At 37.9% G+C, this 72,089-nt stretch overlaps 3 protein-coding genes across 5 annotated transcripts; all 3 read left to right on the top strand.

Annotated features, from left to right (window-relative positions):
• Positions 1-35,186: 35,186 nt before the first annotated feature.
• LOC127100502 (bifunctional riboflavin kinase/FMN phosphatase) lies at positions 35,187-39,272 on the top strand. Of its 2 annotated transcripts, XM_051037714.1 has the most exons (11): positions 35,187-35,306; positions 35,653-35,748; positions 35,885-36,071; positions 37,296-37,426; positions 37,532-37,601; positions 37,714-37,779; positions 37,980-38,134; positions 38,220-38,315; positions 38,573-38,724; positions 38,803-38,886; positions 38,980-39,272. In XM_051037714.1, exons 1-11 carry the CDS (start codon positions 35,297-35,299, stop codon positions 39,103-39,105), a joined length of 1,173 nt encoding a protein of 390 aa, XP_050893671.1. In that variant the 5' UTR covers positions 35,187-35,296; the 3' UTR covers positions 39,106-39,272. The 2 variants fall into 2 exon arrangements, with proteins under 2 accessions (XP_050893671.1, XP_050893672.1); XM_051037715.1 differs by having other exon boundaries at positions 35,256-35,748; positions 35,911-36,071.
• Positions 39,273-39,994: 722 nt separating this feature from the next.
• Positions 39,995-44,344, top strand: LOC127100501 (uncharacterized). The gene is made up of 13 exons (XM_051037713.1): positions 39,995-40,391; positions 40,486-40,532; positions 40,618-40,698; positions 40,799-40,872; positions 41,177-41,259; positions 41,657-41,766; positions 41,873-42,015; positions 42,097-42,144; positions 42,336-42,388; positions 42,855-42,939; positions 43,038-43,104; positions 43,749-43,871; positions 44,102-44,344. The coding sequence occupies exons 1-13, from the start codon at positions 40,153-40,155 to the stop codon at positions 44,209-44,211; spliced, it is 1,263 nt and encodes a 420-aa protein (XP_050893670.1). The 5' UTR covers positions 39,995-40,152; the 3' UTR covers positions 44,212-44,344.
• A 5,235-nt stretch (positions 44,345-49,579) lies between these two features.
• LOC127100500 (thioredoxin-like protein YLS8) lies at positions 49,580-50,572 on the top strand. 2 transcript variants are annotated; one of them, XM_051037712.1, is made up of 3 exons: positions 49,580-49,870; positions 50,043-50,379; positions 50,472-50,572. In XM_051037712.1, the coding sequence occupies exons 1-2, from the start codon at positions 49,751-49,753 to the stop codon at positions 50,349-50,351; spliced, it is 429 nt and encodes a 142-aa protein (XP_050893669.1). In that variant the 5' UTR covers positions 49,580-49,750; the 3' UTR covers positions 50,352-50,379; positions 50,472-50,572. The 2 variants fall into 2 exon arrangements, with proteins under 2 accessions (XP_050893669.1, XP_050893668.1); XM_051037711.1 differs by having other exon boundaries at positions 50,043-50,494.
• Positions 50,573-72,089: the final 21,517 nt, after the last annotated feature.

Raw genomic sequence — 72,089 nt, 5'->3', positions numbered from 1 at the left:
CTAGTGGTACTCTTATTGTAATAGTCATACATTGATAATAAAACATGTCAAATAATAAATCCCTCTTTGGATTGATTTATAATCCACATGTTTGTCATCACATGTTTGTATGAAATCCGACCAAATATCAATTGTCCTTTAGGTCAATTGATACTCGCATGGATGAACACACACACAAAAGAAAAACATTTAACATTTCTTATAAGCAATCTAAAAAAAAGAGATAACTTTGGTGACATTTTATTTTAATTCACACATTCAAAATGTTAAACTTTGTATGAAATACAAACTGTAGTCAAAACTTGAACAAAAAATGTACCAAAGTTAATGGATGAAACAAGTAAGGGGCACAATCATGCAAAGTAGTACGACATGCACGTCATCCTCTCCCAGACTTTGATTTTCTGCAAAAACCAACGACAAATCCATAAAAAATTCAAAAAAAATGTTTATTTTGAATCAGCTACCAACACGAATTTCTTGAAGATATCATAAAAAAAGACCAAAAACATGAATTTCAACATAAGAAGATTAATTTTTACACAAATTGGAAGATCAAAATAAATCCCAATTTTAGAACTATTATTTCAAAAATCCTAAAATCAAATTGAATTAGGCATGTGTGGCTGTGATATCACTTGTTGGATCTTTTCATTACCAAATGAATCTCTATCAATATAGAAATCAAAAGCAGAATCCTGATCTAATCCCTTTGAGTCCATATCCTATGAACTCATATCCTATGAATCTATACCCGAATACAATATGATAATGAAAATGAAAGTGTATCTGAGTTTGCCATTGAAATCTTTGAAGGTTTGTGGGTACGTGGTCTTCCGATTTATAGAGTTCTTAGGGTTTCTCGAGTCTCTTCTGATGGGGATGAAGAGAGAAATCCTAATAAACTGTGTTGATCTGCAAATGGGGACCATAACCCATATAAATAACTCTCTTGCGTTTGTTGAAAGAAAAAAAACATAGATAAATATTATTTATATTAGTGATTTTTGGTTGTTATCTAAATTTGTGTTAATATATGTAATTTTTGGAAAAATAATATATATTTTAAAATTAAAAAAGATGTCAGTATAATTTTATCAGACTTTAGAAAAATTAGTGTAACTTTTTCATATATTATATTATGTCTATATACATATATACTATGATGCTACTCTTCTATATATTGTGGCTGTATATTACACAGAAAGTGGGAACCTTTTGTATATTAACATTGGTGTACCAGTTTCACATTAAAATAATGAATTGATCTTCATCTCTTTTCTTTAAAGGTGGGCTCATTTTAGTCCATTGCAAAAAACACCGAATTATGTTTAGTTTTAAAAATCAAATGTTTAACATATTTTAGGTTTCTCATAATGCTACTTAAGAGAAAACTTTAAGATGAAAGGCAAATGAGTGTACGTATTTGATGCGTGTATGTATAAGATGACACATCACACGCAAATACTTTCATGCGTGTATTTATAAGATGACACATCACACGCAAATACTTTCAGCTACTTTTAGTTTATAAGGATAAAACCATTTATTTCATATTTTCAAATTCATTTTCACTTATACAAAATTTATCATTTCTCTCACCCTTTGGACATTGGGGTACAACCTAAATCTACCATCTTTCCATTATATCGGAAGTACATATTCACCGTAACAAGATACAACTTTGTTACTTCATTTTTCATTTTAAGAAGTTACGTCGGGTACAAATGCCCCCGACAAAAAAATCCAATAAAGGACTACACATTGGGTCATCACTAATGGGAACTGACTTTCCAACCACCATTTCTGGATCTGAACAAACTTTCTCTCATGAAATATGAACTTGAAGATATAATTGTTCCACCTACTACAATGCAGAAACCATTTTCTACTGCTTTTACATACTCTTTAGTCAAGTTTAAAGATTCTCAAGACGCATTAAAGATCCTCCACATGTCGGGCTGGCTCTATTGTAAGAGCATTAACATGTCCCTGGAGCATTTCCCTTTCCTTTGGAAGACGGTCAGACAGAAATTCTTTTTCCTCCTAACATCACCAAATGCCAAAATAGTTGACGCCCAATGAGTATGATATGTCATGTCTATTAACTTTTTCGGGCAAATGGCTTCAACCTTATTCGAGAAGTATGAATAGTCTTCTTTAAAAATTGAAACTCAAACACTTTCCATCTATCATAATTAAGATTTTGATTAGTTATATATCTTAATATCACTATTAATTTAAAAGAGTCAGAAAGTTGGATGATGTCGAATGAGTGGCAAATGGCTGCCATGAACTCAAATGCATGGGAATTATACAATACACTTAATTAAGAGCAAAAGACGAATGGAGTAATTTCCATCCCATTCATTCATTAAAATATATACTAGTATTACATATCAGATAGACAATAATATTATGGAGAAAGGTTGATTTCTCCTTATTATACACTTATTTCATTGTAGCAGCTACAACTCAATTCACTTGACCCTCTACACACACCCATTGGCCCACAAAGATACCAATGCAGTTAATGTTGGGATTGATCTCAAGGAAGTGACTTTCAATTAAGTTGAACTTTTGAGTGATGCTGGAACAAGTTTCAGCTTCTCCCACAGCATGAATTGTGTCACATGTTGGGACTGCAGCTGCGAAATTTATACTATTACAGTTAGATAATGGTTTGCTATTATAAAAATGATTTATTTATACTCATTTGGTCATTCAAGACATATATTATTTTTCAAAGCATATTAATCTCTAAATGTGTTTTGAAATTGATCAATTGCAAATTTACCAGTTGGTGTTGATCGACTTTCAACGACAAACATCATAACGAGAATAAGTGAAAAAATAAGAGCAAAGCTGATGTTAGTAGACTTTGCCATTCTTCCAAATTCCAAACTCTTTCTAATTAATTATGTTATATGGTTCTAACGTTGTGAGTTGTGTTTCTAAGACTTGTTGGCTTCAGTTTATATATAGGAGGAAAAAATCCAATATAGCTATAGACAAGTTTTTGAGATATTATTACATGTTGGATTTAAAGAAGAATGCCGGCTCGGGCAGCATATTGGATATATGATTTTATGCGGCAGTTTTAATTAGAGTATACTAGTCACATTGGAAAGGATATATTAGTCTATACGATGATGCTTCTCTTGTACATCTTGAGACGGTATATCATACAAGAAAGTGTGAACCTTTTCTATATTAATATCAACCATAATAGAATCAAAATTGTGAATGATGGATGATGATGGACTCATAATACGGTGATGTTGATTTCCAATTCAGTGGTGCGGGGTAGATCTATAAAACTATCATTTCAATCTTCAAGTCAGTTACAACGTCTAAATCTCGTAGGTTAGGTTAAGGAGTGGTGCTAATCTATAGGATTTTTGGATGCACTTGAGTTCTTTGTATTTTGAAGGTGTAATTTGACCGTTGGTTTTCAAATTTACATCTTCTTTTGACCTGACCCACTGCATGCTCTTTCTATATAAGGGTTTCTTGATCTTTTGGCTGAATTTTTTACCATTCCTTAAAGTTAGCTTCCTCTTTGTGAGAACGGTTTCTTTTCTTTCCATAAGCATTTGCTCGAGAGTTTTTCTTTTTGGACACAGAGATTTCCCATTCTACATTTAATCAATACCATATTTGCCTGCTTCCATTCTCCTCATGTATCATTCTTACTTTGAGCTTATTTTTTCATATCCAGTCTTTATTTTTGTTATGACTCATATAAATGACATTCTGTAAACCTGTCTAGTGATTCTGGACATAGTGATTTCTCTCTTTTAGTTAGAATAGAAACATCTGTTAGTTCAAACTCCAACCTTTTGGTTAATATCCATTTTTCCCTAATCATTATAATTGGGTCTAATAGTTCTAAACTAGAGACGTTCTCTAGCAATTTTTTTATTGATAGATAAATTTTCCTTGATGAATTTTCCTTTAACACTTTGTTTTCTCATGACGATGCTATAAGTGATTACACAGTCAGTTTTGCGCCTACTCCCTCTACGGCTATTGTTGATTCAATTTTTTATGCTTTGAATTCATCGAAGGTGGAAGTTACTGCCTTGAACAGGAAAGAGACTCGCACTTTCGTCAGATCTTATCGGTCCACCTTTGGTCGATTGGCTCAGGCCGTCAAATATCTTTCGGGTTGATGAGATACCTCAAATAAGTACTGGTCTTGTGGAGCTGGCTGACGCAAGTAAGTATGGATGGGTAGAATCCAAAATATTAGGAACCTTCTCCTCTTTAGATGGTCATGCGATCATGAGGGAGACTAATATAGAAGCAGATTGTCCTCTTGATTAGTTGGTTCTTCCTGCAGAGTTGGGAAAAAGGATTTGTAGCAGCTTCGGGAAAGTATTTATCCTTTTCTACATATGTATGTTTACTCGAATAATTTTTCAGCTAACCTTGATTGGATTTGAAGAGGATGTGTTATGGTTCTTGAAGATGTCCCCCCACCCCCCTCTCACAACTTCACTTCAGTGCTTCGGCCTTAATAAGGTCATTCTAGCTCTAGGTTGGTTATTAGCTGTGAAAGCCCTCTTGCCGTCTATTTTTCCATATCGTGGTACATACTTCAGGTAATAATATCTGGGATCAAGGATTCATCTTACTATGTCAAGAGGTTCCCCATTTTCTACTTACGCCGAGAGCTGGGATGATTTTCTAGGATCTTTTCATGTTTGTAAAGCCCTGTACTTTGGAATCTTAATTTACATTTTTCTAGGTTCTTAATGAGCTTCCTCTCCCTACTGGTTTCCAAGACTTTCCCCTAGTACAATGTATAGATAAGCTTCAAAAGTATTGAGCTTGGGTCCACTTTAAGCATGGGCCTCACAAGTATGTCGTCCATGTGAATTATATTACTCCTAAAGAGGTTAAGATGAAGAAAGACCTTGATGATTTCTATGAGGATATCGGCTATGAAGAGGGGTTTATTCTGTCCAATGTAAAGCCATCCATGTAGAGGAAGCGATTATTCGACATCCATGTTATTGTAGGAGATGCCATTAGTACGGAAAGAAAAGAGATTTTTGGTGAGGATATAGACTCATCCCCTCATTTCCACTTTTTTTGACATGGGATATTGTTGTATTTGCATATAAGATAAATTCCTAAAGATATTTTTTGACCCGGCTAAAGAACGGAAGGCTAAAGTCGTCCTTACGACTTCTTTGACTCGGATTCGTACTCCTCCTCCAGGTGGTCCTGGCATATCTGCTTCTATTGAAATCTCTTCGATATCCTCTAGTCGGGACCAGCCTTTTATTGGGATTGTTGTTGTAGGTATTAAGGACTAGGATTTGTCTCTTGCTGCCAATAACAAAACGGGATTGGTTGTTTAGAGGTGCTTATGTCTGGTCATCTACACCTTTACATTAAGTTGTCAGCCATTCTTCTGTCCTGAATTCCCTACATTTATTAAGAGGTCATTGATTCAATCTCTGAGTAAGATCTTGCATATCTCCAGAACCTTCATAATATGGAGAATATGGAACTCTTTTCTAAGGTAACCTTATATACATACTTGACTACTTATTTGTTTTCCATGGTTGCTGGTGGCTTGGGCGATGTTCTATCCATGGGAAACCACTCAAAGGAAAGGGATACATGGAAGGGAAATATGAGGCAACTGATTTTGAGAGATCCCAACTCCATAAGAAAGTGGTGGCTCTCCAAGAAGAGGTAAATAAGCTGAATTCTCTTTATGAGGAAGCAAAAGCTCATGGGCCCCCTTCTTTTCTCACTTCCAAGAATCCAAAGCTTCATTCTTCTCTAGAGTCAAAGAAGAAGTCTCATGAGAAGGCTACCATTACTATACGATGATGTCCTCTCGCATGGACAAGGTTGTGAAGGCTCTTCAGCATGAGAAGGAGTCCCATGAAAAGAAGTAGGGGGCTTACGAGGGACAATTGGCCGACTTAAGGACAAAGGTCAATGAGACATTTGACCAGATCCTCCAAAAGGTGTATGGTGGTTTCAACCTAGCGGATGACTAACTAAAGGCGCTTCAGTCAGGAATTCAAGTTCTTCGCCCGTAACTTGACTTGTGTAAGGTGGCCGGGGGCGGATCCTAAGTGGATGAAGATGGTGCTCAGCCTCAAGGCGGTGATGCATGATTTTTTTAGTTGTATTGGGAATTATGCCTTGATGTTTACCTGTAACATGTGTGAATAACCATATTTATTTATTTACCTTTCTCTATATGATATTTTAATGTCCACTAGATTTTGTTTAATATTGTTTATGGTCTTCCTGTTATACTAGTGTTAGCCAGTATTTTTTGACATAGCTAGTTCGACGAAGAAAATTTAATGTCGAGAAGAGATATGGCAAGGTTTTAAGTTACTTAGTGATATTTTGTTCAACCAATGTTTGGTCAACTTCGACATGCTTGTTTTCACATTTGTGAGACTTGGCATATTTTAGAAAATGTTGAAAGATGGTTGAGACTTCGACTACAACCACTTACAAAAGGATAAAGATCAAGCAATTGCAACTTAAAGAAATTTGCACGTTGGAGACACGTGGGAGTCAGCCATCATCCCCGAGACCACGTAGAAGGGTATGTGTTGAGCATGCAAGTCATAATTGTCGAAAACAGTTTTATCTTAACTAGCATATATAGATAGTCTCTGCGTAGGGATTAGTGTGACAAATCATATACAAAAACTCTATAGAACTTAAAGTACCCGCATCAAAGAGAGAAACAGGTTTGTGAGACAATGTATGATCTTGTACACCATATTTTATTCATTTAATTGAAACCATTTACATCATTTCTTAAGCATTTACTTTTCTTTCACTGTCTTTACATTTATTTTACTACAATTCTTGTTTCCGACCCAATTGATATCTTTGCTTAATTTATAATTTATTTGTCGAACTTATGAGCATTCAAAAACCACTTGTAGAATTTATGTACAACATGTCATAGGATTCACTAGTCTATCGTGCAAGTAACAATCTTTAATACTAGCGTTTGTTTGCCAAAAATCACAGTAAACAAATTGGCACACCAGATGGGACTTGTTGAGCAAAAAAAAGTTTTATTAAGAAAACTATACTTGGTTAGGATTTTATTTTATGGTCTTGTGTATGAGTTATTCCCAATGGTCATGTGTGTATGCGTTTAAAGAGTGGTAAATTACTTCCAAAAATGTCACGTCTACCATCTATATGAAGGAGAAGAGCGATCCAAAATGTAGCGGAATTTAAAAATTTCTCCTTTAGTGATCCTTACGAATGGGCATGATCAGTGATAGAATTGTTACCTCTTGTGGCGATTGTAACCTTTGATGCAGATCTACGGAGCGATCACGAACGTTGAACGATGACAACGCCTCTACTCAGTCCACACGAACGGATTTCTTCAATCTCAGTGCTAGTTGTTACGAATGAAGGCTTTGAGAGAGAGAGAGAGAGAGAGAGAGAGAGAGAGAGAGAGAGAGAGAAACGAAATTGTAACTACCCCAATGCTTCTGCACAAGGGTTCTATTTATAGAACCACTTGTGTGGGCTGCAAGCTAAAAAGCCCACTTAAGTGTATGTGGCCCATATCTTATAATATGCTAAAATCACTTATGCGCGTGGTACCTTACCATATTTCGTATTCTACTTAAGTACACCGTACCTTACGATGTTCTGCAATTCACTTAAGTGCACCGTACCTTACGGTGCTCCTTAATTACTCTATCTCTCATCAATCCGTCCTTTTGTGTGTGACCTTGTATGTTTTCGCGGCATTGGCAATTATATTCAATCATGTATTTAATATAATAAAGAGTGAGCGGTATCTAGCAACACATCACTGCTACCCAAGACACGAAAATGTCATGTGATCTGACAAATCCTTTTGTGATAATACTTATGTGTACAATTACCCTTTTTCCCTTATGTCTATATTGAACACAAGGCATAAACTGTGTCATCCTTGTCCAGTTCAACATTGGGCCCATAGACATTTATCCTATTATGCAGGATGGGCAAATTCCATCTAGGTCACTCATGTCCCTCAACATGCTTCGTGGAGTACCCATCAACTGTCTTTATGGTCATCCAGTTACGGACAATGTTTGATCAACAATAAGGCACTTTGCATAATATTCTATATAGTATTCTCATAGCGGGTCAATCCAGTATAAATATTACTCTTAATATTCATACCTATGTTTAAGACTTGATAACTCCTTATCCATGATCCATGAGATATGATCATCAGTCTATATACATAATAGTCTTAATGCTTTAATGTTATCCCACTTCACAATAAAGTTTGACTACACATACTTTAAGAATAGTGTCATTATGTTTAATGTGATCTCATGATTAAGTCACACTTGATACATTAAATGGACTAGCTATTCTAGGGACTTTATTAAACAAACATAATAAAGAAAAAACCTTTTATTATTAATAAATAATTTGATACAAGTACCAAAAGTATTGGCCTCTAGGGCTTACACCAACAATATAAATGTTCCTCCATCAGACCCTCGGAATAACCCTTAAAGCCAAGGGGGACAACCAACCCAATCAGCAGTTAGTGGTGTTGTTACTTCATCCGTGATTTGGGGTAACCACCCCTATTCCTCTTTTGACGTCAATAACTTAGACATTCCTTGAACTCGTGGTGTCTTTGCGACTACTAGTATTTGTTCCAACAACGCCCGGGCCTACGAGACCCATAGTTGGAAACACTATCAACCCAGGAGTCCCTTATGCACCACAATTTTCGTTACCAATAGTGATGAGAGATTATCCTTATGGCATGCCAACAACAATGATAACATGCTTACAAACAAATGTGTCTATATACACACAGACAATACTATGACTAAATTTTCCTCCTTATTGTCATCAAGTGGTGTCAGGGTCAATATTAAGTAACTCTAGTCGAACGACATGGCCCCAAACATTGGTGAGTTATGTTCCTCAGACTACGCCATCTTTGAACACAACATCTCTCATGTATTTAAGATAATAGATGGAAGAGAGAAATCATGAAATGGTTAACACTCTTAATGACCAAATGGGTAATGTGTTCAACCCTTTGATCCAGAACACTAACCAAAGTTACTAGATGTTGGAAAATCAAATGGGTCGAATTACCGATTTCTTTCGCGCCCCTCGGTAGCTAGTCAACAAATTCCTCAAGTCCAGAGTGTTAGGTTGGTGCAAAATTTAGGAGTATTAAAAAATAGAGGAACCCACATGAATCAAGGGTTACAACAAGTTGTGCCCCAACCAGTCGAGGCTCCTGCACTAGTAGCGGTCGAGGACAACATGGGGTAGAATGGTCCAGAAGTAGTTTGTGTCAACAAAAACCAAAATGCGGACGAAGTCTATAGTAATATTCAACAAAATAACTTTGGTAGGCAAAATAACTTGGCCCACATGGTCGAAACTATTCTTGGCCAAAATGGTATTAATATAGGTATCCATAGACCAAATTTTGTGTCTTCCCTGTTAGAGTATGTATTGTAGACTGAACTCCCAAGGGGCTGGAAGATCCCAAAGTTTGCAGGCAACACTAACAAGTCGACTACTGAACATGTGGCTCGTTATCTGGCTGAGGCAGTGGATCTCGCGAACAATGAGAATTTGAGAATGAAATATCTTCCAAACTCTCTGACTAAAAATTCCTTTATATGCTCTAAAACACTTCCTCTACACTCCATGTGTAATTGAAGTCAACTAGAGAGGGTGTTTCACGAATAATTTTACATGGGTCAGTAAAAAATTAGCCTTAAAGAATTATCCAGTCGTTGGGCGTAAAATACTTGAGTCAATTGATGACTACTTGAGTAGGTTTAGATTTTTTAAGGCATAATGATTTACTCAAGTCCCTAAACATAAGTTGGTCAAAATGGCCGCGGGAAGTTTATACTATTATATTAGGAAGAAGTTAGAAACTTAATATCTAAGGGACATATCCCAATTGGCATATAGGGTTCGCCAAGTCGAACAGTTGAAAGTTGAAAAGGCTGGATCAAATAAGTATAGCAAAAAAGAGAAAATTGCTTACATAGAAACTAATGACTATTTAGATTCTTGTATATTTTATGTACCTGTCGAAGAAAGTGAGGTCCATTTGGCGAAACTAAAGCCTGCACCCCCATATGATTGCAAACTTTTGAAACCTTTAAACTGGGAAAATCCCGTCGAACCGAGTAAGAATGAAAGTTTTCTTATGAAGACATATACGTTTGATATAACAAAGTGTGACAATTTTTTTGATTTGTTAGTCACTAACTGACAAATTATAGTGCCATCAGGCCTAAAGACTGTTCCATTAGAGCAAGTTTTTGTAAATACCATAAATTTTTTGGATCATAAAACTTCTCAATGTGTGTTTTTTAGAGACTTGGTACATAATAAGCTCAAAGAAGGCAGACTACAGTTCGGGGAGAAACCCAAGGCTATGATGCAAGTAGACTCAGATCCTCTCCATGTCAAAGATGCACGTATTGTTGAACTTGTTGAAATCCTAATGGTCCAAGCTAATGAAATATTAGACATGGAAGTTGAGCAGATTATTATGGAAGAAGCTGAAGAAAAGATGAAGGTGGTGTTCACCAAAGAGGAAGAGGAACTCATTGACTTCTTGAATCGATGCAAACTGAGTGACTCTAGAGTCATAATATGCCCAAGATGTAGCATTGTGTTTGATGAAGAGGCCGTTAAAATCCTTGAAACTTAAAAAGTCTCGCATCCAAGAAAGAATAGATAGGGTCGATCAACACCTAGTTTCACCTTCGACAAGAGGGGTGTTCCACACAAGAAACAGAGCTCTCGGTTTTTTTTGGAAATCACCAAAAAATTACATTCCACCTTCCAAAGTCCCTAAAGGAGAATGAGTTTGACCTTTGAATCAACGAGGACGAAACCAACAGAAGTAGAAGGCTGTCAACATGGGCGTAGGATCCTCCTACCATGACAACTCCCACATGACAAAGATGTATTCCTACGGTCCTCAAAATTATCTGGGAAAGAACCCCATGATGAGGACACAATGGCGTAGACACTAGAGGAATAAAAAATAATTAATTAAATATTGTAGAAAGGTTGAGTTATTGATGGAGTTACTAGCATAGTAATCACTCCACCACTTGGAAAATTCTTGAGTAGAGTAAAAAGTAACTTTAAAATGAAAAGGTTGGAATTCAGAATCTCTTTGTTCGAAAGGAGCCAAACGGTTGAAGAATTCTTTCTTCGTTATGTCATAAGTGCCCAAGAAGACTTTGTTTATGTTCTTGAAAAGGTTGTCAGGTCGAAATTGGCTAAAACCAAATTGTCGAGCTACCAAGTTGGGTTGATATCCAATAAGTCCCAAATCATCCCTTTTACTAGAAACTCTGATGGATAGAAGAGTGGGAGTTAATAAGGCTTTCTAGATCTTGTTGGCCTCCGCTTTATGTTCAGGTGCCAAGGCAGGAAACTCCCTCTTAAATCATTCGGGTCCATGACTCCTACTTACAAATGGAGGCATAAAGTGGGTAAAGGTATCACAATTTGCAAATAGTTGAAAGTATTTTGCAAACAACTCTTTATTCTTAAGCCTCAGATCAAGAGGAGTCAGCAAGACAAGCTTGGCACCTTCTACTTGTCTATGTTGAACAATCTTGAACAATCTTTTTAGCCAATCTTCTTTAAAAAAACATATTGCTAAAAGATACAAATTTTAAATGACAAATCTCCTTGGATTCAAACATAATCACATATTGATTTACTCACAAGCCCTTACTAATAACCCGATGCCAGATGATTGATCCGTTGTCGCGCGCGGATCAAAACCGAGTTATTTTGAAAACGTAGTATAGCGACGATGACTCGAATCGTCTCTCAAGGGTTCTTGATTATTACTAACCAAAGGTAAATCAATTTTGGGGGGGGGGGGGGGGGTTGGATTCATGATCGATTAAGGAAAAAAACGATTATTAAATAAGTGATTATTGAAATAAGCTGTTATGAAATAAGTAATTATAAAACAAACGGATTCACTATGTCAGGTTCAACTTATCATCGATTGCTACAACTACGGCTTCTATCCTATTTGAACACGATATCATTCAACAAGCGTGATCGACATTGTAAGGTATATATTCTTATTGTCGGATTAAGCATACGGTTATAGATATCGCAAATTTAACGGTTAAGCAGAGTTGAATTGTGATCAAAAGTCAAAAGCATATATCATTCAAATTTAACCAACAATATTACATGGAAATCGGATTAAGCAAACAACAATCATATAATATAATTGAAAGGAATAGAATTATAATTGCAATTATAACAATCTCAAAGTAGTGAACCTGAATACAACAAACCCGTCCGGATAGATTAGTTCTCCATTACGGTTCTTTCAAGCGTAAGAAAAATAATTCATGAATAGTAAAAAACATGAATTGTGTTTTCGGCTGCTAGGTATTAGGGGAAAACCAAGGCAATCCGTTTACAACCCAACTGGGTCAAATACATAACTCAGGCCCAAAACTAACGATCCAAAACTAAAATAAAACTAATGATGCAGCTTCAAACGAAATTCTGGAAAATAAGCGCTCTGAATCTGACTTTGACTCCAACATAAAAGTTGTAGCTCTTTCTCTTAGCTTTTCGGAAATTATTAGAACGTGTCAATCGGATTCCTGGAGCTCCAGTTATGATCGTTTTAGTGCAAATTATTAAAGCTGAAAATTAAATACGAAAATCAAATAACAATAAAAATAAACTAAAATATAAAAACATTATAAAACATAAAAGTAAGCAAAGGAAATCAAAGAAATGCTTGAGAACAAACATAGGAGAATGTGCATTAAAATGCACTGATCAAATTCCCCCACACTTGAACTTTTGCACTCCGAGCAAAATCAAAACTCAAGAAACACACAACATCAGTTACTCATTCCAGGCTACAAACTCTTCCTTGGTTAAGATATCATCGATAGGTACTAATCATGCACACTAAGGATATCGTAGGAACACTAATCCATAATTATGCAGTCATAAGCCTCCTGAACACACAATCCATTCTGAATCATGTTATTATGTCAAAGCCTAACTTACTCAGTTTCCTTTTTACTCTTTTACATTCTTGCGCAATCACATTAAACCCGTTATCTTCATACACTCATAGTAAGGCAACCGGTTAGTGACTCTGATCCTTTTTACATGGGGTTCTGGTACAAAAATTGGTAACCCCTTATTTACCCAATTGCAGTTGTGGGGGATCAGGCCGTAATCCGTCCTACCAAGTCCAGCACTAGAAACCTCTGAACCAACCAACAATAGGTAATTATTATGTTTTATTTTTGTAGGTTCCACAACCGTTGGGTTAAGTGACCGGGTGAGGACCACCCAACTTAGAAGGTGCATTCCCTAATTTAATTTTTTTTTTTCAAAAGAAACTTGGATCACTCACTTATTTTCATCGGCTTCCTTACGTAGAGCATGTGTGAGATGGTGCCGACTGCAAAGATAAACTACTCAAGAGCTATAAGAGAATGAAAATTCAAGACTATGTCATAACAAGTATTCAAAACAATTTCCATACTCATGAGACTTACGGTGTTAAAACGATACCGATCTTGTGAACTTTTTCCAAGTGTCCACAACTAACCTCAGATTAATCTATAGCCTAGAACTTTCAAAAAGATGCATTTTTTAAAAAAAAAATTATAGTTGAAAACAAAATAACGAAACAAAAGCAAAGAAAACAAAACAAAAAAGGGAATTCCCTCCCCCACACTTAAAACAAGCATTGTCCTCAATGAAAGGACATAGTTATTGAAGTTGAGAGAAAGGAATAAGAACTCCCTGATCAAGTTGCAGTGTAGTTGGGTGCTTCCCAAGAAAGCTCCTCTATACTTGCATTGTCAGGCGCTGAACTCTCATGAAATAGCTTTAGGCGCTGCCCATTGACCTTGAAAACTTTTTCAATACCTGCACTTTTAATTTCTACTGCACCATGAGGGAAAACGTTAGTAACAACAAAAGGGCCAATCCATTTGGATCGAAGTTTCCCAGCCATAAGCTTAAGGCGAGAATTAAACAGTAAAACCTGTTGGCCCACAGAGAATTCCTTCCTATAAATCATCTTATCATGGAAGTGCTTAGTTTTCTCTTTATAAATCCTAGAGCTTTCATAAGCCTCTAGCCTAAGCTCTTCAAGCTGTTGTAATTGGAGTTTTCTTTAAATACCTGCTTGTTGCATCTCCAAATTACAACTTTTCACCGTCCAATAGGCACGGTGTTCTATCTCTACAGGAAGGTGACATGCCTTACCAAAAACAAGTCGATAAGGAGACATCCCAATGGGTGTCTTGAAAGTTGTTCTTTGAGCCCAAGGTGCGTCTTCTAGACGGCGACTCCAGTCTTTCCTGTTTGGTTGCACCATTTTCTCTAAAACCTGTTTGATCTCTCTGTTGGAGATCTTAGCTTGCCCATTTATTTGTGGGTGATATGCAGTAGAAATTCTGTGCACAACTCCATACTTCCGGAGCAAAGCTTCCATGGTGCGGTTACAGAAATGAGTGCCTTGGTCACTTATGATAGCTTGTGGTATTCCAAACCTGCAAAAGATATTAGACCTGAAAAAATCTACAACAACTCTAGAATCATTAGTCCTAGTGGGGATAACTTTCACCCACTTTGAAACATAATCAACAGCAAGTAAAATGTACAAAAAACCAAATGATATAGGAAAGGGACCTATGAAGTCGATTCCCCACACATCAAATACCTCACAGAAAAGCATAGGTTGTTGAGGCATTTCACTCTTACGAGTGACATTTGTACCTGCTATTTGGCACTCTTTATAAGTGCGGTAAACCTCATAGGCATCTTTAAAAATAGTGGGCCAATAAAAACCCGAGTCTAGGACTTTTCTTGCAGTCCTTTGAGGACCAAACTGTCCACCGACTTGAGATGCATGAGAAAAATTCAAAATGGATGCAATCTCATAATCGGGGACACATCTCCTGATTACCTGATCACTACCAAACTTCCAAAGATACGGATCATCCCAAACATAATATTTGGCATCACACTTGAGTTTGTGGATTTGTGTCCTGGATGCTCCTGTAGGAAAAACACCAGCAACAAGATAATTAACAATATTAGCAAACCAAGGAGTAATACCATGCACAAGTAAAAGCTGCTCATCAGGAAAGTCATCCTGGATGGGAAAAGGATCTTCATCTCTCTCTATTCTGCTCAAGTGATCAGCCACTAAGTTCTCAGCTCCACTTTTGTCTTTAATCTCTACATTAAACTCTGGGAGGAATAACATCCACCGAATCAATCTCGGTTTTGCTTCCGGCTTCTTCAACAAGTACTTTAAAGCTGCACGGTCAGTAAAAACAACAACCTTGGAACCTAACAAGTATGATCTGAATTTATCAAGAGCAAAAACAATAGCTAGAAGTTCTTTTTCAGTGGTGGTGTAATTTGACTGTGCAGAATCTAAAGTCCTAGAAGCATAATATATAACATAGGCAGCCTTATCAACTCTTTATGCAAGGACAGCCCCAACATCATAATTAGAAGCATCATACATAATCTCAAAAGGGAGGGTCCAGTCGGGAGGCTGGATGATGGGAGCGGAGGTCAATGCTTTCTTCAAGAAGTCAAACGCTTGTTTGCATTTGTCATCGAAACTAAAAGTGACGTCATTCTTCAACAAGTTTGACAGCGGAAGAGCTATCTTGCTGAAATCCTTGATGAAACGCCTATAAAAACCTGCATCACCAAGAAAAGAACGAACCTCGCGAACGCAAGAAGGGTAAGGCAACGTAGAAATTACGTCAATCTTAGCAGGGTCAACAAAAATTCCTTTTTCAGAAATTATGTGACCAAGAACAATTCCCTGCTCAACCATAAAATGACATTTTTCATAATTTAAAACAAGGTCAGTCTTGATGCATCTCTCTAAAACCATATTCAAACTTTTCAAGCATGCATCAAAAGACGAACCATAAACAGTAAAGTCATCCATAAATACTTCCATGCAATTTTCAATAAACTCAAAGAAAATACTAATCATGCATCGCTGGAAAGTGCCAGGAGCATTGCAAAGACCAAAAGGCATCCTCCTGTAAGCAAATGTATCGAATGGGCACGTGAAAGTGGTCTTTTCTTGATCTTCAAGTGCAATATGAATCTGAAAGTAACCTGAAAAACCATCAAGAAAACAATAATGTGATTTACCAGCTAGTCGTTCAAGCATTTGGTCAATGAACGACAAAGGAAAGTGATCCTTTATGGTAGCTTGGTTCAACCTCCTGTAATCAATACAAACTCTCCAGTGTCGTAACCTGAAAAAAAAACAGTGCGCGAAAAAACAACCGGCGAAAGAAAATGACAGAAGAGTCGCCACCGTGCGTTATTTATCCCAAAGGAGGGAAAGGAAACGCTCGAAGTAAACCTGAAAAGAGGAAAGGAAAAGACAAGGTCTCGCAACCAAATCTTGGGTTCGGGAGTCGGTTATGCGAAGGGAAGGTATTAGCACCCCTACGCATCCGTAGTACTCTACGGGATCCACTTTTGTAGTTCTTGTCTAAAGGGTGTGAGTTTATCTTGCTGTTTACTAAAAAAAAGGGTTAAATGAAAATGACTCGCACGGATGTCGCATCCACTGCATACGTATCTCATCTGAATATGAGAATCAGAGTCTTCGTAGCTCGGCTGACCTATGGGTTAGGGGGATGTGTGTTCGCTAAGACATCGCGTCTTATGCCTACGTATCTCATCTGGAATGAGAATCAGAGCAAGTCGTAGTTCGGCTAACTACGGGGTTATGGATTGGGTTTTGGACGAACGACGTTACTACGCAATCTACCGGATGCTCGACCTTTGGAGACTTACTCGCCTGTAGTAGAAGGAGTAAACGTGTGTTTAGGAGAAGAAAAATCAATGAAGGGTTAGGGTTTGGTAAACTCGTGCAAAAAGGCAGTCCTTGACGAAGGAACCAGCATAAAGTAAACACAAAAACATTGCCTCCTATCGAGGTCTTCCAGCTAGGAAAGCAGTAAAATGCGGGAAAAATGTAAAAGGTACCACACGGATGAAGATCCGAGGTAACAATAATTAAAGGAATGATAAACCCTGAGATCCCTCCAAGCTAACATCATCAAAGAAAGTGGGTCAGTACAGGTAACCGAAATGAACCTCCAGGGGGTATCCCACAAATAAAGTGGAAAACCACGCAAGTTATCCCTGCAAAAGTCATGTGAGCCCTCACAAAAACTCAACAAACAGGTTAGAGACAAAAAAATAGGGTAATCAAGGGTTGCCCCCAAATCAAAATGTAACCACATGAGTCATGCCATTAAAATTCACAAAAAAGACATGCATCAAAAGGGTATCAAATTCACCCATAATACCTCAAACATTCAGAGTATTCAAATTCAAAGCTTAAAGGTAATGGGAATAAGGGCAAACCTGATTGGAGAGATCGGTTGAAATCAAATGGCACGGCTGGATTTGCAAACCAATGTTAGGGTTTGCTTAAGTTGAAAGTGTGTGAGTCAGAATGAACCTTTCAGAGTTGCCTGGAGGTTGCTCTAAACTCTGTTAGCTCTTCTCTCACTATCTTTTACCCCAGGGTTCTTCTCTCACTGTCTTTTTCCCAGACAGGGTAATAGGAATAGAATTGCCTTTTGTTTCACTGAAACTCTGAATTTATAACCTGATTTTTGTGGACCTGTGGGCTCAAATGAGAGAGGTCCAAGTCCAAGATTTTTTCTTTTATTTATTTATTTATTTATTTCGTTTTTTTTTTTCGTTTTTTTTTTCAAAACACGTGGGCTTCGCCTAGCGAGCATGACAGCTCATGAACAAACCTTTGCTCCTTCAAGATCAACGTTTTGACTGACGAATAGACCCCTGTTGGAAGTAACTCAAGTCTTTCCCTTGTGTTGACTGATCATCTAAATAGAGCCCACAAAGTGTCCTGGATGATGTTCAAGCTTCTTGGATCCGATTTCGATTGCCATGATGAAATGAAAATGCTAAATGACCTAAAAATGAATGCATGCATGAGGTGTAAAGCGTATGCTTCTAGGAAAAATGAAGGGTAAATTTTGGGGTATTACAGTTGCCCTTATTCAATCAACTGGAGACCTGGAAAGAAGATAGCAGCTGCCTTCGTGCTTTCGAGGTATCAAGGGATTGAATACAATAAAAGCCCGAAAATTTGCACTGAAGTGAAGTGAAGTAACAATTCCTGTCAGAATCGGCAAAGAGGTGGTCTTGAAAGAAGAATCCGTCTGGTACGGTGAGAGTCAGTCTGAATACCGAAAAAGAATGTTAACCTGGATATCAAAATAAATGGTAACACAAAAATAACATGGCCTGAATGCCGCTCATCAGTCTGAATACCGAAAATGACTTCGATCTGAACATCGAGAGATATGAGATTATTAATATCGGTCTGAACACCGAGAGGCTGGCCTGAATGCCACAACTTGCGTCGACCTGAACGTCGGAAACTTCTTCGATCTGAACATCGGAAAATTGGCCTGGATGCCACAAGTTGCATCGACCTGAACGTCGGAAACTTCTTCGATCTGAACATCGGAAAACTGGCCTGAACGCCACAAGTTGCATCGACCTGAGCGTCGGAAACTTCTTCGATCTGAACATCGGAAAACTGGCTTGAACGCCACAAGTTGCATCGACCTGAACGTCAGAAACTTCTTCGATCTGAACATCCGAAAACTGGCCTGAACGCCATTTCGGTCTGAATACCGGAAACTTCATGCCTGTCAGCATCGGCAGAAATAGGGAACGATAATAGAGGCGACGCATGGGCCAATGACACTTGTTGGGGATAACAAAGGTAAGTCATGAACAATCTTCAGTCTGAGTACTGGAAACAACTTCTGGCTTATCACTTGGGATACCGAGAATGTTTTATGCTTACATGCATATGTTTGAATTTTTCAATGGCGTAATGCTCCATGAGAATGGAAATGCTACGCGATTTGGGAGGATGCAAGGCGATATGATTCTACATGCAGGGATGCGAAATGCTGGGTAGAATGCCAAGCTGAGGCAAGGGGATCTGCTGGGGAAATGATCACCATCTTCTGGACCCTGGCAAGGCTGCTGGAGATGCACAGCACAAAGAATTATGTGGGGAAATGACCCGCCACACGGTGTTCTAGCAATGACGAAATACCGAGATTCTTACTGGGGAGAGAACGGCACTGAAAACCTATTGTTAGGGAAAGCGATAGTGGTTCTGGCAACCACGATCTGCGAGAGATGACTCAACAGGGGAAGCAAACACCGATACGGTACCGACGTTCTACTTCAAGGAAAGAAACCATGGATCTGGCATTGGGATTATCGATCTGGCCTCGAACTCTGAGGAGCAGCCGCTTCTGCTGGGAAGATACAGTCTGGCACTGTCAACTCCGCTGGGGGTATATAGTCTGACACTGTCAACTCTACTGGGGAGTGTATAATCTAAAACCACCGCTTGGGGGGAGGTACAGTGGTGAGAACCTGCTGGGGATTGAAGAATCCAACGCTCTGATAAGCTCTGCAGGGATAAGATACCGAATTCGTTTGTTGGTGGAAAACATTCACGATCATCTGCAGGGGATTTTAAGGAAATGCCCCGAGGGTACCTGTTCTGAATAGACGATCCAAAGCACTTAAAATTTAAAGCAATTTTAAATGTTTATTAAGCATGTACTTGTAAAGCTCTTATGTGTCATGATGCAATGTTTATCAAAAAATTCGGACGTCATTTTTCCAAACAAAACAGAAAAATGAAAGTGAAAATAGAGATATAGTGAATAACATGATTTTATTGATTGAATGGCCTCTGAATAGGCATTTACATCAGTAAGCAATCCCTGGAAAGAGGTAATCGCACAACAGATAAAAACAGACATTAATCTAATGGCAATGTGAAATGGATTTCTATTGGGTTCCAATTCTGCTATGACTTGCTCGTCTTCAAGATCCTCAAGATGATCAACTTTCTGAAAGAGTGATTGGACTGTTTCCTATCCTTCAAAAGTTTCAAGTCATTGCCACGAGATGAGATTCAGAACTACTCAGAACGCAGTCATTCGCTTAATCCCTAACTTTTGCCTGGATCGCCCTTTTCGGGTTTTCAATCCACCGGGATACCCATTTTTGCCTAAGTTGCCTTTTCAGGTTTTCAACTTACCGGGTGTACAATCTTTTCACTTTTAATCCCTAATTTTTGCCCGAACTTTTTTCATTTTCTTGGTTCGCCGGGATGCCCATTTTTGCCTGGACTACTCTTTTTATTGTCCAGCGGGTTTATTTCATGCGAAGTATTTTTTAACTGCGTATGAGTTCACCGGGGAAGTGAAGTTTTCACCATCCATAGTTGCAAGCATTAAGGCCCCACCATCAAAAACCTTGGTGACAATATACGGTCCATTATAGTTAGGAGTCCACTTGCCCCTGTGATCTGTCTGAGGAGGAAAGATCCTTTTCAACACCAAATCTCCGACCTGGAAGCATCGAGGATGCACTTTCTGATCAAAGGCTCTCTTCATCCGACTTTGATACAAATGCCCATGACAAATGGCTGCCATTCGCTTCTCTTCAATAAGACTCAACTCATCGAACCTTGTCCGAATCCATTCAGCTTCGTCTAACTTGACATCTAACAGGACTCTTAGAGAAGGAATCTCCACTTCAACAGGTAGGACTGCTTCCATACCATACACAAGGGAGTAAGGGGTTGCCCCGGTCGATGTACGTACTGAAGTACGGTACCCATGCAAGGCGAAGGGTAGCATCTCATGCCAATCTCTGTACGTAACGACCATCTTCTGCACAATCTTCTTTATGTTCTTATTTGCCGCTTCAACAGCACCGTTCATCTTAGGGCGGTAAGGGGAAGAATTGTGATGCTGAATGTTGAAGCTCTGGCACAACTCCTTCATCATTTTGTTGTTGAGATTAGAACCATTATCAGTAATGATTCTTTCGGGAATCCCATAGCGACAAATGATTTCTTTCTTGATGAATCGGGCAACCACATGTCTGGTGACCTTCGTAAATGACGCTGCTTCGACCCACTTGGTGAAATAGTCGATGGCAACAAGGATGAAGCGGTGCCCATTGGAAGCGGTCGGCTCAATCTTTCCAATCATATCGATGCCCCATATAGCGAAAGGCCACGACGAAGACATCACATTCAAAGGATTCGGCGGCACATGCACCTTATCAGCATAAATCTGGCATTTATGGCACTTCCGAGCATATTTGAAACAATTAGATTCCATGGTCATCCAGTAATAACTTGCTCTCAACAATTTCTTAGCCATTGCATGTCCGCCGGCATGAGTACCGAAGGAGCCTTCATGAACTTCCTGCATTAACATGTCTGCTTCGTGTCTATCCACGCATCTGAGCAAAACCATGTCGAAGTTCCTCTTATACAGCACATCGTCTTTGTTCAAGAAGAAACTGCCTGCCAATCTTCTCAAAGTCTTTTTATCATTGTTGGATGCCCTTGCAGGGTACTCTTGATTCTTCAGAAAGCACTTGATGTCGTGATACCAGGGCTTGTCATCAACTACCAGTTTAGCAGCAAACACATACGCGGCCCTGTCGAGGCGCATCACATCGATCCTGGGCGCATGGTTCCAATGGATCACCGTGATCATGGAGGATAGAGTAGCAAGAGCATCTACCATCTGGTTCTCATCACGAGGTATATGGTACAACTTTACTGTTGTGAAGAAAGTCAACAGTCTTCTCGTGTAATCTCTGTAGGGGACCAGAGTAGGCTGGAGAGTGTTCCAATCACCATTCACTTGATTGATTAGCAGAGCTGAATCTCCGAAGATGTCCAAAGTCTTGATTCTCAAATTAATGGCTTGCTCAATATCCAAGATACAAGCTTCATACTCAGCTTCATTATTGGTGCACTCGAAAGTCAGACGAGCGGTGAAAGGCATGTGGGCACCTTTCGGAGTTGTAATGACAACACCAATTCCACTTCCTCTGGCGTTGACGGCCCCATCAAACATTAAAGTCCACTTTTCGTCTGGATCAGGTCCCTCTTCAAAAATTGGCTCTTCATAGTCTTTCATCTTGAGGAACATGATGTCTTCATCTGGAAAATCAAACTTCATCGGCTCATAATCATCAATCGGCTGTTGAGCAAGATAGTCTGACAGAATACTCCCCTTGATGGCTTTCTGGGAAGTATATTGGATGTCGTACTCTGTCAGTACCATTTGCCAACGAGCAACTCTTCCAGTGAGAGCTGGCTTCTCAAATATATACTTGACCGGATCCATTTTGGAGATCAGTAAGGTTGTGTGAGACAACATGTATTGTCTCAATCGCTTAGCAGCCCATGCAAGTGCACAACATGTTTTTTCAAGCATTGAGTATCTCGACTCGCAATCTGTGAATTTCTTACTCAGGTAGTAGATGGCATGCTCTTTCCTACCTGTCTCGTCGTGTTGACCGAGAACACAACCCATGGAATTGTCTAGTACTGTCAAATACATAATCAGCGGTCTCCCTGGGACCGGAGGCACAAGGATAGGAGGATTCTGCAAATACTCTTTTATCTCCTCGAACGCCCTTTGACAATCATCATTCCACCTGATAGCCTGATCTTTTCTCAACAATTTGAATATTGGCTCACACGTGGCTGTTAGGTGAGAGATGAACCTTGCAATGTAGTTCAACCTCCCTAAGAAACCACAGACTTGTTTCTCTGTTCTTGGCTCAGGCATTTCCTGTATCGCTTTCACTTTGGCCGGATCCACCTCAATCCCTTTTCCGCTAACAACAAAACCCAGTAGTTTTCCAGATCTCACCCCAAAAGTACACTTGTTCGGATTAAGCCTCAGCTTGAATTTCCTCAAACGCTCAAACAGTTTCTGCAAATTCACCAAATGTTCTTCTTCCGTCTGAGATTTGGCAATCATATCATCAACATAAACCTCGATTTCATGATGAATCATATCATGGAACAGAGTCACCATCGCTCGCTGATATGTTGCTCCGGCATTTTTCAGACCAAACGACATCACCTTGTAGCATAAGGTGCCTCATGGGGTTATGAATGTTGTCTTCTCCATGTCTTCTGGTGCCATCTTAATTTGATTATAGCCAGAAAAGCCATCCATGAAGGAGAATACCGAGAACTGAGTCGTGTTATCCACCAAAACGTCAATGTGAGGTAAGGGGAAATCATCTTTAGGACTAGCCCTGTTCAGATCCCGGTAGTCAACACACATCCGTACCTTTCCATCCTTCTTAGGTACCGGAACGATATTTGCAACCCATGGCGGATAATTTGTGACTGCTAGAAACCCTGCATTCAACTGTTTTTGCACTTCTTCCTTTATCTTAACAACCATCTCTGGTCTTGTTCTTCTGAGCTTCTGCTTGACCGGAGGACAACCTTCTTTGAGCGGCAAGCGATGTACCACGATGTCTGTGTCAAGCCCTGGCATGTCCTGATAAGACCAAGCGAAGATGTCAACATACTCTTGTAGCAATTTAATCAACCCCTTCTTCACATTGTCTTCCAAAGCAGCCCCTATCTTGATTTCTCTCTTGGCGTCCTCGGTGCCGAGATTAATCACTTCAACAGACTCTTGATGCGGTTGAATGACCATTTCCTCTTGTTTTAATAACCTGGTAAGTTCTTCAGGGAGTTCACAGTCTTCATCACCCTCTTATTCAGCTTGAAAGATTGGATTTTCAAAGTCGAAGCGAGCCATAGCAGAACCGTTATCAATAGGATCCGGTGATGTGCATCTACATGAGTGATGGTATGTGCTTATGAGTGTGAAAAAAAAAGAAAAAAAAGTGGAAACTAAACAAAACATTGCCATTTTTTTTTGAAAAACTGCAAAAATAGAAAGACAGGGAACGAAATATTTGAATGCAAAAAGACGTCCTTTATTTATGATAAAAAATGCAAGTGTCACATAGATGAGCCCTACAGTGAGTCATTACGCCCTGGCGGAACGTAAGACTTGGATATGCATGAATAAACAAAGAAAATTACTCCTCCAGACAAGTGGCTTGGACAATCTCCTCAGAAGACCAATTGTTGAGAACTTTACCCGGGATCCTCGGACGCACCCAATTATCGATGTCGCAATCACTATCCCCATCTTCATTATTGACCACAGAGACTAATTTGACTTCTCCTTCAACCATGTTAACGTTGGCTCCACCATGATGGGGCATGGGATTGTTGACGACATTAGGAGCTGGTGCAAAGTTAACGGCCTTTGAATCAATGAGGTCCTGAACTACGTGCTTAAAAGCTTTGCAGTTCTCAATATTGTGGCCAGGTGCCCCAGAGTGGAAGCTACACCTAGCGTTGGCGTCATAACCCACCGGAAGCCTACCAACGGGAGGAGCCAGAGTGCGCAACTGCACAAGTTGTAGTTGTTGAAGACTAGAAAGCAACTGAGCGTACGACATTGGAAGAGTGTCGAAATGCCAGTCCATCGTCCTTGGCCTCGGTTGATAGGCGGGTCTGTTACCCGGTTGTTGTGGTTGGTACTGAGCTGGTTGACGTTGTGGTTGTTGTTGTTGTTGTAGTGGTGCTGCAGCTGGAATGGTCACAGCCGCAACATACGGTTGCTGATGATAGTTTTGAAAGTTATTCCTCCGGTTATCCCTGTTCTGATAAGAAGATATGGCACTTGCATCCCCTTCTCTCCTCTTTTGTCCCTGAATGAACGGCTTCTTCACCCCTGATGAGGATCCATCTCCATTTTGGGTCTTGTATGTCCTCAGGTAATTCTCCACCCTCTCTCCGGTAGAGACTACATCAGCAAAATTGGAGGCATTGGAACCCACCAGGCACTCCAAATAAGGTCCTGACAGAGTGTTCATGAACATGTTAGCCATTTCCTTCTCCAACATAGGAGGTTGAACACGGGAAGTTGTTTCTCTCCAGCGTTAAGCGTATTCTCTGAAGCACTCATTGCTTTTAAGAGACAGATTTTGAAGTTGAGTTCTGTCCGGAGCCATGTCTGCATTATACTGATACTGCTTCACGAAAGCCTCAGCCAAATCCCCCCAGCAACGGATGTGGGCTCTGTCCAGCCTCATATACCATTCCAGGGATGCCCCAGCTAGGCTGTCCTGGAAAAAGTACATAAGCAACTTTTCGTCATCGGAGTATGCAACCATTTTACGGAAATAGGCTTGCACATGGGTCTTCGGGCAAGAGTTGCCATTGTATTTGTCAAATATCGGGACCTTGAATTTCGGTGGCACTCTCACACCTGGGACCAGCCCCAAGTCAGCAACATCTACTCCCAGAGGATTCTGTCCTTCCACTGCCTTCAACCTCTCTTCCAATCTTCTAAACATGGGGTCCACACCATGACCCATACCAAAGTCTTCCTGCAGCAGGGGGAACTGATCGTCCTGATCATCATGAACGGGTTGTTGACCGGAGGTGACATGTAGGATTGGGATAGGCCCCGGTCCATTGGGTCCATTAGCCTCTCCAGCTGGAGGATCAGTCACCGTCTCTGGTTGAGCAGGGGGATTCCTCTGTATCATCTGCCTGAGCTCTTGTTATCCCTGAGCCACCCCTTGAACCACATCCATGAATTGATTCATGCGGATTTTCATCTCGGCGAACTCTGCCTGTAGGCTTTCCATTACTCTCTGTTGGTTTCTGCGGGTACCGTACCGGTGAATGCCTGGGTCAGCTATCAGCGGATGGAACACCAAACAAACTGAGAACACTGTGGCGGTACCTGTTATGCAAGACATGCTAATGAATATGTAAATGCAATGACATGTTTATCAATTCCAAAGGTATTCTACCCCCTTGATTCCAGTCTCTCAATAGATAAACGATGTAAAAAAAAGACTAAGCCGTTGATGAGAACCAAGAAAATTCCGACTAGAATCAAGTAGAAGATATAAACCCCACAGAAATGGATAAACATGTGTGAATGATTATGAATTCAAAATGATGTGATGCAAAATGATGTGAATGCAGTGCAGTGGCATGGGAATCAGGATCGCTGTATCTGCTTGAACATCTGTCAGGTTGCACTGTCTGGAGAGAAATTAAGAGCACACCAAACAAAGGTCATGGGATGGATCATGTTATCCTTAATATCAACCACCCATTTTGGTGGATTATGGTTTACACCTTATCAACACCCAACTTTCATTGATATTAAGGATACCTGATCGGATCAACCATGAATCAAGGGTTTGTTGCAAGTCACGAGCATGGAGTTTAGGTTAAGAACCACCCAAAAGGAGTGTACTAAGGTTTAAACCTGCCAAACATGTTCTACAAAAGGTTCCGATAGTCATAATCCCATCTTTCGGATATTATCGGAGAAACGACTACTCGTATTCCAAAAATATTCTCAAGAGAGACTCTTATGAGTGTAGTATCGCGTAACAATCGTATCAAATCTTACACTTGAACGACTTTCGCACTACGTCCTACGAATAGGCCAAGATGGGTTTGGTAAACTATGGTCCTCGACTTCTAAGGTCTATATTGGAAAAAGTAATGTCTAACCACAACTTACTTGTGTGACATTATTGATCTCAACATGACCTCCACCAAGTGAATGGGCTTGCAAGTCAACTTGTTAAGGAATAACTCCACACAAGTCGACAAGACTATGCCATTCTCCTATCTTAAGTGCACTCGAGTTCGGGTATAGAACTCATCTCACAAAGATCACCAAGCAGGCATAGCCAGCCAACAGATACAGCAATGATATGTACACAATGCAATAAGGTAAAACAGGTAGATAACTGTACAAAAGCATGAACACCCAATAAACAAACAAACTACAAAAGCTAGGAGGGACTCGCTTAGGGAAACCGGGTCCCCAGCAGAGTCGCTAGCTGTCGCAACCTGAAAAAAAAAACAGTGTGCGAAAAAACAACTGGCGAAAGAAAATGACAGAAGAGTCGCCACCGTGCGTTATTTATCCCAAAGGAGGGAAAGGAAACGCTCGAAGTAAACCTGAAAAGAGGAAAGGAAAAGACAAGGTCTCGTAACCAAATCTTGGGTTCGGGAGTCGGTTATGCGAAGGGAAGGTATTAGCACCCCTACGCATCCGTAGTACTCTACGGGATCCACTTTTGTAGTTCTTGTCTAAAGGGTGTGAGTTTATCTTGTTGTTTACTAAAAAAAAGGGGTTAAATAAAAATGACTCGCACAGATGTCGCATCCACTGCATACGTATCTCATCTGAATATGAGAATCAGAGTCTTCGTAGCTCGGATGACCTATGGGTTAGGGGATGTGTGTTCGCTAAGACATCGCGTCTTATGCCTATGTATCTCATCTGGAATGAGAATCAGAGCAAGCCATAGTTCGGCTAACTATGGGGTTATGAATTGGGTTTTGGACGAACGACGTTACTACGCAATCTACCGGATGCTTGACCTTTGGAGACTTACTCGCCTGTAGTAGAAGGAGTAAACGTGTGTTTAGGAGAAGAAAAATCAATGAAGGGTTAGGGTTTGGTAAACTCATGCAAAAAGGCAGTCCTTGACGAAGGAACCAGCATAAAGTAAACACAAAAACATTGCCTCCTATCGAGGTCTTCCAGCTAGGAAAGCAGTAAAATGCGGGAAAAATGTAAAAGGTACCACACAGATGAAGATCCGAGGTAACAATAATTAAAGGAATGATAAACCCTGAGATCCCTCCAAGCTAACATCATCAAAGAAAGTGGGTCAGTACAGGTAACCGAAATGAACCTCCAGGGGGTATCCCACAAATAAAGTGGAAAACCACGCAAGTTATCCCTGCAAAAGTCATGTGAGCCCTCACAAAAACTTAACAAACAGGTTAGAGACAAAAAAATAGGGTAATCAAGGGTTGCCCTCAAATCAAAATGTAACCACATGAATCATGCCATTAAAATTCACAAAAAAGACATGCATCAAAAGGGTATCAAATTCACCCATAATACCTCAAACATTCAGAGTATTCAAATTCAAAGCTTAAAGGTAATGGGAATAAGGGCAAACCTGATTGGAGAAATCGGTTGAAATCAAATGGCACGGCTGGATTTGCAAACCAATGTTAGGGTTTGCTTGAGTTGAAAGTGTGTGAGTCAGAATGAACCTTTCAGAGTTGTCTGGAGGTTGCTCTGAAAACTCTGTTAGCTTTTCTCTCATTATCTTCTTCCCCAGGGTTCTTCTCTCACTATCTTTTTCCCAGACAGGGTAATAGGAATAGAATTGCCTTTTGTTTCACTGAAACTCTGAATTTATAACCTGATTTTTGTGGACCTGTGGGCTCAAATGAGAGAGGTCCAAGTCCAAGATTTTTTCTTTTATTTATTTATTTATTTATTTATTTATTTATTTTATTATTATTTATTTTTTCAAAACACGTGGGCTTCGCCTAGCGAGCATGACAGCTCATGAACAAACCTTTGCTCCTTCAGGATCAACGTTTTGACTGACGAATAGACCCCTGTTGGAAGTAACTCAAGTCTTTCCCTTGTCTTGACTGATCATCTAAATAGAGCCCACAAAGTGTCCTGGATGATGTTCAAGCTTCTTGGATCCGATTCCGATTGCCATGATGAAATGCAAATGCTAAATGACCTAAAAATTAATGCATGCATGAGGTGTAAAGCGTATGCTTCCAGGAAAAATGAAGGGTAAATTTTGGGGTATTACATCCAACTATTCTGAACTCTAGTGGAAACAAGTTCATTCTTTTCATTTTTCACCACTGTAAGTCTAGATTTCTTAGGTACAACCTGCACTGGGCTTACCTATTTACTGTCAGAGATAGGATAAATGATACCTGCTTGCAAGAGTTTGGTTACCTCTTTCTTTAGCACATCAAGAATCAAAGGATTAAGCCTCCTTTGGGGCTGCCTTACCGTTTTAGCACCGTCCTCAAGTAAAATCCTGTGCATACACATGGAAGGACTAATACCTGGGATGTCAGCTAATGTCCAGCCAATTGCCTTCTCGTGCTTCTTCAAAACTTGCAAAAGTTTATTTTCCTGATCGGAATCAAGGTTAGAAGAAATAATAACAGGGAGTTTTTCATCACTCTCCAAATAAGCGTATTTCAGATTATCCGAGAGTTGTTTCAGCTCTAAGGACGGGGGTTGTTCGATGGATGGCGCGTTTGGGGCAGCCGGGATGTCGAGAGCATCAGCTGCATAAACAACTTTGTTTACAACAACTTCACCTGTAGGAAACATGTCACCCTGTAAGGCAACATCAATCTCAGCACATACAACACAAATGTCAGTGTCAGTACAATCAGCACATGAGTAAAAATCATCAAACCCAGGTAAGGATGGAAAATCAAGTGAAAACAATTTAGAATAAGTTTCATCAACCAAATCAGATATCAACTAACTATGAAAAACAGAGTGCTCTACCAAGGGATGTTTCATGGCATCGAAGATGTAAATTTTACGACAATGTCACCAAATTCCATGGACATGGTTCCATCGTCAACATCAATTTTTGTCTTCGCCGTTTTCATGAACGGTCTGCCTAAAATGATGGGAGCCCTGCTTGACTTAGTTTCTCCTTCCATGTCCAGGATGTAAAAATCTGCAGGAAAAATCAAATCGTTAACTTGAACAAGGACATCTTCCACTATACCAGCAGGGCGGGCATTGCTCCTGTTTGCCAACTGAATGATTAAACCTGTATGCTGCAAAGGACCAAGACAAAGGTTATTATAAATATAAGTAGGCATAACATTAATGCCCGCTCCCAAATCAAGCATGCAATTATCGAATTGCTTATCTCCGATGATACAAGGAATAGTAAAAGTTCCCGGGTCCTTGCACTTTTGTGGCAAGACCTGAGAGATGGCTGAAACATTTTGCTCGCTTGTAACTTTTTCAGAATGGGGCTTGGGCTGAATAAAAGCAAAAATATTTCTTCCCAAGTTGACTCTCTCACCACCTTTCATTCGCCTCTTGTTTGTACACAAATTTTTCAGAAACTTTGCATACTTAGGAAGCTGCTTAATGACATCAAGAAGCGGAATGTTTACCGCAACTTTTCTAAAAACATCCAAGATCTCCCTCTCTTTGTCTCCTTCCTAAATTCTTTTATTTTTCAGAACTCTATGTGGAAAGGGGACTGGTGGTACATATTCTTTTTCTTTATTCTTTTCAGTTTCTACCACAACAGAAGAAGGTGAAGAAAGTTCAGATGTTACCTCAAGAATTTTTTTATTTTTTTCGGGGGGCTGGTTCTGTGACCTTTCTGGACCTCAAAGAAATTGCACTGACATTGGCATTAGGACCTTTTGGATTCATAATTGCTTGGGCAGGAAGTTGGTTTGATCCTTGGGATTGCATGGCATTCATTGAGGTGGCAAGCTGTCCAATCTGTATCTGCAAGGTTTGAATACTAGATTTTGTTCTTTGTTGAAACTGAAGATTATTAACAGCTAGTTGTTTGACCAGGTCCTCTAATGGAGGTACAGAAGGTGTAGAAATAGTGGCTTGGGGGGTAGCTGCTAGTTGGGTTGGTTGCTGGTTTCCATATCGAAGGTTGGGATGGTTCCTCCAATTGGGGTGGTATTTATTGGTGGACAGGTCAGGAATGTTGTTGTACCTATTCTGATTGTTGCCTTGATTGTAAAGGTTTGCTGCATAAGCTTGAGGCAACTCAGTGATCGATTCATCATGCAAAATAGGACAAGTATCGGTTGGATGCTCAAGAGAAGTACAAATACCACACAGGTTTGCCGCTTGAGTCTTACCTACTGCCAACTGTTTCACTAAAGAGGTGAGCTCGTCAATTCTGGTTTCTAAAGCTTTGTTGGAGGAAACCTGAATTTTGTTCACACCCTTTGCTTAGATATAATTGTTTCTGGTTGTAAATTGTTGGGAGTTGAGGGGCATATTTTCGATCAAAGCTTTGGCGGCTGGAGTTTTATCGACGAGTGCTCCACCGCTAGCAGCATCAAGAATATTCATATCCATTGGTAACAAACCTTCATAAAAGTACTGAATGAGCAATTGTTTGGTGATCTGGTGTTGAGGACAACTAGATACTAATTTCTTGAATCTTTCCCAATACTCAGCAAGTGACTCATTATCCTGTCTAATACCACAAATCTCTTTTCTGATCGAGTCTGCTCTAGAGGCAGGGAAGTATCTCTCTAAGAACACTCTTTTTAGAGCATTCCAGCTTGTGATAAAATTTGGCTCAAGATAATATATCCAATCCTTTGCTGCACCCTGCAATGAAAAAGGAAAAGCTCGGAGTTTGATATGGTCTTCAGTTATTCCTTCAGGCCTCAACGGTGTAGAGCACACAACCTGGAATTCTTTGAGATGTTTATGTGGATCCTCACCTGCAAGACCATTAAACTTTGGCAACAAGTGTATCAAACCAGATTTTAGTTCAAAAGGAGTGTCAGCTTCAGGATATTCAATACACATGCCATTATAATTCACATCAGGGGCAGCTAACTGCCTTAAAGTTCTTTGGTCAGCCATATCAAAAACAATTTCAGAATCCAAATCAAACAAGTTATGAAAGTAATCCGAATCAGACTCAGACTCAATTGTGGGTGGTGAATTATTGCTAGCCTGGTCTGCTCTACGATGTGTGTGCAAAGTTCTCTCTACCTCAGGATCGAAATCAAAAAGCTAAGAACAAGAAGACCTAGTAGCTAGAACAAAAACAAACACAATGAAGGAAAATGATTAAAATAAATTCAGAAAAATAAACTAACACCGAAATTAATCTAATGAGTTAAAATTAGAATTTTGAGAATTTTTTTTGGATTTTTTCGACTCTATGAAAACACTAAAAAATTCATTAAAAATAGAAAAAAGGGTTTTTTGGCGATTTGAGGCTGGAAACCCATAACTACTTTGTAGTATGGGACAAAAGATAGGGTGAATTTTCTACTCCTAATAGACGGAACATATTTTCGATCGGACTCAATTTTTCGACTCTAGACGCGAATAGGCCAAAACCGTGAGGAACCTATGGCCTAAACGCAAGAACACTAAGCCTATGACTCTAATATTGATTAATAATCACAAGAATCCCCCCCAACGGCGCCAATTTGATCCGCTGTCGCACGCAGATTAAAATCGAGTTATTTTGAAAGCGTAGTATAGCGACAATGACTCAAATCGTCTCTCAAGGATTCTTGATTATTACTAACCAAAGGTAAATCAATTTAGGGGGGGTGGATTCAGGATCGATTAAGGAAAAAACGATTATTAAATAAGTGATTATTGAAATAAGCTGTTATGAAATATGTGATTATAAAACAAACGGATTCACTGTGTCAGGTTCAATTTATCATCGATTGCTATAACTACGACTTCTATCCTATTTGAAGACAATATCATTCAATAAGCGTGATCGACACTGTAAGGTATATATTCTTATTGCCGAATTAAGCATGCGGTTATAGATATCGCAAATTTAACGGTTAAGTAGAGTTGAATTGCGATCAAAAGTCAAGAACATATATCATTCAAATTTAACTAACAATATTACATGGAAATCGGATTAAGCAAACAACAATCATATAATATTATTGAAAGGAATAGAATTCTAATTGCAATTATAACAATCTCAAAGTAGTGAACCTGAATACAACAAATCCGTCCGGAAAGATTAGTTATCCATTTCGGGCCTTTCAAACGTAAGAAAAATAATTCATGAATAGTAAAAAACGTGAATTGTTTTTCGGCTGCTAGGTATTAGGGGAAAACCAAGGCAATCCGTTTACAACCCAACTGGGTCAAATACATAACCCAGACCCAAAACTAACGATCCAAAACTAAAATAAAACTAAAATATAAAAACATTAAAGCCAAATCTGACTTCGACTCAAACACGAAAGTTGTAGCTCTTTCTCTTAGCTTTCTGGCGATTATTAGAACGCGTCAATCGAATTCCCGGAACTCTAGTTATGATCATTTTAGTGCAGACTGTTAAAGCTGAAAATTAAATACGAAAATCAAATAACAATAAAAATAAACTAAAATATAAAAACATTATAAAACATAAAAGTAAGTAAAGGAAATCAAAGAAATGCTTAAGAACAAACATAGAAGAATGTGCATTAAAATGCACTGATCAATGATGCACACATGCTGAAACATCTTGTCCCACATGATGCCTTTTAAAAAATAAAATATTATATTTTCATGTTATTTTACCTAAAGCAGTCAATCAAAAGAGCAACAAATAAAATCATCATCAACATAGTGAAGATGATAAACCACCTAATATGATGCTCCAATCCAAAAGATGGTGAGAAGATCTAACCACTTACTTACATCGTCTCGTGGGATTCCTTGTAAACACAGAGACTCTAATCCAAGACTTTGATTTATCATTAAAGCCAAATCTAACAACAATTACTATGAATAATGTCTTTTATATATGGTTTGGTTTTGATGAAGGCAAGTGATTATCTGATTTTTGAGTATTAGTTATATGTAAACCATGTTAATTATAAGTTTTTATTGAAAAAAATCATAGAATCATTAATTATAAGTTTGTATTAAATTGACTGCACAATTTTCAAGATTTTTTTACTTTATTTATCTCTTAACTTGTGCCCTTCAGTCACAAGTTAACATTACCCTTTTTATAAATGGTGTCAAAACCAATATATTTTTTATGCGGATTAAATGTGCATTGTTGATTCAAATATTTTCATAAACGATGTTATTTTTATACATCAATTTTTTTTTTATTATTGATCCAAATATTTGTATAAATGATACTTAAACAAAAATAATATTTCTATACAGGAAAAAAAATATTATTGATCCAACTACGAGAAAAAATATGCATGATTTATTGAAATTTATATAATTAAAATAATAATTAAATAAATGTGTGTCATAGATGTAAGTTCGGAAAAAATATATACTATTTATCAAAACATGTGCTATTTATTGAAATTTATATAATTAAGTAATGATTATATAAATATTTTATTAATGTAAATACATGAAAAAATATATTAATGATCTAAATATGAAAAAAAAGTGTTTACTTACTAAAATTTATATCATTAAATAATGATTTAATAAATATGTGTTATGATGTAATACGGAAATATATATATATATATATATATATATATATATATATATATATATATATATATATATATATATATATATATATATATATATATATATATATATATATATATATATATATATTAATGATTAAACTATAAAAATAAATAAATGATGATATTCAAAATATATTTTTGTTTATTCATTCTCAACTCATAAAAGTATTAAAACAAAAATCATCTTAAAAATCTAAATATTTTTACAAACGATATTATTTTTATATCTAGTATTTCTTTTCTATTGAGCCAAATATTTTTTATAAATAATGCCTAAATAAAAATAATATTTGTATATGAAAAAATAATATATTACTTATCCAAATATGCATCGTTTATTACAAATTATATAATTAAATAATGATAAATAAATGTAAGTTATTGATGTAAATGCGAGAAAAAAATATGTTACCGACCAAAATAAGAGAAATATATGTGTTGTTTATTGACATTTATATATTTAAGTAATGATGAATAAATATTCCATTAATGTAAATACATTATATTTTTTGTTTGTACAATTAAGTAATTTTTGTTTCTATTTCATCTTCATCATATATTAATATTTAATTTCAGTTTAATGAAATTTGTTTTTTATTTTTTCAATATTTTATTTTTATTATATTTTATAAATAAATACGTATTCAAAATTATAAATTATATAAAAAAATATATCTCAAACGTAGGGACGGGATTATTACTAATTTATTTATAAAAGAGAATGGAGGGAGTTCCACTTTACTATTTTGATTAAAGAAATATAAACCACCAATCTATATAAAAATATGTAAATGGATGGTATTTCGTCCTTATAGATCTATGTATTTAACCGTGATAAAAAATTGAATCTTAATTTAAATTTATAAATAATGAAAGAAACAAAATATAATAATTATGAAATTCATATATAATCTAAAAATTAGAAATAGTTAAAAAGAGATAAAATTCCTAAATCCAATCTTGTTTAAAAATAATCATTTTTAAAAAAAATTCTAAAATAATTAAAAAATACATAGGATGGAATTAGAGTCAAACTCACAATCTTATGCAAGCACATGATGTGAAGGGTGTCATAGCTCTCTTCCACCCCATATAAATCTGCCCTTGGTGCCACATTGACTACTCTTATAAGTATGCATAGACAATGGCTCTTTAGACCAGACCATGAGTGCATGTAATTGGCATTGACACGTCTTCTTGATAGAAAATTGCTTATTTAGGAATTTTTCTGCGCCATAGGCAGTGTCCCTATATGATCTAAACAGTTAAATTGATCTGAATATTGATCGGATCTAGATTCTAGATCCAAATAACAAACCTTTTTTGCTTTGGTATCAAATAAAGAAATCCTTTAAAATTACGTACCCAAACACCTACCACGGTCCAACTAGTCCAATTCATCAAAACGCTGCTATCTCCTCCCAAACTCAAAACGTTGCTCTCTGTCATCAGACCCGGTGCCCCCCCTTACTTCAATTCAACCAACAACTATCTAAAATTTTCATTTTCTTTTTTTGCAGATATCAATTCGAGTTCAAAAATGTCTGTTGCAAATCCTTTAAGAAAATCGATTAAATGCGTTATTCTTGATTTGGATGGCACGTTGCTCAACACAGGTAGAATTTTTTTATCATTTCTCATTTCATAACAGTATCAAATATCTATCTGCAACTGCTAATGTATTTCCTGGTTGGGTTTTATCTGTGTTGGTTGTTTCATTAACAATCTGGATTGTGGTTTGAATGATAACAGATGGCATCGTTTGCAATGTTTTGAAGGTTTCGTTAGGAAAGTATGGTAAAGAATGGGATGGAAGAGAAACCCTTCAAATTGCGGGGAAGACGCCTTTTGAAGCTGCTTCTGCCGTTGTTGAAGATTATGGACTTCCTTGCTCGCCAATTGAATTTATTTCTGAGATTTCGCCGCTATTCTCTGATCAGTAATTATCTTTTTTTACTCTGAATAACTTCATAGTTTGTCATTGCTAGACCCCTGACCCAGAATAATCAGCTATGCAGTTTTAGTTTGTACTTGTACTAAGTACAATAGTGTGAACCCTGTTTGCGTTATGGAGTGCAAGAGGGCTTTATTTAGATTCTGATTATCTAGAAAGTGATCCCTTTCCCAACCATGTAGTTGACATATTTATAGGTTTAACCCTTAGGTCAAGCAGTTGCTAAAGAACCGGTTCTAATAGGAGGAACTAGTCTCCCTCTTTAATAGGGGGCGCAATTTTACACTTGGACAGACGGTGTTGCGGTTACCTTTCCTTGCACGCGTGTTGACGCGTCTTTGTGCGCTTGGGCTGAACCGGACAATCCATACCCAAAGTGCATTGGGCCGGGCCAAGCGAGCTCACATGATGCCGCCCTTTCGTGCCCAATCTCCTCTCGTGTTACTTCTGGGCTGGGCATGCTATGGGCCGGCCTTTTTGGGACCAAGCGGTCATTCCAGTTCACAGTCTCTCAAGTATGAGGCCTGATTAAGCTAAGACATGCCAGTTCAAGTTTGTTCAGGGTTGTTGGAATTAATATCTCTGTTTTGTCTTTATCTTTTCGTAGGATTCTGTTATATTGTTTTCTAATTTTTAAGGGGATTAGCTTTTGTTAATAGACTCTTCCTTTGTAGGAGCTTAACTCTAAGCAATTAATGTGTATAAGTTTGCTAAACCAATATTGTAGTATCGTAACTGACTTAATTTCTTATTCATTGTTCCAATTAAAACAAAACATTGTTTCTAAATAGCATCGTTGATTGCTGAGTCGAGGTTCCTAACAACTATACTTAAGAATGTGATTACAATCTAAAAATTGTTGATTTCTCAAATTACTGGCTATAACTACCCACTCTTCTGAATAAAGTTAATCCTTATTTTATAGGAACCATATTCAATCCTCTTTACCTTGGAAAATTTATTAACATATTGGATCAAATATCTAGTAAATTTGCCCCGAAACAACTAGTTTATGGTCAGATATGATATTTGTTACAATTGGAAACCTTTTTGTATCATGTTTCATATTGGATATGCAAGTAAATATTCATTTGTCCGTAAGTGTGCCTTCACACCCAGTTACTTGGTTGGTCAATCCAATTGAACTTGTTGCATTTCAAAGTAATGAGGGAATTTTTCTCTGAAGTTTTTGGGTGATTCTCATTTTAGGTGGTGCAATATTAAAGCACTCCCTGGTGCCAACCGGTTGATTAAACATTTGAAGAGCAATGGAGTTCCAATGGTCTTAGCATCAAACTCTCCCAGGGAAAGCATTGATGCCAAAATATCCTTTCACGACGGTGTTAATTTATTTCAGAAACCTTAGTCTTCTTGTATTGCTTTTGTCATTGTCTGTGATAATGAATGTATGAGCTAGTTTCTTAGTTTATATTCTTTCCATGTAGGATGGAAAGATTCTTTCTCTGTCATAATTGGGGGAGACGAAGTTCGAACAGCGAAACCTTCCCCTGATATGTGAGATGCTAAAAAATGTTTTGTTTATCCTTGAATACTGAGGGTTACTTGTCTACTATACAAGTAAGATTATTTTCTTCTGAAAACTTCAAATTGTGATTTATCGCATCAGATTCTTTGAAGCTGCTAGGAGGTTATGCATGGAGCCTTCCAGCTGTCTTGTGATTGAAGACTCTTTGTGAGTGTCCTTTTGTTCTAACTTTGTTTGATTTATGTACCAGATTCAAGCCTTCTTTAATGGTTAAACATTATGTTGAAAGTTTTTTCCTATCATTCGTTACACTTCAAAAAATAAACTTCTTTAAAATTGTTGATTTTTCTCTTAATCATATCTGCCCCATATATTTTTTCTAAAAACTATCTACTTGGCTACTTCAGACCTGGTGTTACTGCTGGTAAGGCTGCTGAAATGGAGGTGGTTGCAGTACCATCACTCCCGAAACAGTCTCATCTCTTTACTGCAGCAGATGAGGTGATAAATTCCCTACTTGATTTGCAACTTGAAAAATGGGGTCTACCACCATTTACCGATTGTAAATCCTGAATACCTTATTGTGTTTGTGCATTTCGTTTATTGGTATAACATTTCATTTAAACTAGTATTATAAATTATTGCAGGGGTGGAGGGAACTTTGCCTGTAGATCCTTGGTATATTGGCGGTCCTGTCATCAAGGGTTTTGGTCGTGGGTCGAAAGTACTCGGTATTCCTACAGGTTCGTTTTCAATTTTCACCATTTTCTTGTGCTATATGGCATGAAGCTGAATTGTAGAGGAGCCAAAAGATGGCTAATTCAAAATGATGCCCTGAGGTTTATCACAATTATATTTAGTTATTGCTTGTTTTCTTGTGCTATCAAAAAAAGTTAAAAGATTTATCTATTTTTTTCTCTACACCTCTTCCTCCAAATCCCTATCCCTCTCCCCGAACTCCCAAACAGAGTCTAAGGGTATTGGTGCACTATTTTTTCAGCTAATTTATCGACAAAGGACTATTCAGATCTCCTTTCAGAGCATCCCGCAGGAGTTTATTTTGGTTGGGCTGGATTATCAGCAAGAGGTATTTTTAAAATGGTGATGAGCATTGGTTGGAATCCATATTTCAGCAACAAAGAAAAGACTATAGTAAGTTGTTTATTTTAAACCTCCGCTATAACTATTTGCCTCAGAATTTTCATATAATATATATGTTTTTTCCTTTAGGAACCATGGTTGCTTCATGAATTCAGCGAGGATTTCTATGGGGAAGAACTGCGGCTGGTTATAGTTGGTTACATACGTCCTGAGGTAGAGCTGCCTACAACATTTCTGCATCATGCTTGTCTTGTCTTGCTCTTCATCTTTTGAATTTCTCTTAAAATCGGGCACTGTGCATTGCAGGAAAATTTTCCATCCCTTGAAAGCTTGATTGCCAAGATTCATGAAGATCGCAGAGTTGCCGAGAGAGCTCTTGATCTTCCCATGTATTCAAGTCATAAGAATGATGCATATTTGAGAAGCTCATAGTACTCTGATTTTATTAGCTTCTTTGGAAGAAACCTCTGCATTTGTACTAGTGCCAAAAATAGTTTGGTTGTATTATTCCCTGTGATTCTCAATCACCACTCACCATAACAGATTGATTTGTAACATTGATAAATTATCATGAAAAACCACTCACTATTTCGCTTTCAGTATTTGTCGTCCCCGTTGGGGAATTAGATCTATTACATCAAGGCAACAAGAGATTGAAACAAGACTATTGAAGTCTAATAGTTAGATATTAGTTTGTTACTTAGATCACAAGCAATGTTATGCTATGATAGAGTGTACAATAAGAAGAGTATGCATTTGTAACTATGTAAAACTCTGTGTTGATCATTATTAATCAAAAGAAGAGTTTCTATCACTCTTACTTTATTTCGAAAAATATCTTTAGTTAAACCCTTAACAATTTCTTGTTCCCTAATATGAAATGTATTCATGTTCTTCCCTAATATGAAATGTATTCATGTTCTTCCGAATGATCAGTATATTATCCTTTCTATCTTAAAATCGTAATTTCATGTTACACAATTCAAATCCTTAATATCCCATCGTAGTGATTTTCATGAACTTTATTTATATTTGGTTCTACATTTGATTGATAAATTTATAAATTGATTTTGATATGTTTGACTCCTTTCAAATTAAAATTAAAATACTAAGACCACCACAAGTATTCACTTGGTTGATTAAAAAAATTATAGGTAAGAATTTGTTCCACATATTTATATTTATCTCTGCATAGTTTCCAATTAAACTCACTTCACGGTACATTTATAAAATTTTAATTACAGAATATATTTCATTTTACATAAATTATTAGTATAATGTTTTATATTAATATATCAAATTTTAAAATACAAGATGAATTAAGAACACCTTTATGTTTGTAAAAGAATAAGGGCCTTCATGTGATTTAGTTAAAATAAAATCGCCGCTAAGAAGAAAAGGAAGAAGAGAGGGAGTTTTGGCGCTTACAGTTCAAGTCCAGTTTCCAGCTTCAGCGTGATTTGAGCAGCAGTAATAAAAATGGGAGAAGAAGAGGTAGTTCAATTAGAACCCAATGATGCCTCTATTCCCAATGAAGTCCAACACTACTCCTGTCCTGTTCTTCGCTTCGATGTCACTCCTCATAGAGCCTACCATTTCCACCGCCAGTTCATCACTCCCACTAACCCTAACAATTTTCTCAAAGCCGTTAAATGGTCACCGGATGGTTCCTCTTTTCTCACCACCTCCGACGACAACACTCTCCGACTCTTCACGCTGTAAGCTTCTTCTTTACAAATTTTACAATCTATTTTACTTTTACTCATTCCATTGTAACATCATGCAATTCATTTACTTCTCTTTGATTCTCAGACCAGGCTCTGATTGTGAGATTCCGATAAATACTTCCGACGATGAAGGCAAGCTCGTTCACCGCGAATCCTTATTTGCATTCAAATTATTGTTTCCTGTTATTATTATTGTTGTTATTTATTGGTTTTGTAGATTCCTATGGCGCGAGTCTAGTCATGAGTGAAGGAGAGTCTATACATGATTTCTGTTGGTATCCTTACATGTCTGGCGCAGGTCTTTCTTTTGTCTCGAAATATTTGTATCGATTTCTTTGTTGGATGGAGAGAGTGGCTTAAGTATTGTATTCTTTGATGATTGTTAATGAATGTTTCAGATCCGGTGACCAACGTTTTCGCGACTACTACTCGTGATCATCCTATACATCTATGGGATGCTACATCAGGCCAGGTAGTTAACTTATTTGACGCGTAGATAGTTTAAAAGTCGAAGTAATTGACATTAGCTTTGCGTGGTTAAGCCTGAAATTCAATATTCTTTATTCCAAAATTGAAAGTAGGAGTAGCATTTTGAGGTGTTAGATTTGTATGGTGGCAGTTTCAGCATAGTTTGATCAGGGATATAGCTTTGCTCTTTAAAGTGTCTGTTCTTTATGGGTTGAGCGCCGATGTTTTTATCAGCAGCTTTGTAAACGCATTGTGGTTTCCAAATTGCTATTATGTTTTCTGACCATTTTTTACGATGAGACTTGCAGTTACGCTGCACATATCGGGCATATGATGCTATGGATGAAATTACTGCTGCCTTTTCTGTTGCTTTTAATCCTGCTGGAACTAAGTAAGGAACTTGTTTCTTTTCATGCACCAGAAGTTGGCACTTTCTAATCACATAGTGCAATATTTATTTGATAACATTTACTTCATGTACCAAGTTTTTCCTCCCACGAGCATTCATAAATTTTTTTATGGATACTTAAATAGTTAAAGATACCATTGTCCCTTGTGTTTTGGTGTTCAAACTGCTATTGGAAAGTAAGTAAATATTCTTTAGTTAGCTGACATTATTAAGATTTTGTAAGATATGTCATGGAACAACCTTGAGATTCCTGTCTATGTGTGTCTGAGTTTACATCTGGTTCTTGTTTTTCAAAATGTTGTATTATTTTTGGTTTACTTTGATTGGATTGGTCATCAACAGGCGATGAAGAACCTTAAGATCTTGCATTTTCTCACAGGATATTTGCCGGATACAACAAATGTATTAGGATTTTTGATTTACATCGCCCTGGTAGAGATTTTGCATTGCATTCAACAGTAAAAAAAGATAAAAAAGAAGGCCAAACAGGTAATTTTCTGATAGGGCTATTAAATTGCTATTATGATAGCTATAAAAAATTTGCAGAAAATTCTCTAACGCAAACAGACTCATAATTTAGTCTATATTAATGCAGGTATTATATCTGCATTGGCTTTTTCTCCGTCTCATACTGGGATGCTGGCTTTGGGTTCTTATAGCCAAACTACTGCTCTTTATACGGAAGATAACATGGAGCTTTTGTATGTTTTGCACGGTCAAGAAGGAGGAGTTACACATGTAAGTAAGATTGCTTGTAATTTGTACACGATTGATTCTCATTATAATACCTAGCACAGACTAAAATTTCCCCTCCTTCAGGTCCAGTTTTCCAAAGATGGTAATTATTTATATACCGGAGGCCGGAAGGTAAAATTTGCAAATTTCCTTTATCTGGATTACAGACAGCTCTATATATCACACTATTATTATTTTGGCTCTAAGTTCAACCATAATATTAATATCTCTGATGTTGGGTGCCCCCTTTCATGGTTGTATCTTAACACAGTTTTGCATCATATATGATTTTAACCAATCTCTGACATTCAAATTTCTTGAAGGACCCTTATATACTCTGCTGGGATGTGCGCAATACTGTCGATTGTGTCTACAAGTACTATTCTCTCGCCTCATTTGACTCTTTTTTTGTCTGTTTTCTTTATGTGAATTGAAGGAAGTATGAAGTCTTACTTTTCTAATATACAAAACTGACTCAAAAGTTATATTTCAAAAGAATGACAAAAGTACAACATACTCTACAATAATGCCCTAAAAATTAAGGATTGGATTCCCTATGGTAGCTGGCAGCTGCTACTTAGTAGAACATGTGGATGTAAAGCTAAATTCTCATACTAATTAGTAACTGCTGATGTGTGTCAAATTCAATCGAAAGATCTGTGTTTTTGGATGGCTAAGTTGATATTTGCTATTATAGTTTTGTACTTTGCTATGAAACCTTGGCTCCACTGGCTCCAACTGGTCTGTTGTGAGTTATATATTTCTGTAAGGCATTTGTTCTTTATTCCATAAGTGAACATGGTGATAGCTGAGATGATTGAATGTATGTTCTGTGTTATTAGGTTATACAGATCGGCGGAAAACACCAATCAGCGGATACTGTTTGATATCGACCCTTCAGGACAGCATCTTGGTACAGGGGGGCAGGTATCTGTTTTCTTGTTTTTTTGTCTAGCAAAGCCGTTGATGTTCAATCAATATCCATTTTATGTTTCTAAACACTTTGTTTGCAATTTTGGTTTCAGGATGGTTTAGTGCATATTTACGATCTTCAAACTGGGCAGTGGGTGTCAAGTTTTGAGGCCGCACTAGGTACTGAAGTCCTGAACTCTCTGAAAGTGCCGGTGGTTATATTTTATCTCAGTCTTGTTTTAATATGAAATATTTTGAATTTGTCACCCTTATCTGATCTGTTGGTTTCTTAAAGTATTCTGTTTCATTTAGAACCTCTCTAATATGTTTATTCTGTTCATATTTCCTTAATACTTCGATTTTACTTTATCTTCCACTATTGCTTAGGTCAAACTCTAAAATTTTATAGTTCTGCTGCTGCTGCAATCATATCTCTAAATCATAACAATTGCCTATTCATTGTAGTTTATTTTTCTTCTTTTTCCTGTACTTTGCGAATGTGCATCCTACGTGCTTTTCCCTCTTCCTCTCCTCTATATTTTCGATCATCTGCTAAAATGTAATTCCCATATAATATAAAGCGGCAAGATTTTGACACATTTATTTACATGTACTCTTAAATCTTTTACATGTTGGGCTGACATCAAAAGAGGGGAGTGTGAGACCCTTTTTCCATGAAGAGTTTCTTTCATTATGAATAATATTTGTAATATGTTATATTGAGTTAGTGACCACTGACCAGCTAGTTGGCAGTCGATTTTGTGTAGATATTTTCCATTTTTCATAAATAAAAATAGCTTTCTTTTGTTCTGTTTGTTGTGCAGACACGGTGAACGGCTTCTCTTTCCATCCATTTCTTCCCCATGCTGTGTCATCCTCAGGCCATCGGAGATTTGTAATGCCAGATGATGGCGATGGCGATGGCGATGGAGATTTGCGTTTGAGTGGTATCTTTGATCTTGAATCAATATATTTCATTTTTGGGGGGTTTTCTGCAATTTTATTTCATCTTTATCTAGACTCAATATTGGCCTGATATAACACGAGTTTAACAGCGGGAACCTTATTTCAAATTCTCTTTAAATAGATTTCAGGAAATTCTGAGAAACATATATAGTGATATTTGTGGTACATGTTTACTGGAATTTATTGATAATATAGGTTGTGTTTAATGTAGGTCGTGAAAACTGTGTCTCAGTTTGGAGTTTCTGTTATGATTCAAAGATGGAGGACTTCAAGGACGATGATAGTTTCAATAATCAGTCTGGAAGTGGATCCTCGGAATAAAATTCCTTAAGGTTTTTGCGGTCGACTTGTACGAGTCCGGTGTAAAACAATGTTTCATTGTCTAATTGTTCATTGTTTGGCCGTAGGCTGATCTAAGTTTTGCATATATAATGGAAAATACTTGATTTTCTTATGTGTTTTTCTTATGGTTCTTAGCTTAACTATTCTTAATTTTTTAAAATACACAATTTCTTAAACTTTGTCGTACCAAAAAAAAAAGCATTTTAAGTTGAGAATGATCCGAAAAGTGTCTAAAGAAATTCAAATATATCAATGTTTTCACTGAATTTTTGGGATTACTTCTCCCACCCTAATGGGTAGAGAAGTACCTCATAGAAATCTGAAAATGTTCCTTCAACTTTGGAAGTAAATAGGGAATTTGTATCTTAGGTTATTTGACACGTGATAATTTGAGAGAAAATTAGATAGTTATCCAGGGAAAATAGATCACTGTGTATTGTGTATTTGTGTTATTCTTTCAATTACAATGGATGGTGATATTTATAGACACACTAGTCACCTAAATCAAAATTAAAATAAATTGTCTAAAATAAAACCGATATGTCCGTCTTGATATATGATATACTTGCCGAATATATTCTTAAAGTAATTTGTTTAATTAAAACCGATATATCCGTCCAGGATTATGATATACTCCTGGGTATATTATTAAAACAAACTGAATTAACTATAATCCTTTCCTAATTCAGATTTGATTCAGATTTGTCATGCTTCTCATTCTCTTATAGTTCAAAACATGGTGGTTACTTCATATAAACTCCTTCCTCTAAAGGTTTATTGAAAAATATAAATTTCACATCAAGTTGGTGCATCTTCCAACCTTTGTAATCTGTTATGGCCACAATCAATCTATCTGATTGTTTCAACCCTAACCACATGTGCATAAATTTCATTAAAATCTACTATAAACCTTTGAAGAAAGCCTTTTGCAACCAACATTGCTTTATACTTGGCAATTTCACCACCTGATTTCAACTTCAGTTTGTAGCCCACCTTACATAATTTACTCTCTTACTTGAGTTCTCAACCAACTCCCATGTTTGGCCTTGAGTTATAATTGCTTTTAATGGCCTTTAGTTTCTCAATCATTTCAGCATTTCAATTCTCATCCTGCAGAGCTTGCAAATGATTAATTGGTTCTGACTCAACCATCAATGCTTCTTCAATCAACTCACCATTTTCCCTGGTTGCTTGATCAGAAAATCTCTCGTAGTCATTCAGTATGATTGATGAAGCTCTAGTTCTTGCTCGATAATCTTCTCAAAGATATTTAAATCTACACATTGATGGATCAAGAACAAGCATTTCCCATCTTTCTTGCTCATTTCACGATGAGAAAACCTTTGTGCCTCATTAGCATTTGCCTCAAATGCCGAGAAACCATCATTCACGATTTCAAGCACATGTTTAAATATGATGACTTTCGTCTGTGCACACCATCTATCATAGTTTTCTCCATTAGAAATTGGTAGATTGACTTGGAATTGGTTAGAGGTAGTGTTTTCATTCGCCATGGCTAGAGATTGAGGACCGGACCAGTGCTCTTGATACCAATATGTTGGAAAACCTATATCACAAGTTACTTGACAAATGATGATAAATTGAGAGAAAATTATAGAGTGATTGAGGAAAAAAAGACTATTGATTATTGTGTATTTGTGTTGTTCTTTCAATTACAATGAGGGTGGTATTTATAGACAAGCTAGTCACCCAGATCAAAATTTAAACAAATTGTCTAAATAAAAACTGATATACTCGTTCGGGTATATGATATACCCCAGAGTATATTCTTAAAGCAGTATGTCTAACTAAAACTGATATACCCGCCTGGATCTATGATATACCCCCGAGTATATTCTTAAAGAAAAATGAATTAACCATAATATAACCGAGCAATATCCTCATTTTTTTTGTCATAATTTGATTTTGATATGTGTCTCCAAAATAATCCCATATGCACATCCATATGTAACTGAGTCACACCCTCATTTTGCCTTAGTTTAAGCCGGAGATGCATCTCCGTAATCAATTCGGATATGAACTTCCATAATCGCCTTTTAGTATTTTGACATTTTTTTAGAAAAATACCAAAGTAATAGACCATGTATTATAACTATACTATCATAATATTTTTTTATCAATTAAACCATACACTGCTATAATAAGATGAAAATGTCATATATAGTTAAAACAACATTCAAAATAACAAATTAACAAACAATACTATTATTCATAATCCCAAATACAAATATTACACTATTGCGTATGTCAGACCTCTTGTTCCTTCGATGCCTCCTATATTGCAATGTCGTCAGTGCTTCAGTTAGAATGAATTTTAAAACAACCCTCTCAGAAGTATCTTTCGAAAAGTCTCCTCTATCTATACCTGTTCAACAAGATCCATAATACGACGACATGAAGGTAACAAATCAACGACATGATCTTCCCTACCCTCCTCATCCTCTAATAATTATTGATAAGCCGTCCTAGGTGGCTCCCCCTCAATATCTGGTGTCATGTAAGGATGTGACACTCTGAAATACCACTAGACGTAGTCGAGTGCACAACTCCATTCGCTAGGAGCTACGACACCTCGTGCTTCAGATGGTACCAAATGGTTAAGGAAATCATAATATGTGACATCTACATCTCTGCAGACTATGGTAGAAGGACCAAATACGGAGGGGCATCTTGGAACAACCTGCATATACTTGAACTGACGCATGACTCACTCAGGAAGACGTAGACACATACAGCGTGATCCACAAGTCAACCATCAAGAGTAGAAGGCTATGTCATCCCAGGGACATGTTTGGCGGTGAATCTCATATAGTCGAAAGCATATATCATCTACCACTCTACAATAAAGATATACTTTAAAGGATTCAGTCGAATGATTCCCTCTGAATGGAACGAATGCACAAGCACGTGGCATATCCTTAGTATGGTCATCAACATATGACCAATTAGAGATGCATATGAAGTTTTGGAGGATTGATATCTAAAAATGGTATAATGATTTATTAGTAACGGCGTAACACAAATGTTATGAAAATGGTACATAAATAATAAAGGATGCACATATATTACCGTCAACAAAGTCCAACTAGCTATCATATGTATGGTATTCCAAAGACAACATTCAACTAATTAGAGTACAAGTAAACCAAACAAGCAACCCCTAGTTGTACTCATGAATCTACTCCAAGTTAGTGAAGTATCTGAGCTAAACCACATCCATGTAACAAACACTCTTGTCCATATCAAATATGACATGAATGAACATGCTCTATGATGCATAACCTATTCGTCATCATCCTCGACCTACAATGGCACAACCAGGTGGTGTGCATACATCTCCATGAATCCAAATCTAGCATGAACCCATATGGTGTCTTCAATCTCCTCTAGAGCACCCCCTTGGTCAACTCCTAAATAGGTCACCATCATCTTTTGTACATCATCTCTAGTCATCCTTGAGTGGTATAATAATCTTCCTCTAATCGGAAAATATACCCGACATGACACATCATCTAGTGTGATGGACATCTTGCCATGTGGATGATGAAAATATGATGTCTCAGAGTCCAATCTCTTAACAAACGATGATAATATACCATTTCTAATAGTAGTATAACCAATCATGCATAAATATTGCAGCTCAGGTAACTGCATGGCACCATGAAACACTGCTCCTTGGGCTGATGCTACCTCGCAATCTTTCAACCATGGTTGATGCATATTAAAGCATCATTATAATACAGAAAAATAAATCATTGTCAGAAAATTTGAATATTATAACACATGTGTTTCAAAAATTAAATACAAATAAATTTTATCTCTCCGTCCCACACATGCCTGACAACATGGTCCGTATACAGAGGCAACACTGATGTGTCATATGGGTCTCCTTCAAACTCCTCCAAAACAGAAGCAACAAGTGCATCAACTTGGACTGGTGGGACTTCCAAGGCAGCAATAGGTGATACCTGTCTCCTATGAGAAGACGAAGTCAAAGATGTTTGAATCCCATAAGTTGATGCATCTGCATCAAATGAACTGACATCGATCGATGGTCGCAAGGGTCAGACTCTTTTCCTACGAACCAATGCATGTTGTGACACTTTGTAGAGCCTTAATTGGTATTGATTATCAACCATGTTACCTATAATTAAACCAAACAAGCAATACAAAGTAGAAAGAATTAAATCCAGATGAGTAACATTGAAAATAAAACCAAACAATATAGACAAACAAAATATGGAAATGCACTTATGTATTCTTTAAAAATCAAATTCTGAACGAATATGGAAGTGCACTTCCGTATTAACTCGCAACATAAAATAAAAAATGACAGAAATGCAAGGTACCAAAAATGTACAAAACGCATTGCTCAATTACACTACCTAACAATGACTATAACTACCTATATATTGATGTATATTACAGAAACTATGACTCCTATTTCTAAATGTTACCAAATGTGTAGTTGATGTTGAGCATTTCGATTGATTTGATGTTGAGATGAAGCTTGAATTGAATGAGTTGAATGGAGTAGAAATGAAACTTGAATTGATAAAAAAAACTTGGAAGTGAGAAATGGTAGTGAGGAATGAAACTTGATTTAAAGTGTGTTTTGCTAGAAATGATGAAGGGGGAGAGTCTAATGCGTTTTTTTTATTAAATTGTGTTTTAGATCTGAAATATAGTTGTCGATTGTAAGACATATTAATCAAAGCATCACGGACAACAACTCGAAGACAACAAAATCATTAACAATAACGCGAAGATGATGAAGAACAAAAACACAAAGGAAACGATATATAGCAATTGTTAGAAGAATAAAAAAATTATCTTTTGAAGTGAGTATGCAAAACAATTTATGCTAAATGGAACAGTTCTACAGGACTATGTTAGTATAAATAATTTTTGAACACCATGAACAACACTAAGATAACATAATGAATCTACATGTCTACTAGAAGATAACGAAGAAGAACACCATAAAGAAATATATTCATATACTAAAAAAATGGAATAACAAATGAAGTTAAAAAAGTTACCTTTTGAATTTCTGCTAAACTCAAATAATGCTATTATAAAGTTGTTCTCATATAATTGATATCATATCAACTTTATAGTAGCATCATATCAATGTCTACTTAAAAGGATGAAAAGAAATAACGTGATTTGCAATGAAAGAAATAAAAAATAATCAATAAATTTAGGTGAGTAAAATTACAACTAGGGACACAAAATAACCCTGTTCATTAGTTTTAATTTGGATTAATTAGTAATTTTGGTTGGTAATTAAAATTATTATTATTATTGTTATTATTCTCATTCTTCTTCAACAATTTCTCTTTACAATTCTTTTGAGAACCAAAAAAAAAAGCGATTTTTATCCCTATCTCTCTTGTCCGTGCTGTTCTTGAAAGTGGAAACCCTAATTTAGAAAAGGGGAATTCGCTTTAGAAACCGAAATTAGAGAGCTGTGGTAAGGTAAAGAAGAAGAAAGATGTCGTACATGTTGCCTCACTTGCATTCGGGATGGGCCGTTGATCAGGCCATCCTCGCCGAAGAAGAACGTCTCGTTGTCATCCGTTTTGGCCACGATTGGGATGAAACTTGTATGCAGGTTAGAAATTTTCTTCTATATAAACTTCAAATTAATGTTAGTTTCTTTCACCATCATCATGTGCAAATTCTTGATTTTAAATTTATACCAGTTATGTTAAGTTAACTAAATTTGCATTAACTAGGTTAGTTCTGCAGTTTGATTTTTTTTTTTCTGTTTGTTATGTGTGAAGATGGATGAAGTGCTGTCGTCAGTTGCAGAGACGATAAAAAACTTTGCTGTGATATATCTTGTCGATATCACAGAGGTGCCTGATTTTAACACTATGTATGAGCTGTATGACCCTTCCACGGTCATGTTCTTTTTTAGAAACAAGCACATCATGATCGATCTTGGCACCGGAAACAACAACAAGATCAATTGGGCTATGAAGGATAAACAGGAGTTCATTGATATTATTGAGACGGTTTATAGAGGTGCGAGGAAAGGTCGTGGACTTGTCATTGCCCCCAAAGATTACTCCACCAAATATCGTTACTAAAAGTATCAATCTCTCTATTGGGATATAGGTATTTCAACTATGTTTTCATTCTGATCCAAAGCCTACTTTATTGGGTTTACCCTTTGTTAAGTGTGTATAACTCTCATTGAACTATATCAGGTTACACATCTATTTGTATCGAATCGTAAACCGTGACTGCTATGCTTTGTATATGTCTAACATGGACTTGGGTTATCTTAACCAAGGATTTTGTGTTAAAAGTGATGACTGATCAGAAGGAATGGTAGGATCTGTTAGGAACTCAGCTACCGATTCTGAAGCCACAGATTCTGAGTTTCTAGAGAGATGAGAATAAAATGATCAAGGTAAATCTCTTTGCAGAGAATTTTCCTTTTTCCATAACAGAGTTGATGTTAACTTTCCCCCAAAATAACAGATTTGAATGAAAAGTATGATTCGTTAACTTATTGTTTAGGCATGTAGTTCGTCAAAAAAATTTAAACAAGTAGGCTTATTTAAACATGTAGTGGGTCAAAAAATTTAACAGCTAGTTCTAAATCTAAGTCCTTTTTTTAATGAGGCCATTTCACTCTTTATAGAGAAAAGAGTTCTTGTTTGAGGGAGTTATAATTGAGATATTGGATCTGATGAGAGGTTGTGTGCCGACATAGTCGGAGAATGACCGAGATAGTGACAATGTGGTCAAATACATGGTCGAGTTAGTGAACTAAAATAGTAACAATGTGACCAAGTAAATGAGCCGAGATAAAATCTGCAAGAGTTCAAAATATGTATGCGCGACCGGTAACCCAGGAATCATAGAGCCTGAAATGGTGATATGCTTGACATTGTTGATATCTTTGCTTGTTTTATGTAAATTGTGAAAGATTTTTACTAATAACTTTACTTATTTGTATAGAATTGTTTAAACTGATATCTCATGAGAATGCAATTTTGGAAAATTTTAACTCATGCACACCACAAAGTCTAAACTGTGATAGTTTAGACTTAAGCATTGGGAAGTTGAAACATTTTCCCTAAAAACGCAAAATTGATACTTGAATATTGTTACTTCATTGAAGAATGTTCTTAAATATATTGATAGAATATTTTCACTTTTGAAACCTGACTCATTTCGAATGGATCCTATTCATTCATTACTTGCATCTCATTGTTTTATTGTTTGTATATGTAGCAGGAATGGATCCTATTCTCTCAAAATGTATTTGTCGTGTTTAATCAGTTATTTGATATTAAGGATTTGAGCATGTTCAAAAATTACTACCAAGTTTGAAATTTGTCGTCTTGATAATGGTTTGATCTTAGTGTGAAGCACTATTAACCCTCCATTTTTGGTGAATGACGACCTCTGATCAATGATTTTTCTGGAGGGAGAGTTTTTTTTTTCCTTCCCCGAATTCGGCTTTGTTTACTAAATTTTTATATATGCTTGATATTTACTAAAGATTTTTACTCATACACGGCCTTTAATATGGAGTTTTATGTATGCTTCAATCCTTAATAGCGAGTTTCACAAATGCTCATTCTTTAGTAGGGAGTTTTGCTCATGCTCCAACCCTTAATGAAGACTTTCACCTAGATTCACACTTTTATAAAGAGTTTTACTCATTGCTTCAACCCTTAATGGAGAGCTTCACCTAAATTTAACATTTGATGTGGAGCTACACATAGACTCAACCTTTGATAGAAAATTTTACTCATGCTCCATCCCTTAATGAGGAGATTCACCCCGACTCGAGAGGGAAATCGTGAATAATTAAAGTAAATGAACGAAACAATTATAATTATAAAATTTCTCTTACAATAGATCCTTAGTTCCTTACGAATGATGATTAGTTAGAAATTGATTGATGACTTCTTGTAGCACAAAATATTTGATCATCAAAAGAGGTTGATCGCGAAGGAACACTAATAATAATACTAACGAGTCAGATCCAACTACTCACGAGGGAGGATTAATGATATGTCTAGTGCAAAGACTCTCATTCACCATGAAGTAATCACCGCTCATAAAAAAACCATGAAATAATCATCACATTTCAACTTTTGCAGAAGCCACTAAATATGTCTCACCCTAAGACTCATAAATCCAAGCCTAGCGACCACATGGCGAAGAAGGGGAATTCCAAAGACTGAGTTAAGGTTACAATACATGCCATCAACAAACTGAAGTGTATGCAACCTCAAGAGAGATCACAATATTTGGACTCCTTGAAGAGTTAGTAGGTATATCAGTCACACGAGTCTTTAAAGATATATGAGAAATCTTAAATCTTCCATCCAACAACACTTATAATCGTGAAGCCGAGTATGGAAATTCATCTTGCCGTTAAAAACGTCGTTAATTGGCCCAATGAATCATACAATAAGGGGAATACTTAATGCATCATATGAGAATATAATAATATCCTAGATTTCGGAGAAACATTTTGGGACACACTTCAAATAAATTAAATTTATTTGTAACTGATTCTCTCCCTTATTTTATAAAAAAAAATCCAAAAATATACTTTTTGAATCTGGAAATTCTTGAAGCTTGCTATACCATTTGTTCACAAATTTACTGCATTAGCGACACAAGAAGAACAACAATAGTGACAACAAATCTCTCTCCCAAAAATACTTCTACATTTCCATTTCAATCTTTGAAAAATTAACCAAACAATGCTTCTACATTTCTATCCATTCTCTCTCTTTTAAATAACCCCTTTCCCCCAAAATGCTTATACATTTCCATTTCAATAATTGGAAAATTAACTCCCAAAATGCTTCTACATTTCCATTTCAAACATTGGAAAACTAACCGAACAAAACCTTTCAATATTTGTTTTTAATGGACATTATCAAAGGTGAACTTCAACTAATGGACCATTTGACCGGAAAATATTGGTATTGTTTGCCAGAAAATGAAGATAAAGAAAGTAGCATTAGGTCTAGGAAGAGAAGACGGTAATTTAAAAACAAAAATTGAAAGAAAAATGTATTGGAAATGTAAAGGTAAGTGGTAGGTTCCGAAAAAGTATTTTTGGAATAAATTTATTCATAAAATTTATGTATTATTCAAAAATGAATGAATTGAATGTGTATGAATGCGATTGAAGATACATTTTTTAAATCAAAAGGACATTTTTCAAATTTTCATAAGGTATTTTTCTACCACATTGTCATACGGTGAACTGACTTTGTGTGTTTTTGCTTTGGAAAGCAAATGTCGCGGATAGCAATAGTCGCCACCGACTTTTCTTTTATCCAATAAGGAAAGGCGGAAAAGAACAGGAAAAACCTTGATTAGATTTTGGGTTCGGGAGGTACATTATACAAAGGGAAGGTGTTAGCACCCTCTGTATCCATGGTTATCCATGAGCTCTTAATTGCTTAATCACTTATGTTTTTCTTGTCTGAAAAAGTGTGTGAGAGCTGTTTAGAAAATGTTTTGAAAAAAACGAGTTTAACTTTGTAATGATTCTTGTACGAATGTATACAAAGTATTTACCTCGTTTAATTTTCAAAGCTGTTTAGAAAAATATAACTTGGTAATGATTCTATTATGAATGTATACCAAGTGGTGATTTTCTAATAGATGTTTTGCAAAGTGTGAGGTGTGAAAAGTATTGTAAGTTGTGAGTCAGCATTTAAGAGTTGTACCTAACCAAGGTTTTTATAGGTATTTCCTATCCTTAGGAGGGTAAGACTGTCCTTACTATTGAGAAATAAGTAGTCTTATCCTTTGGATGTAAAGGGACATCGTAGGGTCATCGATTGGTCATTGGAGGCAACATTTGTAAGGATACCTTAGCATTCAAAGGGACAATCATCATTAACTCGTAGGCTACAACGAAGGGTCATCGAGGGACAAAATCATATATTCGCAGGCGACATCCGAGGGACTATGATTTATCTTATAGGGACATGATGATTTAACCGAAGGGTCTTTGCTAAGTGTATCCCCACATTCGCGGGACATGACCGTAATACCGTAAGGCAACAAAGAGAGGGCCAAGATCATATATTCGAAGGCAACAATTTATAATCAGTTAGGTAATTAGGATGAATCTCCACAAGGGTATCCCACAAATAAAGTGGAATACCTAGCAAGCTACCTTCTCCGGGAGTATGTGAGCCCTCACAAAATTCAGCAAACAGGTCAGAATACCAAATGGGGTGCGGTCAATAGTTGCACCGAACAAAGGAATCGCAGCAGTAATAATGTCAGGCAAATAATACACAACTATGATAGAACATGTCAGATAAGCACAGAACAGAACCAAAAAAAAACAGCGACTGTCATGTTCGCTACTGCCTCGCCTAGCGAAGGCTTGGCGAACGCTCGCTACATGTTCGCTTAGCGATGTGCTAGCGAACGGCTGCGGGTTTTGAGTCTAATAACAGTACGATTTCAGCAAGCTCCAAACCCTATGGCATCCCTTACAGAAATTACATGGTTAAACATTCAAGACGTCCATGCATACTTAAATCCACATGCAAAACCTAAGATATATTTATAAATTCAACCATAATATCACATATAAAGTGGGAGCATGAAGCGGTAGTGGTAGTGCAAACCTGTTTGCAATTGAATTGCAACGTTGAATTGGCAGATCACTCTTAGGGTTGGTGTCGGGTTGAGTTGGGCGGAGGTAACCTTTGTGCAGATGAATTTCCTTCAGGGTTTCCTTTAGGGTTGCTCTGAATTCTCTTGGTTAGCCTCCAGGGTTTGCTGTCTATGTTTGTGTTTCCTTGCTAGGGTTTCTGTCCGTCTGTCCTCTGTCTCCTTTTCTGAATGAGGTCTTGGTATTTATAATAGTTTTCTTGTGACTTGATGGGCTCAGAATGAAGCCCAAAATTTCTGGTATTCGCAAGCTTCGCTAGGCGAGTGGTGCAGCGAAGAGTTCGCTAGGCGAAGGATTTTGCTCGCCTAATGAGCAAGCCATTTTAAGTCATTTGCTGAATTTGGCCACCTGTGTGCTGGGTCTTTGTTCTTTTAAGATCAACGTCTTGAAGAAGGAGTTGGAGTGCCTTGAAAAATGTCTTGCAAGATTAACGGGCAAATTTTTGGGTATGACAGCTGCCCCTGTTCAATATTCTTGAACCGAGAGAGTTAGAATGGTATGTACGTCATTCGTGGTCTGGAGGTGGAAGATCATTGAACACTTAGAATGCCCCAAAAATTTGCGCTTGCTAATTAGAAGTTAGTCTTGATGGAGATGGGCTTAGAGATGCCATCCGGGAAGTTTGATGATGAAAGATCAGAATGGATCATACGCTGCTGGGGATAAAGGATCAGAATGGACCATACGCTAGATCGTATCTGAATTGCAGAATGAACCGTCTATTAGGCTGCCTCTGGAGAGGTAAAGATCAGAATGGATCGTACGCTAGATCGTATCTGAGTAGCAGAATGAGTTATCCATTAGGCGGATGACTTCGCTGGGGATGAAAGATCAGAATGGATCGTACGCTAGATCGTATCTGAGTTGCAGAATGAGTCGTCTATTATGCTGTATCTGAGAAAAGGGTCAGAATGGATCGTACGTTAGACCGTATCTGAGTTGCAGAATGAACCATCTATTAGGCTGCATCTGGAGAAAAAGTAGTCGTACGCTAGACTACACCTCGGGATGTACCGTACGCTAGGTAGTATCTGAGGAATGAAGATCAGAATGGATCGTACGTTAGATCGTATCTGAGTTGCAGAATGAGCCGTATGTTAGGCTGTATCTGACAAAAAGTAGTCGTACGCTAGACTACACCTCGGAATGTACCGTACGCTGGGTAGTATCTGAGGAAATGAACATCCAAATGGGTCGTACGCTAGACCGTATTGGACTAGTTGAAGGAATCATATGTTGGGCTGAATCAGAATGAACCGTACGTTAGGCTATATCTGATAACATTTGTATATGTTGTATTTGCAATAAATGTCTGGGATGGGCTTAAAGATGCCACCATTAGGAGGATATCAGAGTGCTTATCCGAATGAATGTTCATATGGATTATATCTGAAAGATGTATTTGAATCTTGAGTGTAATCGATAAAGATGTATGTCTGAATGGATCTTTATTTTGACTGTATCAGGAGGATAATTAACCTGAAAAATAAAGTTAGCTTTATGCCATGTCATGATGCATGAGATGTTTTATGCTTTTGAAAATAAATGCGAACATTGTATGCATGTACGTGATGTGAAATGATGCATGAAATGAATTATGCGTCTGAAAATTTTGCCAGGGGAAAATAAATCCCCATATCCTGGTTGGAGATATTTGTATTGATGACCCTTTCTTAGCTGGGAATACTTGATTTTTGTCTGATGATAGAAATATTCAACAGAGCCTGGTTGGGGATAGAAGAGATGAACAGTCTGTCTGGTGATGCCCATTTCTTCTGGGGAATAACTGGTTTTTGCTGGGGAAAGGATTTGTAACCGGACTTGTTGGAAAGCATGGTTAGACCTTATCCTCGACCCTAAAGTCTTTTAGTAACTGCTATTGCTATTTTATGCATGTATTTTCGGTAAACATCAATCATGTTCAAACGCATATACTCATTCGAATCAAATCAATGGACGTTTATGCAAACAAAACAGAGAAAGTAAAACAAAAGCATCTTTTTGGAAATAAAATTGTATCGATTTTGACAGAGGGCCTATAAACAGGCAATTTGTGTACAGGGAGGCAGAAATCCTAGTAAGAGGAAGTTGTCAAGAAAACAAAGACAAAGCTATGCAGAAAAAGTCCCATCGATTTTAATTCCACTACTATCATTATGTCTTCAAGCCTCTCATCTCCTGTTGTCGGATAAAAGTGATTGGCTTGTTTAGTCCCTTTGATTTGGGTGAAGCTGACTGAGAACGGGACATAGTCATACGCTTTTATCCCTAATTTTTGCCTGGACCGCCTTTTCAGGTTTTCAGTCCACCAAGATACCCTTTTTTGCCCAAGCCGCCTTTTCAGGTTTTCGACTTGCCGGGTGTACCTTTTTATATGTTTATCCCTAATTTTTGCTCGAACCCTTTTGGTTCGCCGGGATGCCCTTACTTTTGCCTAGATACGTCGACCTAGCGGGTCTCTTTTATGCGTAGTATCTTTTAACTATGTCTGCGTTCACGGGATGTGGGAAGTCTTCGCCATCCATTGTAGCAAGTATCATGGCTCCACCAGAGAATACCTTCTTAACTACAAATGGCCCTTCGTATCTGGGAGTCCATTTGCCTCTGGGATCACCTTGTGGTAGAATGATACGCTTGATCACCAAGTCGCCAATTTGATACACCTGTCTCTTGACTCTTTTATTAAATGCCTGGGTCATGCGCTTCTGATATATCTGCCCATGACAAACAGCCGCGAGTCTCTTTTCATCAATCAAATTTATCTGATCGAGTCGAGTCTGAACCCATTCATCCTCGTCTAAACCTGCTTCTTTCATAATTCTTAGAGAGGGAATCTGAACTTCCACTGGTAAAATAGCTTCCATTCCGTAGACCAAAGAGAAAGGAGTTGCCCCTGTCAAAGTGCGCACTGAAGTGCGATAACCATGAAGGGCAAAGGGTAACATCTCATGCCAGTCTTTGTATGTTACTGTCATTTTTTGTATGATCTTCTTAATATTCTTATTAGCAGCTTCCACGGTGCCATTCATCTTTGGCCGGTACGGAGAAGAGTTATGGTGTCTTATTTTGAACTGCGTGTAGAGTTTAGTAATCATCTTGTTGTTCAAATTAGTACCATTATCAGTGATAACTCTTTCAGGGATGCCATACCGACAAATAAGACTATTCTTGATGAACCGCGCCACCACATTCTTGGTGACAGAAGCAAATGAGGTTGCCTCTACCCACTTCGTAAAGTAATCAATAGCAACCAGAATGAAACGATGTCCATTAGAAGCAGTAGGTTTAATCTCTCCAATCATATCAATGCCCCACATTGCAAAGGGCCAAGGTGCTATCAACACGTTCAATAGAGTAGGAGGTACATGTACTTTGTCCGCATAGATCTGGCATTTGTGACAAGTTCTGGAGTGATGGTGGTAATCAACTTCCATGGTAGACCAATAATACCCTGATCTCAGAATCTTCTTGGCCATCGTATGTCCATTAGAATGAGTCCCAAAAATACCGTCGTGTATGTCTTCCATAATCTTTTCTGCTTCCCTTTTATCCACACAGCGAAGCAAAGTCGAATCATGATTACGTTTGTATAATACCCCATTACTCAAAAAGAATTTAGCGGAGAACTTCCTCAGAAATTTTCTGTCGTTGATGGATGCCCCTTCAGGGTATTCCTGAGTTTCTAAATATCTTTTTACTTCGTGGAACCAAGGTTTCTCTTCTACTTCATCAGCATTAAGTTCATAACAATATGCTGGTTCATCTAATCGTTCAATGGTGATCATGGGAGCTTCATCATCCCATCTGACCCTGAACATAGATGACATGGTAGCCAATGCGTCTGCCAACTGATTCTCTTCTCGTGGAATATGTTCGAATGTAATCTCTTCAAAGCATGGGATTAATGTCATCACCCGCTCTCGATAAGGGATGAGATTCGGATGTTTAGTGTCCCATTCTCCTTTGATCTGACTGATTACTAATGCTGAGTCTCCGTACACACTCAAAAACTTGATTCTTAGGTCTATAGCAGCTCTGAGTCCCAAAATACATGCTTCATACTCAGCCATATTATTGGTACAATCAAAACATAGTCTAGCAGTGAAAGGCGTATGGCAACCCTTGGGGGAAATGATTACAACACCAACACCATTGCCCAATGCGTTAGAAGATCCATCAAAAACCATAGTCCATCGGGATCCCAGTTCGGGTCCTTCATCCGGTCCAGGTTCTTCATAATCAGTAACAAGCATGACATCCTCATCTGGGAACTCAAAATTCATAGATTGGTAATCATCAACTGCTTGATGAGCCAAATGATCGGCTAACACGCTTCCTTTGATTGCTTTCTGAGTAGTGTATTGGATATCATACTCTGTTAAAATCATCTGCCACCTTGCTATTCTTCCGGAGAGGGCAGGTTTCTCAAATATATATTTGATAGGATCCATCTTAGAAATCAATAAAGTGGTATGATTCAACATATACTGTCTTAGTCGGCGAGCAGCCCAAGCCAAAGCACAACAAGTTTTCTCAAGCAGTGAGTATCTTGTTTCACAGTCGGTAAACTTTTTGCTAAGGTAGTATATGGCGTGCTCTTTTCGACCAGACTCGTCATGTTGCCCCAACACACACCCCATTGAACTTTCTAACACGGTCAAATACATGATTAGAGGTCTTCCTTCAACTGGGGGCATCAAAATCGGAGGTTCTTGGAGATACTTCTTGATTTTGTCAAAAGCTTCTTGACATTCATCATTCCATATCATCTCTTGATTCTTTCTCAGTAATTTGAAGATGGGTTTGCAGGTAGCAGTCAAATGGGAGATAAATCGGGCAATGTAATTCAAACGTCCCAAGAAACCTCTGACTTCTTTATCTGTACGAGGAACTGGCATTTCTTGAATAGCTCTCACCTTAGCCTGGTCAACCTCAATTCCTTTACTACTGACAACAAAGCCCAAGAGTTTACCGGATCTTACTCCAAAGGTGCATTTGTTCGGGTTCAATCTCAACTTGTATTTCTTCAACCTCTCAAACAGTTTGTATAAATGATCGAGATGTTCTTCTTCAGTATGAGATCTGGCTATCATGTCATCCACATATACCTCTATTTCATGATGGATCATATCATGGAACAAAACCACCATAGCACGCTGGTACGTTGCCCCTGCATTCTTTAAACCGAATGGCATTACTTTATAACAGAAAGTGCCCCATTGCGTCACAAACGTAGTTTTCTCCATGTCCTCAGGTGCCATCTTAATCTGGTTATAACCCGAGAATCCATCCATGAATGAGAATACCTTGTGTTGAGCGGTGTTATCTACCAGAACATCAATGTGCGGAAGTGGAAAGTCATCCTTGGGACTCGCTTTATTCAAATCTCTGTAATCTACACACATTCGCACCTTACCATCCTTCTTTGGCACTGGTACCACATTAGCAACCCATTGAGGATAAGAAGTAACAGCCAGAAAACCTGCATCAAATTGTTTCATAACCTCGGCTTTGATTTTCTCGGACATTTCAGGACGCATGCGACGAACCTTTTGCTTAACAGGATGACAATCTTCCTTCATTGGCAAACGATGCACTACTATATCAGTATCCAGTCCTGGCATGTCTTCATAAGACCAAGCAAAAATCTCTATACAGTCATGTAACATTTGAATCAATCTTTCTTTGACGCTGTTTTCCAAGCCTGCTCCTATTTTGACTTCTTTCTTGTCTACTTCGGTACCCAGATTTACAGTCTCAATTGATTCCTCATGCGGTTGTATAGTCTTTTCCTCTTGCAGTAACAGTCTGGCAAGCTCTCCAGGTACTTCACAATCTTCCTCACTTCCATCCTCGGCTTGGTAGATCGGATTTTCAAAGTCATAATGAACAGTAGCAGAATTATTATCAACAGGATCCAGAGTGGATATAGATCTGCAATTTGTTACGTGAGTGTGTGTAAGAATACATAGCTTGTTTAAAAGATGACAGGAAAGATAAAGAGCGCAATACTTGAATGCAAAAAGTCCATTGATTCATTGAATGTGAATATGCTTATGAAAATGACAAAACCCTTAACAAATTAGCTATTGTGCCCCGGGCATAGACACAATGCTTTAAGAAGTTCAATCGTAAAAATTAAAAAATTTGCAACACTAAAATAGACAATAACAATTACTCCTGACTAAAGGAAATCGGGATAGTGTCTTCAGCCTTCCAATTATTGAGTCCGTCACCAATTGTTGGGAAAATCCAGCTATCCAGGTCGCAATCGCTATCAGCATCTTCTACAGCATTAATCTGATCTTTGACTATGTTTTCAGAGCTAAACCCCATGCCAAATCTATCAGACTTGTACGGTACATTGATCAGTTGACCCCAGCCAGTACGACCACCATCTTCAACCACGGCTTGAGCATCTTTCAGAGAAATCATAGCAGGAGGAGCACGAATAACCTTGGGCACACGGGAAGTTGGCTTAAGGACAGGACTAGTCGGAGGAACTACTTCAAATGACTGAGAAGGAGTCTCAAAGAATTCACCATCCATCTCGACGTATCTGAAGGTATGCACACTACTGACAATATACTCTTCTTCCCCACACACAGTGACGATCTTACCCTCTATTGGATACCTCAGCTTTTGATGGAGAGACGAAGCTACAACACTTGCCCCATGAATCCAAGGGCGTCCCAGCAAGCAGGAATAGGCAGGACGAATGTTCATTATGTGAAAGATAGTGTTGAAAACCTGAGGTCCTATCTTGATAGGGAGAACCACTTCACCATGGACAACACTTTTCGCACCATCGTAAGCACGCACCACAACGTCACTAGGCTTCAGTTCAATGCTTTTACAATCAAGCTTATCGAGTACAGCTTTCGGTAGCACATTCAAAGAAGAGCCATTATCGATCAACACATGAGCCAAGGTGATCCCCTTACACTCAATGGAGATGTGCAGAGCTTTGTTATGATTCTTTCCTGCTGGTGTCAGGTCAGCATCGGAAAAGCCTAGGCCATTGTCAACAGTCAGGTTAGCAACATAGTTTTCGAACTGATCGACAGATGTCTCCTGAGGTACATGAGCGGTCTTCAGGAATTTTATCAATGCATTGGCATGAGATTCAGAAGATAACAACAAGGATAACATCGAAATTTTAGACGGAGTATGCCCCAACTGTTCTACCACATCAAAATCACTCTTGCGGATGATTTTCAGCATTTCTTCCATTTCCCGTTTGGCAACATCTTCGGTAGTAACTTCGACCGGTGTCCTTGACTGAGAAGGATTGGTTACTGGTTCCTTTCCTCGAGTTTCAGGGGCGGGAGGTGAGATTTCTGGAGAGAAGATCCTTCCACTTCGAGTAATTTTACTAGTCCCAACAATGTCATTAGGATTAGCAGAATTATCAACTTGCTTTATGCCGTGGATGTAAACATCACCTCCATAATTCCATGGAATGGCTTTGCTTGAGGAATACGGTATTGGGCCAGGTGCAGTAATAATTAGGGGAGCTACCTTGGGCTCAGCAGTAATCTTCACAGGCACTCTAGTAGCGGTAATCTTCACCGGAACTTTGGACCTAGCAATCACAGATATTTCTTCAATAGGGTTTTCCACCTTAGGAATCTTTTCGAAGAGAATTGTGCGATCATCCATCAGCCGTTGAATACCACTCCTCAACTTCAAGCAATCATTGGGTCGGGGTATACAGAGATCGCAATTTTCAGCACAACTTGGAAATAAACCAGCTTGCAACAACTTCTTCTTGATGGTCAAGAGAGGAGATGCTAAGTCAGCTACATTAGAAATGTGAGAATTGTCATCCACAACATTAACAGTCTTGTCATGATTAGGCATAGGAGCAATGATGATATTAGGAGTCTCTGGAGGATCAAATTCAATTTCTCCAGCGTCGATCATATCCTGAATCTTATTCTTCAACAACCAACAATCGTTTGTATCATGCCCGGGGCTATCGGAGTGATATGCACACCTGGCATTGGGATTATAACGAGGAGAAGTAGTGTTGGGATTTGCAGGAGGATCTCTGAGGGTAATCAAATTTGCTTTTAGCATACCCTGCAGTGCTTGTGCTAAAGTCATATTGATCTTGGTAAACTGCCTTCTTGGTCTGTCTTGTCTGTGTTGGAAGTTTTGAGATGGCGGTGCTGCAATCGTAACTGCTCCAATAGTATGGTCACGATTTTTCTTGTTATGACCCCTTTGACCGTACACAGCATTTGACTCGTTCCTCCCCTGGTAGGACTTTTTGGTGCTTGCAGAGGTAGCCACCTGTATCTTTCCACTTCGAATGCCGCTTTCAACACGTTCACCCGTCAATATAAGTTCAGTGAAACCCGATGAGGAACTTCCCAATAGATGGCTGTAGAATGGGCCAGTCAGTGTACCCATGAACATGTCCACTAATTCTCGATCAGTCATAGGGGGTTTGACTCGGCCAGCCAAATCTCTCCATTTTTGAGCATATTCTTTGAAGCCTTCTTTAGATCCCATAGTCATATTCTGCAACTGTAGCCGAGTAGGCGCTAGTTCAGAATTATACTGGTAGTGCTTGTAGAAAGCTGTCGCTAAATCAGTCCAGGTGCGGATGTTAGAGCTCTCGAGCTGATAATACCACTCTAACTGTGTGCCAGACAGACTCTCTTGGAAGAAATGGATCCATAGTTTCCTATCAGTGGTATACGGCTGAATCTTTCTCACATAAGCTCTCAGATGCATCTGAGGACAAGACGCACCATCATACTTAGTGAAAGCGGGGACCTTGAATTTGCGGGGAATGACCACATCAGAGACCAAACCTAAGCCTTCGAAATCCAGACCGGGCGCCTTCTGACCCTCCATAGCTAGCATGCGTTCTTCCAGCAACTTATATTTATCATCTTTTGGAGAGTACTGTTCATTTTCATAATCTTCATCGTCGTCCTCAGGGTTGAAGGGATCAACATTCTCCTCTTCCGAATCATTCTCTGTCTCCTCTTCTTGATCCTTCGGAATTCTAATCTTGGCTCCTGCGGCCTGTCCTTTAAGCCTTCTTCCCGGGTTAATGTAACTCACAGCTTTCTTGTCTTTCTTCTTCTCGAGCAAGAGAGCCCTCAGCTCATCCTGCCCCTTGGATAAGTTCATGATCATCTCCTGGAATTGAGCATTTTGAGCCTGGAGATCTTTGACAGTTTGTTCGAGAGCCATCTTTCTGTTTAGAAGGAAGACCGTGAGAATATTGATCTTTTAGAATACCTGTTATGCAATGTTATGTTATGCTATGCAATGTATGAAATGTTTTCAAGGACTTTTGGAATTTAACTTTGCGTAAACCACCGAGAAAGGAACTTTTATTAATAATTTTTTTTAATCAACGTTTATTACAACAAAATAATAAAATACAATGAAAGCTCAAGTCTCCCAGGGACGGCTTCTTTTTGGGCGAAGATATGCATTGAGTCTTCGTTCCTCATTAAGCTGGCTGGTGAGCTCTAACACCTTCTTCCTTTCTGCACCGAACTGAGTTTCAAAAGTATCCCTTTCCTCTCTCAACTGGATCCAGGATTTCTTCAATTCTTCAACATTGGTAGGCATATCTGGATAAGGAATGATCTGAGGAGTACCTCCTTCAACTCCTGGTTCAACAATCAGCGGTCCGACCGCAAGATATGGCATGACAAGTTCACGAGCTCTTGCGCGTACCCATCTGAGATAAGGTTCCATAGGAATAGAGTTTTTCTGTCCTAAAGTGCTTCTTTTCACCATGCCCCAAGCTCGTACAAATCTTTGGCGGAGACCTTGGGAATCGTTGTCATAGTCAAACACAGTGCCTTGGATAATTATCTCATGTGGACCATCTCTTCGAGCACAACCGAACTGACGTAGGGCTAAAGCAGGATTATAAGTAATACCTCCCCTCATCCCCAGGAGTGGTACGTTAGAGAATTCTCCACAACGGTCGATGAGGATAACATTTTCTTCGAGATGAGGACACCAACGGATGTCTGAATGGGAGAGCGACATTATCCTTTGAGACCATTTCAAATTTTGCTCATTCTTCAAGACTGATTGAGGAAGGTGCGAAATAAACCACCTAGATAATAAAGGTATGCAGCACATGAGAGTCCCTTGCCTCTTCATAGTACGAGTGTTAAGGGAATGCAAAATGTCTCCAAGCAAGGTAGGCACAGGGTTATGAGTGAGAAATATCTTAATAGCATTCATGTCTATGAATTGGTCTGGATTAGGAAATAACACCAAACCATAGATTAGTAATGCTAGGACATCTTCGAAAGCATGGACATCCATAACCTTTAAGAATTCTCGGGCCTTATTTATCAGAAATTTGGCAAGTAAACCCTTAATTCCACTTCTTGTTACCCAATTGGTTTCAATGTCGGACTTTGTCATGTGTAAAGCTGCGGCAACTTTTTCGGATTTCGGACTCTTTTCTAAACCACTAAAAGGTGTTTGATCAAGGATAGGTATCCCAAGCATCCTGGAGAATTCTTCTAATGTGGGTACCAACTGATAATCTGGGAAGGTGAAGCAATGATGTTTAGGATCGAAGAACTGGAATAGAACTCTCATCATATCTTCTTTGAAACCAGTGGTAACCAAATTGAGGAGAGAACCATGTTTCTTGATGAACTGAGCATGATCGGGAAGTTCTGACACTAAATCCTTGAGTTGAGGAGAGGTCGCTACGAAATTGATCCGGATAGTCTTCTTGGAAGCCATAGCCTTACAAAACAGAGCAAAGTTAAATCCCTAAGTCCTTGAAACGGTTAGTACAATGCCATGATGTTATGATGTTATGACGTTATGATGTTATGATGTTAAGTAAATAACAAGCACAAGCAAGTCACACAACAATCATTCCTAAGTTTTAAGGCTTGCATGAGTTCCATAGGTAAGTACCCCCCCCCCCCCCCACTGAAGTTTGGTTGGTTCAACCTGTCCTAGAATAGTAACCGGGTTCTAAAAGGATCTCCAATCATTGACCTTCCCTTAAGTCCACTTCAGTGCAACACCAAGTGGTTGACCAAAGCTTCCCTAAAGTCCAATCTCAAAGAGTGTAGTATCGAGTCTCAACCAACCCCAGTCGGAACCGAAGTCAGTTATCTCACTACTTTCTAATGGCCAAGATGAGTCAATTAGGGTTCTAAAGGTCTGGTTAATGCTTTGATGACACCACGCAGACGCCAAATTTCTCCTCAAGTAAACATGAGGAACATCAGGACATCCAAAGTGTCACATTAACCGTAGCCATCATTTTAACCATTCCAGTATACGCCGGATAGTCGCGATGATCTCTTGCTACTTACCTAAGGTACACTAGATCCGGGTGTAGGATCTTTCACTCAAGCATAAAATACCCAAGCAATCCCTTAAAAGTAAATCAGACAATTCAAATAAGTGATCTTTTTTTTTTTTTAAGGCAACCTCTCTTTTTAAGTTTGTCCCCAGCAGAGTCGCCAGTTCTGTCATACGGTGAACTGACTTTGTGTGTTTTTGCTTTGGAAAGCAAATGTCGCGGATAGCAAGAGTCGCCACCGACTTTTCTTTTATCCAATAAGGAAAGGCGGAAAAGAACAGGAAAAACCTTGATTAGATTTTGGGTTCGGGAGGTACATTATACAAAGGGAAGGTGTTAGCACCCTTTGTATCCATGGTTATCCATGGGCTCTTAATTGCTTAATCACTTATGTTTTTCTTGTCTGAAAAAGTGTGTGAGAGCTGTTTAGAAAATGTTTTGAAAAAAACGAGTTTAACTTTGTAATGATTCTTGTATGAATGTATACAAAGTATTTACCTCGTTTAATTTTGAAAGCTGTTTAGAAAAATATAACTTGGTAATGATTCTAGTATGAATGTATACCAAGTGGTGATTTTCTAATAGATGTTTTGCAAAGTGTGAGGTGTGAAAAGTATTGTAAGTTGTGAGTCAGCATTTAAGAGTTGTACCTAACCAAGGTTTTTATAGGTATTTCCTATCCTTAGGAGGGTAAGACTGTCCTTACTATTGAGAAATAAGTAGTTTTATCCTTTGGATGTAAAGGGACATCGTATGGTCATCGATTGGTCATTGGAGGCAACATTTGTAAGGATACCTTAGCATTCGAAGGGACAATCATCATTAACTCGTAGGCTACAACGAAGGGTCATCGAGGGACAAAATCATATATTCGTAGGCGACATCCGATGGACTATGATTTATCTTATAGGGACATGATGATTTAACCGAAGGGTCTTTGCTAAGTGTATCCCCACATTCGCGGGACATGACCGTAATACCGTAAGGCAACAAAGAGAGGGCCAAGATCATATATTCGAAGGCAACAATTTATAATCAGTTAGGTAATTAGGATGAATCTCCACAAGGGTATCCCATAAATAAAGTGGAATACCTAGCAAGCTACCTTCTCCGGGAGTATGTGAGCCCTCACAAAATTCAGCAAACAGGTCAGAATACCAAATGGGGTGCGGTCAATAGTTGCACCGAACAAAGGAATCGCAGCAGTAATAATGTCAGGCAAATAATACACAGCTATGATAGAACATGTCAGATAAGCACAGAACAGAACAAAAAAAAAACAGCGACTGTCATGTTCGCTACTGCCTCGCCTAGCGAAGGCTTGGCGAACGCTCGCTACATGTTCGCTTAGCGATGTGCTAGCGAACGGCTGCGGGTTTTGAGTCTAATAACAGTACGATTTCAGCAAGCTCCAAACCCTATGGCATCCCTTACAGAAATTACATGGTTAAACATTCAAGACGTCCATGCATACTTAAATCCACATGCAAAACCTAAGATATATTTATAAATTCAACCATAATATCACATGTAAAGTGGGAGCATGAAGCGGTAGTGGTAGTGCAAACCTGTTTGCAATTGAATTGCAACGTTGAATTGGCAGATCACTCTTAGGGTTGGTGTCGGGTTGAGTTGGGCGGAGGTAACCTTTGTGCAGATGAATTTCCTTCAGGGTTTCCTTTAGGGTTGCTCTGAATTCTCTTGGTTAGCCTCCAGGGTTTGCTGTCTATGTTTGTGTTTCCTTGCTAGGGTTTCTGTCCGTCTGTCCTCTGTCTCCTTTTCTGAATGAGGTCTTGGTATTTATAATAGTTTTTTTGTGACCTGATGGGCTCAGAATGAAGCCCAAAATTTCTGGTATTCGCAAGCTTCGCTAGGCGAGTGGTGCAGCGAAGAGTTCGCTAGGCGAAGGATTTTGCTCGCCTAGCGAGCAAGCCATTTTAAGTCATTTGCTGGATTTGGCCACCTGTGTGCTGGGTCTTTGTTCTTTTAAGATCAACGTCTTAAAGAAGGAGTTGGAGTGCCTTGAAAAATGTCTTGCAAGATTAACGGGCAAATTTTTGGGTATGACACACATATAATGAGATTAGTAATTTCCTATAATAATCGTGAACTAGGATACGAGGGATGAAAGAGACCATTGTGCGAATGCCACACCATTTGGAAGGATTTCATTCCCCGTTAAGAACATTAATATGCTTATGATTCCTTCAAAAGGTTCATCACATGCTTCACTTTATACTGCTCACCTTTAAAATTGTGCCCCACATGTTAAAAAGAAAAGAAAACTCAAGAGAAATCTCGAACCACCAATGACGACGATCAGAGGATAGAGTGACAACAAGTAGTGACTGAATGATATAGATCCCTAATGAACTCACAATAAAACACATAACATTTAGGAGAACGTACTTTAAGGCCTCCTACTGAAGTCACCTAGTTCAATTTCATCAAATACCATAGTTGCAATCAATCTCCATGAAAAGGTGACCAAGATTCTTAAAACAAACCATAACCCGAGTCCATCAACTATGGCATGGGAGGATATAATTTCTCTTTAGACCAAAGTCCAAACCCATTCAATATCATATCATTAGGTATAAGGAGTTTATGTATTTTACTATTCGTGTATCTTATTAGGGCCATCATGAAGTAATAATTGTGGATCATGTGTTTTATGGTACAAAGTCTATAGAAAATTGTTGATTTGGTTTATATTGATGACATATAAGATATAATTCAAGTTGTGTGAGGCCCAAGCCTAAAGCTAGCAGAAACATACTCGAACGCATCGCACGCTCGAACATACAACAAAGTCACCATTGAACTTTATTTATTCCCGAAGGAAAGGGAAAAACATTGATAAAACCCGGGGAAAAGAGATATGTAGGGTAAGGAAGTCAGTTATGCAAGGGGAAGGTATTAGCATCTCTCACATCCATGATACTCCATGGAAACCGTTTTGATTGTTCTTGCTCGAATGAGTGTTATATTTAAAGATTACTCGCAAAAGAATAAAGGAAAAATGAATGGAATAGATAAAGTGCTCGATGAAATTAGGGCCCTCATGCCTACGTATCCTTATAGCGCAATAAGGAATTCAAAGCTCCGTAGTTCATATAACTAGTGATAGGAGATGAAAAGAAGAGTGTGATAAAGGTATGGTCTGAACCAAAAGATAATGCGCTTTGAACTCTAAAAAGGGATGAAATCTGAACCCAAGAGTAAAACTGACGTTGACTAATATGTGGGTAGTCTGAACATTCGCCACTATATGGTATAACCGAAAACAAAGGGAATTGAGTGTTTGGTTTCACAGCACAAACAACTCTTGGTTCACAAGCGGTCACTAAATAGAGCTCAGAGAGATAATTTATTTGGCTCAAAGATAACAGTGTATCACATGGAGTGAATGAAGGTAGTATTATGAATGCATCATGGAGATAGATGGGGAGAAATAAATAAGTATGCTCGCTTAGGATTCGAACCCTCGTGCCTACGTATTCTCATCGTGCAATGAGAAAATCAGAGCAATCGTAGTTCAACCTACTACGGCTGAAACAAAGGAAAGATAAGGAAGTGTTTGCCTAGGCAACTAGGACTAAAAAGATAAACAACTTCAAGGGTCTGATTGAAGTGATGAACAATATAACTTGTACCAACAGAATGGTAACATGGGAACCCATAAAGGTAAATGAACTTTGAACCGAAGAGTAAACAGACTCATTGGTCAAAAAGAAAAAATAAAGTGTCATGATGTTGATGAATGGTAGTCATGCTTGTTATGTGTATGTGACTACTGTGGACTGCTATGTGTTGCAGAATTTTGTGCTACCATAGGATGAACATTTGGGATCATCTCTACAGTAGGCCTTATTGGTGCATTGCAATGATTTTGTGTTGTTTTGGTGTGGTTTCAATGTGCTTTCACTGCAGGTTCTGCTACTACCATGTAAGTGATTGTTGTATGTTTCTTTCATGTGAATTGGTTGTGACAATTCATGAAACTTAGCCCTTTGTTTGAATTGGATGGACATGATTTTGTATGTTTAGACATGCTAATGAATGGAGTTAAATGCAGGGCTATGACTTGTAACATTGGATGGCATGATTATGGTTTCAAAGCAATTCAAGGCATTTCAAAGTGTTTAAGGCATAAATTGGATGCAAAAAACAAGGTTTTTTGCTCATGAAGCAAATGGCCAAGAAATATTATGCAAGAGTAAAAAGCAATGAGTATTAGGGATTTGGGTAATGAAAAGTAGGTGAGTTGACTTTGCTCAACTGGTTGACCAAAAAGTCAACAGTTGACCAAAGTCAACTATAGGTAAAAATCATTTTCTTTTGTAGTTTCTTGTATGGACATCTGTAACATGACCTTGTATGAATGAAAATGAGAAATGTTCTTATTTAACATGCTTTAATTCAAATTATCATTTCCCTCCAAATTTCAATTTGAAATCATTTTGAAACAAAGATCTTAAATGCACCATAAAACATACTTAAGTGTATCATGGAATTGAAGTCAATGGATCATGAATGAAGCATGAAAAACTTGACCAAATGAATCTGAAACTTGAATCTGTGGAACTTAACATGAACCCTAAACAAATGAACCATGAATGAAACATAAAGCTTTGACCAAATGGACCAATGAAACTTGAATGCACCATGATCAATGCATGAATCTTGAATAAACCATATGAGAACTTGAACAATCAAAGCTATGAAACCATGATCATCAGATGAACTTAATGAATGATTTCAATGGCATGATACCAATCACAATGACCAAACATACCCCTTTCATGAACTAGGGTTTCACATAAAAGGTTAATAGACAAACCAATCCACATATGTCAAGCATACTTGGTTAGGGTTTCAAGCACAAACCACAATCAAGATGCAAATCATGCAAACCAATATCACAAACCAAGCAATGAGGCCTTGTTCATAAAATCCAAATCAAGAGGTCCACAAATACCATGAATCAACAACTAGGGTTTTAAGGATAGGTCCAAGATAGGCTTCCCACGTTGACTGCAAAATCACAGACCCTAGGGATTGATCCTTAGGCAAACTATAGGCTTCTGTTAGGTATAAGCAATCTCAAACCTTTGAATCTATGATAATGTTAATACAATAGATGGTATGAATGCATTTGACATGAAATTAATGCAAATGAATCTCAAACCAAAAGTCAGATGAAAGGTGAAAAGGGGAGGACAAATTTTGGTGTATGACAAAGCCCACAGATAATTAGGGTTTAGGGTTTGTTACTTAGTTTGTTACTTAGTAGTCAATTAACTTTGTATAAATACATGCATATGTAAATCAGTTTGTAACATAATCATTCTATAATAATAGTAATTCTTATTTCCTTATTCTCTCCCTCTTTCTCTCCTCACAAAGTGCCTTACACACTAAAAAAATGGTATATAGAGCTTGGTTAGATTCTTGATCGTGTTTTCAAGAATCACACGTCGTTGATCGTATTTCTGGGATTGTGGGTTGTTGATCGCGTTAGCTGCAAAAATGAATGGCACCAACAATATTCCGAATTATCTTCCAATTCTTGACGGCAAGAATTGGATTCGATGGAGAAAACAGATGCATACCTTGTTCGGTTTTCATGAAACCCAAGAAGTGGTTACTAATGGCGTCCCTTAGCTTGCTGAGAATGCAACTGATGCTCAGAAAGTCGTGCACAAGGAGACGAAGAAGAAAGACTGCAAAGCTGCATATTACATTCAATCGGCGATAAATTTGGTGAATTTTGACAAAATATTTCATGCTAAATCGGTGAATGAGGCATGGGATATTATT

Source organism: Lathyrus oleraceus, chromosome 7 (assembly GCF_024323335.1).
Source record: "Lathyrus oleraceus cultivar Zhongwan6 chromosome 7, CAAS_Psat_ZW6_1.0, whole genome shotgun sequence".
NCBI classification, from domain to species: Eukaryota; Viridiplantae; Streptophyta; class Magnoliopsida; order Fabales; family Fabaceae; genus Lathyrus; species Lathyrus oleraceus.
The sequence above is the reverse complement of the archived record's forward strand: the minus strand, read 5'-3'. Positions and strand labels throughout refer to the sequence as shown.

Bases quoted from the DNA above. Each gene is read 5' to 3' on its own strand.
- LOC127100502 (XM_051037714.1), top strand. The intron at 37,427-37,531 runs GTGTTAATTTAT...CTTTCCATGTAG, and splicing joins CAAAATATCCTTTCACGACG to GATGGAAAGATTCTTTCTCT. The intron at 37,780-37,979 runs GTGAGTGTCCTT...TGGCTACTTCAG, and splicing joins CTTGTGATTGAAGACTCTTT to ACCTGGTGTTACTGCTGGTA.
- LOC127100501 (XM_051037713.1), top strand. From the start codon at position 40,153: ATGGGAGAAGAAGAGGTAGTTCAATTAGAACCCAATGATGCCTCTATT. The intron at 40,699-40,798 runs GTCTTTCTTTTG...TGAATGTTTCAG, and splicing joins TCCTTACATGTCTGGCGCAG to ATCCGGTGACCAACGTTTTC. The intron at 42,389-42,854 runs GTACTATTCTCT...CTGTGTTATTAG, and splicing joins ACTGTCGATTGTGTCTACAA to GTTATACAGATCGGCGGAAA.
- LOC127100500 (XM_051037712.1), top strand. From the start codon at position 49,751: ATGTCGTACATGTTGCCTCACTTGCATTCGGGATGGGCCGTTGATCAG. The intron at 49,871-50,042 runs GTTAGAAATTTT...TTATGTGTGAAG, and splicing joins GGGATGAAACTTGTATGCAG to ATGGATGAAGTGCTGTCGTC.